At 38.9% G+C, this 61,262-nt stretch overlaps 2 protein-coding genes across 2 annotated transcripts; both read left to right on the forward strand.

Annotated features, from left to right (window-relative positions):
• The first annotated feature begins 22,978 nt into the window (after positions 1–22,978).
• LOC141796582 (zona pellucida sperm-binding protein 3-like) lies at positions 22,979–29,295 on the forward strand. Its single transcript, XM_074677790.1, has 9 exons — positions 22,979–23,214; positions 23,564–23,865; positions 24,198–24,316; positions 24,402–24,505; positions 26,040–26,217; positions 26,627–26,744; positions 26,869–26,951; positions 27,074–27,162; positions 29,198–29,295. Exons 1-9 carry the CDS (start codon positions 23,088–23,090, stop codon positions 29,257–29,259), a joined length of 1,182 nt encoding a protein of 393 aa, XP_074533891.1. The 5' UTR covers positions 22,979–23,087; the 3' UTR covers positions 29,260–29,295.
• Positions 29,296–34,076: 4,781 nt separating this feature from the next.
• cerk (ceramide kinase) lies at positions 34,077–54,554 on the forward strand. Its single transcript, XM_074677627.1, has 13 exons — positions 34,077–34,422; positions 44,729–44,872; positions 45,816–45,938; positions 47,441–47,566; positions 47,653–47,719; positions 47,805–47,950; positions 50,353–50,427; positions 51,453–51,605; positions 52,272–52,377; positions 52,546–52,625; positions 53,083–53,288; positions 53,394–53,614; positions 53,705–54,554. The coding sequence occupies exons 1-13, from the start codon at positions 34,287–34,289 to the stop codon at positions 53,790–53,792; spliced, it is 1,671 nt and encodes a 556-aa protein (XP_074533728.1). The 5' UTR covers positions 34,077–34,286; the 3' UTR covers positions 53,793–54,554.
• Positions 54,555–61,262: the final 6,708 nt, after the last annotated feature.

A 61,262-nucleotide genomic window follows, 5' to 3' on the forward strand; every position in this document is an offset into this window, starting at 1 on the left:
AAGTTAAAGGCAGATTATGTTGGTTCAAGAAGAGATTATGGATCACTTTAAATTACAAGAAACAAGAATTAGACCTGATCAAGCTTTATTTAGACCAATCTGGATTTGATTTGGACTGACTAAAACCTAATAAACAGACGCAAAGAAATTATTTTAGGCTGGATTAAAGTGGGTTTAATCGTGTCTTGAAGCCAGATTTCAGTGAGAGAAGACAGGAAAGAAATCCTTTCCTGGGTACTGGTTTGTAATTGGACAACTGGACCAATAGTATCTTGGGTTAAAGGTCACACTTGGTTGGAGACAATTAGCACTGCGTTAAAGCTGGATTTCACTGGATTTAATCCAGCCATGACTGATTTGATAATCTGATGCTGGATTAGAGACTCAGAAAGAACTGTTTTGATTTGAATAGCTGAGATCAGTCCTCAAAATACCTAAATTAAACTGGTTTAAATTACAGAAGGCTTAATCTAGATTAGATTGAGACTTGGACTACGCAAATAATCTGGGTTTAAATTAATTGACAGTGGGTTTGGATAAATTTAGATTGGGTTTACTGTTGAGAAACTGAAATGAAGAGTTTAATCTGGGTTGAAATAGGGTAACAGCCTGATTATACTGGATCTGGACAGCATGAGACTGGATTAAAGTCAAACAAGACCAGATTAAACAGCCAACAGTAGCTGTGTTTCCATTACACCTAGAATTGCACAAAACGTCAAAATCAATAAAAAATGGTAATGGAAACGCCACAGTTTAGAAAAGCCTCTCAAATTTCTATAAAATTTTCGATATTGAAGTTTCTCACAAAAGTGCAATGGAAACACCTTTTTCGCAAAAATGTCACGTTGTCATAACAACGCACCTCCCTCACCTTCTTGTACGTGTCCACTGCCACACAAACGGACCCTGGGAGCGGGTGTGAGCGGGTCAGAGAGCAGCAGGAGAGAGGGGCGGAGGTCTGTGTGCGTGAGTGAGAGTATGAGAGCTGGAGATGATGATCTTCATTTGGTGTTTTGTCCCTGCCTGTTTTGAGTTGATGTGATCACAGCCGACAGTTTGACCAGTGAATAAAAACACTAATGTTCAAGAATCTGCATCCACGGACATTATGTTTTACTTTACTAATGTTGTGCGCAATTCTGGTCGTAATGGAATCACCGGCAAGGCCAAATTGTTCTTTATCAAAACTTCAGAAATATTGTTTTTATTTTGCGAAAAAATTTAATTGAAACGCAGCTACTGTTGAGAAACTGAAATTAAGAGTTAAATCTGGGCTGAAATAGGGTAACAGCCTGATTATGCTAGATTTGGACAGCATGAGACTGGATTACAGTTAAACAAGACCAGATTAAACAGCCAACAATAACAGGATCTGGTTGCCAATTGTCTTTAACCCAGTACAATTTATAACCCAAGATACTTTTGGTCCAGTTTTCCAATTACAAGCCATTACCCAGGACAAAATGAACTCTTTCCAGTCTACTCTAACTGGCAGCTGGATTTAAGACCCAGTTTAATCCAGCCTAAGAGAATATCATGTCAAAATAAATACTTTGCATTTGTTAATTAGATTTTAACCAGTCCAAATCAAGTCCAGTTTGGTCTAAATATATCTCGATCAGTTTGACCTTGTCCAATCACAGCCGAGATAAGCTCTAACAAGGCTTCCTGTGATTTCAAGTGATCCTAATCTCTTGTTCAACCAACATAATCTGCCTTATACTAAGAATAGAATAATCTTAACTCATCTAGTCTTGTCCTGAACACAGTGTCATACTGCTTGAACCAATTTTTTCCAGGTATAAACCAAATCTATTCTTGTCACATCACAGAAAGATCTGTTGAACATGGTCTAATCTGGTGTAATTTAGATTATAGCCGGATTACTCTGGGTAATCTGGGTCAAATGTGACCTTGATTAGAGACCCTTTTAGAGCAAGGTGAGAATGCTGTTGGCAGATTATTCAGATAAGACTGGGTTGGAATCTGATTCAGGATGGATTAACACAGTATTAGACTGAGTACACATAATAAGATTCTAATTAAAACTGGGTTAAAAAGTTAGACTGAGTTTAAAGAGGGATGACTGGATTAAAATGAGATTATGTTTTGTTTCCAACAGGTAAGGTGACAGACTATGCCATTTTTGAACCATAACACACTGGGTTATGCTGGTTCAAGTAGATTTTCACTTGGTCTGGACCAGATATTACCAGAATATAATTTACAAGAGTGGAGATGGTACAAAATTAAACAGGGATTTTTGAGTTTTTCATCTTAGATTGGGTTGTCGTTTGAAACTTCTTTAGAAAAAGATTAAACAAGACTACCACCAAGAAAAGAGAGAGGAAGATTAAACCTGAAAAAAACAACCTTGGAACAAATTTGGTTGAATTTTCACTAAAAAGACACATTTCGAGTCTCACTCCAGCATCCTGGACATCAGGCTGTGAAAAGCAGAGAACCAGAATTAAAGCATCTGATTGAAAGTCACAACACATCCGACCAAACAGGAAGTCAACCAGCATCAAAGAAGACAACGAAGATTTCAGCGTTTGTAGAAAAGTTTGGCCGAACTTTGAGCACAGAAGGAGTTTGAGATTTCTCTGCGGATGGATCAATATTTATTATAAAACCAGAGCGAGTCTGAGGTGAGTCTGTCAACTGGAATGAGCTCATTACTTCAGCGGAGTGAGACATCCAATCTCTGTCTGCACTGTCACACACAGCAAGGTGAGGATCGGTGTGATCAGGTTTGTCCCTCTAATGAAGGACGCGGCGCTGATGGGAATATTAATTATTTTCATAATGAATGAATATTTCAGTAATCCTCAGAAAGTTCACATCCTGAAGAAAAAAAACTAGGATTTAGTTTATATTTCCGTGTTGTTGTTTTGTGTATGCGTGTGTGCTGGGAGCTCAACACGTCCTGTGTGTCAGCGATCACACAGAAGCATCATGGGAAATGTCAGTTTGAATTATGGACTCTGCCAGAAGGTTTGAGGGTTTGGAGGTTTTTGTGAGGAGTATGCAACAGCAGTGACATCTCTAATCTGTTTTCAAACAGTCACTCTTATGAATGTTGAAAGTTAGGCTTGTTGTCAGGAACCTGGCCTCACCACGCGCCGTTTACAAGTCTTACAGGATTTAACTTTAATTTAAGATGTTACACTGCTGAAAATGATGGGCCAACTCATCTCATGCGCATTTTTGTTATTTTCATTTCTTTGTTATATGATATTATTCATTTTTTTATTACGTTTTTTTACTGGAACTGTGAAAGCTACGAAGGCAGAAAATACAGGTTAACAGGAGTGGTCTCGGCTTGCGATCTGTACACTGCTTCATTACACACTGACAGTCTTCTTCTAAGTTCACAGTACCACAAGAAACTTGTGAAATACTTCATGTACTGCAAAATAATCTAGTACTGAAATAAAACTAACAACATACCTGTCTCAATATTTTTACACAGGGTTCCTACAGCTCAGGCAAGTTAAATTTAAGACTTTTTAAGACTTTTTTAATGACGTTGGAAATCAAATTTAAAACCAAGTCGACAACGAACCACAATTAAAACAAACAAAACTAACAAACAAAAACACCACATGAATTACCTGGGTTAGAGGTAATTTTAACCCACTGTTAATTTTACATAAAACAACACTTTTTACCTTTTTTTAACCCCATTTTTACAACTTTATGCCTATTTTGCCCCCATTCATCTTTTTTGGCCACTGTCACAACCATTTTCGGAATATTTGCATGATTTTTGAAATTTAATTTCAAATTTAATTCTTAATTTTGCTGCCATAATCAATTTTCCTAAGCAACTTTTGGATCTTTTTTTTTTGCCAATTTTTCCTCATTTTTTTCTCTCTCCAGGCACCCGAGGTAGAACCAAGACATGCGTCTGCTTTAAAAGTTCCTGGTGCAACCACATCACCGTTTTGTTAGTTCAGCTATTGTGATTAAGCGATGTTGCCATGAGAGTAAATCAGGAAATTATTTAGAAAAATAGATAAATGTTACTTAATATTTTTTTTACTTCAAACTAGCATAAATCTTACCAATGTGTTCAATTTTTTAAGACTTTTGAAATTTGGATTCAAGACTTTTTAATGCCAATTAAGGCCTTATTTTTAGAGTTATGAATTCAATGCCTTTTAAGACTTTTCAAGGATCCGTGGGAACCCTGTTACAGTTTTTACATAATTTTAAGAAAAGTACAAATTCACTTGATACATCCCTTGCCATGAACAAGCACCTTCATGAAATCAAATAAAGTTTTAAAGTGTTTTTTAACAATTCAACAAACAATATTTTATCTTTTAAACCATAACCTCATGAGCTGTATTTACAAAACTAAATCTGATTTTAACCATTGTCTTTTAAATGTTCTTTTATATTCACTTTCAATGAACTGAACAGTAAGTATTTATACACTGTATCTGAACACAAAGATGATACCAAGTGTAGCTTTTACCAAAGAATATGAATGTGGCAAATACATGCTTTCCTCACTGCTAAACAACACCACATGTGCTCATTAGCTTAGCTTAGCTTAGCTGAACTCTCACTCACTCAGACTCTCTGTTTACACAGGCAGCTCTCAATGCTACACATTCACTCTGTTGAACATGGGTTCTGGTCATAAACTCATGTATTTACAGTTGTTATGTGTATTGATCAGCAGTTAACTTGTGTCATTTAACCTCTCCAATCCACCATCTTAGCTGCACAATGCTACGCGCTAATTTTATGAACCCGTCACTCTTTAGCTCAACATTTGTTACACTTTAAGGTGTTAGATTTATCGCTAGTGCTGTCTATTATCATTTACCGGGCAGCTTACCTGCAAAAGCAGAAAATACAGGAGCCGTCTCTTCGTAATCTGTACACTGCTTCGTCACATACTGACTGTCTTCTTCTACTACTGAGTTTCTTCAGCTACTGATGCATAAGGTACGGAGAGCCCTCTGCTGGTGAAACTTATGCACGACTCTATTAGAGCTGAATAGACATAAACAGTTGTTATATGAAGATCGGCCTTAATCAATAAAAGTAAAATGGGGGCAACACAAAGACACAGTCCAGCTCAGATAATAGGCGTCCTTTTTTAAATCAAAACTTTTTGAAGAGTTAAGGAAACAAACCAGTGTTTTCTGACTTTGTTCCTCCCAGCTGTCACTTTCTGCGCAGGCGACATTACATTAATAGTGGGAAAGAAACTCTTTGATCCAATAAATCACAGTGTGAACGAATCTCCACTGTTCCTTGTGACAGAATGAGCACTGCAATCACGGCCAAGGCCTTGAAGAAACGTTTGGAGGGCGGAGGTGTTTTATTGCAGGTGGAGGACGCGGCATCTCCAGGCGGCTCTGACGTCCTTGTGAACAGACTTCTGATGGGGATGTGGACGTCGGTCCCCACCTTCAATCTGTGTCCGGACACCACGCTGCTGTCACCACACCGCCTCAGCTGTCCATCACACCTGGCAGGGATATTATTGTTCTGACGCAGGTGGAGCAGGTGACAGATGAGCCATCCTGCTCAGAAAGGACCATTGGGGGAAAAAAAGCCCTGGAGAAATGAAAAACCAGAGTGAGGATGTCAGAAAAGAACAGCTGTCTGATGTCAGACAGCTCGAAACATCATCAACAACTAGAGTTTGACATTAAATCTCCTTTCTGCAGAGGGTTTACGTTGCACACATCCTTCAACCTCCTCTCAAATTATTCTTTCTCCACCGCACTTCAGCCTATATCATCTCTTACTTTGACTTAGATTCTCTCATGGTAGAAAAATGTAATAAAAATCGCAGCACAGGTATGGATGTTGGAGATGAGAGAAAAAGGAAATCAATAAAAGTTAGAATAAACAGAGGTTTCAAGAAAAGTTTGGCTTTCATTTATCAATAAATTCCCTCCTGTCTTACTTTATTATATAAGGGCAAAGTTAAAAATTTAAGAGAAAAGTACGAAATTGAGAGAACTAACTCACAATAATGAAATCTGGAAATGTTGATTTTTATCTAAGTCATCCTTAAAAACCATGTTCCTAGTAGAAAAAATACAAAAAAAAGGGAAAAAACTTTACCTATCACCTTAACAAGAATATTTCCACTGGTGATATATGGTAAAATACCCATTGATCTTCTTCCAGTGGAGAAAATATCGCACAAAAATCTTCCACTTCAGCTCCAGAAAATAGGGGAAAATTGCTCATTTTTGTACAGTTGAGACAAAAATGCAGTAATGGATTATCTTCTAGTGGTGAAAACTTGGAAACATGTCCAATTCATAGAGTTTCTACCATAGAGACCATGACTATGTAGCTTCTAGGTTTTCACTTTGGTGGAGAAAACAAGAAGTATTGCTTTTTAAGGTGGAACTCCAGGAGTTAAAGGCTTCCTTAAGAAAAGAAGAGATGAAATGCTGACAGATAAACGTCTAGTGGAGAAAATTTGACATGTCCAGTATGTAAGGTTAAACTTCAGTGGAGAAAACATTTCATATGGCCCTTGCCTACAGGAAATAACATGACTATGTAGCTTCTTGGATTTCAATTTAGTAGAGAAAAGTCCAACACTCGGGGTGTACTTTCTCTGGTACAGTCAAGACAAAATCCTGTCATATATTTATATTGGAGAAAATGTGAAATATGTCAAGTAAAGTGTGTCCAGAGAAGTGAACTTTTAACTTTGCCCTTGCCCTCTTTGCTCTTCTACTGGAGGAAGCACAGTTATGTAGCCGATTGAATTTCCCTATAGTGGAGAAAACAAGACGCACTGCTTTTTGTGGTGTGACTCTAGTAGATAAAGTGTGCATGATGTTCTTTTGGTTGACATATTCAGTCAGAAATGTGGCAAGAAGAAGAGAAAATAATGGAGAAAACTGGTGCACTCCCAGTAGAGAAAGTATGATACATGTCATACTCATACAGTGAAGTCTGAGTGAAGAAAACTTGGTGAAATAGTCCACCAAGCCACTCCTCTTTAGGGGAAAACAGGATGATGTATCCTCCAGAATGTCCGTCTCTTTGATAAATCAAAATTTATGGCGCTTTAAAGTGCACTTCTGGTGGAGGAAACATGATGACTTTATTAAGTCTTTTAGTGAAATTTGTGGGTCTTTGTCTTTCCTCCCAGCCCACAAAATGTGATAGAGGAGTGTGGCTGTTTTTGGCTGTAAACAGCCGCATAGTTCCATGCACAAGCTTCCCATCTCGGAAGAAGACAAGACTAAGTGGCTAGAGTACATTTATGAGGGAAATGTTCCAGCTACACTCAGTAAAACTGTGCATGTGTGAGCTAGTCACTTCACGGCCGACTGCTTTTCCAACTTTGGACAGTACAACAGAGAGCTAGCGAATAGACTGGTCCTGAATCCAGGCGTAGTACCAACCATCCACCAACAAACCTGGGACCCTGGAAATGTGAGTATTTCAAATGCTGTGTGCTGTGGAGCAGCTGAAGAGCTTTTCCTCAGTGTCCCCCCTGTCTCTGTGTTAGCTTCAGGATGCTAACTTTAGCTGCGGTTAGCCTGTTGTTTTAGCCTGTAATGTTACGGTAAATGAGCTTCGCTGTTTTCTAAACATTGTGCACTCAGAGCTTGTGGCGCCGCTCTGAGTGACGCAGAAGAGCGGGGCGGTACCAGCGGTGGCTCATTTACATATGAAGGCCACACCCACTAAATCAGAGCGTTCTGAACAGAGGAGCTATGAGAGCCTGGAAACAATGCTGCTGTGCTTGATTTATTGGCTTTTTGGACCAAAACATGTTAGTGAACACCTCACCTAGAAAAGATTTAATAAGGACTTATCAAGGACTTATCTTTGCAAGAGATAAAAAGATAGTGGCTGTAGTTTGCCAGTCTACAGGAAAAAACTTTGCTCCTATTTAATTATGCAACATGCTTATTAATAAGTTTCTACTGTATCAGTGTTTGTTTGTTTTTTTTTTTGTTTTTTTTTACCCTATTGTTAAGGTGCAAAGCTTCTCTTGCAGAAATGACCCTGAAACACTCAGCCAGCCATATCACACGTTCTCTAATCCCTGTTCAGTCATTAAAGCTTGTTGCCATCAATATGGCTGAAGTGAAGGCTTAAGGTAGAGAAATGTATAAAACTCAGCTTCATATGAAACAGGTAGAGTCAGACTTTCCCACAAACTGTCTCATTATGAATTTCAGATTGTTTCTCAGCAGTTTAGGGACCAGACCGCCTCGACAGATAATGAGGGTTCAAGTTCTTTAATAAGAGGCAGATTTCTAATAAATTAGTGCTAATAGCTCACTATTTATATCAGACTAATGTGGCATAATGAGCTACGCCCTCAATTACAACGTGTTTCATTATATAATTGATGTTCATCCTGGTTTCATTTCATTCAGAGACACGCAGGGAGCGAGAAGAGCTCAGCCCGCAGGATGAAAAATGTTTAAAGTTTAAAGAATTGCCTGAAGAAGTTTAAGTTTCAAAGAAGGAGCGCTCACTCTTCTAAGGTTGCTACAACTTCAAGACAGTTAAGTTTCTTAAAAGTACCTTTTCTTGGGAGCCTAAAATCTGGTGAATTACAGCGTATAAGAGCTGAAGAATATTGACTGACGCCTAAGTAAAATCAATATTCACATCAAAAGAGTTTTTTGGAAGCAACAGTGAAGCCTCTGCCTTCAACACCAGCTCCAAAAGCAAACATTATCAGTCTCAGCTTGATATTTTCCATCAAGGCATAAGACGAAGATGAAGAGGGTGTGGAAAGAAGGATAAGAGACAGGAACTGAGCTAATCTCAGAGTGGACTTTTAGATGTGTAAGCCTGTTGAAATTCTGATCTCATCAACACCAGAAGCTTGGTCAGAGGCCTCAGGCTTCAAAATATGAAGCCAGCGGCGACCCTAGAGCAACATTTCTGCATATACACTCATCTTATTCACTCATTGTGGCACTGGAGTCCTGTGACGTAGGGATTGGTGTATGTTTGTAGTTAATTTAACCCACGTTTTGATTATATCTTCTCCTGAAACATCTTCAAATCTGGCTGTTTTAAATAGAGCTGACACTGACTCTGACAAGTCAGCTGAGGTCATGTTTTCTTTCTCTTCATCCATTTGTAGTATGTCTCCCCCTGTGTCTCCATGCTCCAGATCCTGCCCCCTGTGTGTCCTCTGCCCTGATTGTGCTCACCTGTCTCATTATCCCCTGATTGTCTGTTTATTTGATCCCTGTGAGTTCTCCTTCATTCACTGTTCCCTAATGTGACCTTGTTTCAGCACTCTGTCTCCTGAGTTTTAAACTGTTGCTTACCTTTGCCTTCCCATGCTGGTCGGGCGTGCTGACCTGGACTGACCTGTCATTAAAGAGGAGGTATCCTGCTCCTGCCTTCTCACAGATAGTCTATAAACTGAGCAAAACACACAAAATCTTTTTAAGAGCTTCACAAAACTATCCAAAATGATGATGTCATCACATGAGGATCCCCTAACTGGTTCATGACAGGCTGGAGCGGCGGGCCTCTAACGTCAAAATCTGCCCATAGCCCTCCGCCCAGCATGCCTCCTAAGGGCTGGCCAATCAGAGGGAACGGGGTTTGTGGAGCAGGAGCCTTAAAGAGACAGTAGCTAAAATGAAGTGTTTCAGACAGATATTGAAATTTAGGTGTTCTAAAACCACCAATGTAAGAATTTTTGTTGTTGTTGTTGTTGTTGTTGTTGTTGTTGTTGTTTTTTATGCTGTAACCAGACCCAAGACACACTTAGCACCACCCCCTTATTTGCAGAGTCTGCCAAAATATAAAAATATCCAAATATGAAAATAAATAAATTTGAGAGCAGAGCGGTTTTATTTCCTTATTTTTGATAATTAATTCTATGTCCATGTCGAATTTTTTTTTTGTATTTATTTCTGTATTTATTCATTTATTTACTGACTTATGTATATATATTTTTCTATTGTTGTTTTTATTTTCATTTTTATTAATTTTTTTATTTTGGCATTTTTGGTCCTCTATAATTCTGTTCCAAATGTTGTCTTAATGACCATAGTCTTCGTAGTTTTTTTGTCTTTAACAGAACCAAGTGCTGGGACACAAAGACAATCAAGCGGTCCGCCATGTACCTGACATGTCAACAACAAGCGTTTTGATTGGTCGTATGTGTAGTCATCACAAGCAAAACTTTAGAAAAATCGACCTAGGTTCAAAAAAATAAAAGCTGCAATTTTAAAATAATGTTGTTGGTGTAAAACCTTGTATTGAAAAACAGTAGGTTCAGGAAAAAATAAATAACATGCGAAATATTCGCGCAAAAAATATGCGTCTGGTGTGCAAAGGGCTTTAATGTGAGTTGAGTATATTTAGATTTAGAATTTTTCCAAAAATTTTTGACAGTACCGATGACTTTGATTAAGATAAAATGTTAACTTTTTATAACATAAAAATCCCACTTTAACAATTAAGTATTAATCTACAAAAGGATCAACCCATAATAATAATAATAATAATAATAATAATAATAATAATAATAATAATAGTAATAATAATAGTAACATCTCTTTTTGTTCCTTTAAAATTTGACAAAGTCTTTTGAGAAGCTTTTGATACCTGGCAACAGAGAATTCTGCTGCCTGATTGGCTGTAAACTGTGAGTTAAAATTAAACTTGGACCAATCAGGCAGTTAAGCTCAGTGGTAAGTCCATGTGCCCTCATACAGAGGCCAGAGTCCTGTTTTCCCACAGCTTTTTTCCCTACCCACATCCTGTCTTCTTAGAAAAAAGCACAAGAGTGAAATATAATCTTTAAAAAATATGGATCAATTAGCCGTCTTTATCCAACTTTAAAAACACAGACTGAACTGTTGTTTCTGATAACTTTAAATTCAACAGAGCGCCTCCTGTGCAGCATCACGCAGACAGTAAGTGTTTGTGTTTCAGTGGAGATATATTCTGACGGAAACATTTTTGCAGACAAACTGCAGCTTTGATCTGCTCTAACAGACAGCCGCAGGAGTCAGTCCACCTCCTCTGAACATCGTTTTCAATTAAATCAACAGCTTCCAACTGACCTGCCTGTAAATCTCACCCACAATCCCTCCAAACAGGCCCCACACACACTCAGCAGTCTGGGATCGGCTCTGTGTGATCGCCTTACCGCCAACAACAAAGACGCAGAGGAGATCAGACGGTCAGAGATGCTGCTCTGAGTCCAGGTCCCATCTAAGCCCCCAAATCTGGATTCAAACTGATGGAGAAATCCTCACCTGAACCCTGAAATCCAACAAGAACCTCTAGCTGCCTCAGACGGCCGGGAGAGAAACCAAAACCTGAGATTTTTCAATAAAAAAGTATGTTTATGTTTAAAGAGAAGGGCTTACAGCTGCTCACTACCTTCAGTATTTATTCAAAGCTCACACCTCAGCTGTACTCCCTGACAGTAATGTGATTATCACCGTCATTACCTGCGGTTACCACGCTGCAGCTGCAGGTGAACAGTATCACATCATCTGCATATACATGAATATAAATGAGGGTCAAAGCTCCTGTGAGGAAATTTTAACTGATTATAAAACTCATTTATTTATGAGCATCAGGAACAAGACTGATCACACCTAATTTAAGTTTTCTAGTTTTAATGTCTTTAAATGCTGTGACAGGGTAGGTGTCAAACCACATGAATTAAAAACAAGTGTGAAATTACTTTCCCCAAGCAAAGATTCAAAGTGAGAGATATTTTGACCTTACAAAGGAGGAAGGAAAGAAAAGATTATGTATGCTGAAACACTGGTTACAGATATGCTGGAGGACAAGAAGTTTCAACTAGTCCCCAGGGGCGCCAAAATTGACATCAAAAGAAATTTCTAAAGAGGAGCTTTGGGTTTTTTTAACCATTTTAACCAATTTAATCTGATCTCTGTGGAAAATCTTGAAAAATTAGGATTATTAGAACACTTTATGCCCTGTGTTTATTACCGTATTGACTGGAATATAAGATGCTCCTTGATCCATATCTAAAAAAGGGGGATTGTCTTGTCATTGGGGTTTGGTAATTAAGTGCATATGCTTGTTACAACAGTTGACAGTATAAGCTATAAATGTCAGACATATATGTGCCTTAAAGCTGTTAAGTGAATGTAACCACAGTGACTAAGGACAGCTGCTAGCAAGCTGGGGTAAATGATGGAGAGACACAATGAATACATTTACATGCAGTCAATATTCAGGTTAAGGCCAATATTACGTTTTCTTAAACATTGGAAATAATAATACAAGCGTGAGCAAACAGGGTTATTCCTGTTTACATGGTATCCCGATCAAAACGCACAGACAACATCTCGATGCATGGAGAACGTCATGACGCAATGTGAGATACTTTCGCTTCTTACTGTATCCATAGCAACAGCAGCAACAACACCAGCAGCAGCAGCATGGCGGACTTCCTGTACTCAAAAGACCACACTGGAAAAAATCTTAATTTTATCAAGTCATTTTTTTTTCTTATTTCAAGTAGAAGATGTATTTTTAGTCTTATCATGAAGCACATGCACCCAACCAGTCCAGAAAAAGTCTTGTTTTGAGTTATTTAAAGACTAAAATGAGGTCTGAATTTCTTGTAACAAGTTTAAAAAAAATCTGCCAATGGAACAAGAGAAAGGTTACTTAAATTAAGACATTATTCTAGTTTCAAGCACATTGTTCAGCCAATTTCTCTTGTTTCATTGGCAGAATTTTTTGTACTTGCTTCAAGCAAACCAGACCTCATTTTTGTCTCTTAATAACCAAAAACAAGACATTTTTCTGGACTGACTAGTTGAATATGCCTCATATCAAGTATAACAGGACAATTTTTACTTAAAACAAGTCAAAAACACTTGATAAGATTTCTTTTCTTTTTTTTCAGTGCAAGATTCCTTGTGACAGAACATGCGCAGATACAAATGAATGTTCCTTTGGATGGGGATATTCTAATAGGCGTATACATTACCAAATATTCGGGTGAGAAAAGGAGTGACTCAAGGGTGGTTTTTAGGTTTTAAAGATGGATATGCTGGTGTTTATATGATTGTGCACAAACATGTTATTGCTGGTATTCTGAATATGAAAGGGTTACTGACTGCATGTAAACGTAGTGATTGATTGTCAATAAGAAAGTGACAGAAAAGTAGCTGAGCAGTAGAGTTACTCAACATCTGAGGAGCTATGATGGTCGAGGATGGATGGTAAAGAAAAAATAATAAAATAAAATAAAATAAAATAAAATAAAATAAAATAATGACTTATAAATAAATATATAAATTAATAAATTAATAAATAATGTAGCAGTAACCTTGAACCGCTGTTTAGCAAGTGAAAAATGTGGTTTCCCTGGATGTCAAGCCCAAAGATGACAGGAAGATTATCTGAAAATGCACAAGTACCAGTTGCCAAGATTCTCTAAACAGTTCTTTCACACAATCATAATAATAATAATGATGATAATAATAATAATAATAATAATAATAATAATAATAATAATAATAATAATAATAATAATATAAAAAAATAGAAATAAAAGAACCATCAGTTCCACCAATGACAAGTTGCAGCATCCGGGCTGACAGCACCAAATATAACGGCTTATATCTGAAATATCTTTATTAATGCAAAATAATGAAATTTATCATAACACTATTGTTTCTCAAACAAATTAATATTTCAATAAAATACTATTATTTTCTAATTTCTGTGACACCCCAACCATTAAGGCTAGCAAAAAAACGTAGATGGCTCCTCAAAGAAGAATGGACAAGCTTTGCAGGAATATGCAGGTTATTGCAGTGCTGCATGGAAATTCACGTTTAATGACTTTTCAATCACAGGCAATAATTGAATCAAGTTGTTTTCATTTTGCAGATAATTCCATTACCATAATTCTTCAACCACTTGGGCAAGCAAAAATTTTCAACAGTTCCCAAAAGATGAGATGATGAGCTTATTTTGATTAGTCAAACATGAAAACAAGATTTTTTTTTTCCCTTTCTATAAACTAGAGCTCGTCTTGTTTTCAAGCCAGTCTTAAAACCGTTCCCTTAAAGAAGCAGGACTCATATTTTAATATGTCTCCCCTGTTGAGTTACCATCGTACTGGAGTGTTATAAAGACTGGGGTTTGCCTTTCCACCCGTCACTCTACAGTGTTGACATCTGAGTCCACTAATTCTTATTGGGTTTTAATTAATCCTGATTGTGACTGATTCCCCTTGAGGGCTCTTTAATTTAGTTTTTGATTAACGCAAAGTTCGACCAACCAGGATAATTAGTGAAAAAATCATTGAGGAGTTTTCTGCACGAGCTGTGCTGAGCGTATTTCAATCAGGAGAGACAAATTAAATGAATGAATGAGAGATTATTATTACATCAAGTATAGTGGTGATGTGGCCCAGAAGGCAGAAGGTCTTTGACGTTTGGACTCTTAGATAGAGGAATACCTGATCCCACCAGCAGGAAAACTCACATGGAGAAGGTGTATTGTCGTATTAAAAATTCATGTCCACTCTGCTGTTGGGATCAAAAAGTGTTTTTGTTGAGCTATAATCGATATGAAATGTATTTTATGTTTAAATTCACATCAGGTAAGGCTTAGGCTATTATTTTGCTTCGTATATTTCTTACCTATAAAAGTATTTGTTAAGGATGCAGAGAAGAGACGGAGCTGAATTCAAAGCATGATCGATCAGGCTGTGCTGCATTCCCTCAGTGTGAAGCTGAGCTGGGTTTGGACTGCTTAAAGTCTTAGGAGCTCAAATTACTGAAACAAGGCTACTTTAAAATTTCATCAGAAATGCCTCCCAGTCCTCTGAAACCCTGTATTGTTTTTCCTCCTCTCCGTGTCAGCCCTGTTTGTTCCAGACATGAATAATAAAGCCGAGCTGAAGCATGTTTTGACTCCTGGGGTCCTGGAGGAGTCGTTGTTGGCGAGTAAAGAGCCGAGGGCCGCTGTGTCGACAGAGGCGAGACAGAGGCTAAACACGCCGCTCTTCTTCTTCTTCTGCTCCTCCTGGACTTCCTGTCTTCTTCCATCTGCTCGTCCTGAGCTGCTCCCCGGTTTGTTCCACACATGTCAGCCTGTGTGTGAGCTGCTCCACCTGCAGGAGGTCCTACAGCCACGGCATGATGATCAGACGCTTGGAACATGAGGAGAAACTGTCCGTCAGCAGGAAGGGTCTCTGTGGGCAGCTCTCCAGCAGCCCTGTCTGACATGAACACATTTTTACTGTAAAGGTTTCATTCATTAAACTGGACAGATAGTCGTTGCACTTCCTGTGACTGTAGTTCCTGACCAGCAGAAGGACGGAGCAGGAATGTGATTATGGAATCGGATGTTCGGGTCGGAGGTCAGACGGGAGTTGTGGCGCTCAGCAGATTTCACAGCAGTGCTCACTTGTCTTCTGACGACCTCTGACCTCGACTGTCTGAGCAGCAACCTTCACACACCAACTGCACACACCTGAAAGTAGAGCACAAAGTGTGGAGAGGAAAAAAAAGAAACGATTGTCCCCCAGATCCTTGTGCTTTTGAGGTGAAGTTCAGAGGATTGTTCTCAGAGTTTCAAAGGAGGAAAGAAGAAAGATCATCTCCTAAGACCAAAAAAAAACATCCGAGACTCTGCTGTGATGTCCTGACAGTTTCTTTTGTGTGTTACTTGCAGTGTTTTGAAAGATGCATCTTTCCTGCATTTGCCACTCATTTCTCAAGATTAAGACTGTTGCAGATTATTGACCCTTGTTAGACACTGTAGCTTTGTCTTTCCTCCCTTTCTTGTTCATAATCTTCAATTTAAAATGAAATCAGTGCCAAAACTAGTTCTTTCTAGATCTGTCTTTTCTCCTGAAGAAAAGGAAGTGACAGAGTGATGGAGCACAAGCTAAAGGCTAAACACGAGCTAAACTGTTTGTGCTAACGTTCATCCCAACCCACAGTCAGCAGTTATTCAGCAGTGGTCTGTTCAAACTTGAGACTCTATCAATAAAGAAGAGTTAGGTTAAGTTAGCTCTGTTTGGTAAAGTTGGAGTTTCAAACAATAGCACTACCTACAAATAAATACATTACCACTGGCTGTGGTCAAATTTAGAAAAAAGTAGAAATGTTTCTCACATCCCTATGCTAAGGTGATATAAAGACATTATTGGGCTGCATTGTGTTCAAGTCCTTTTTTCAGAATAGTTTCTGTTTCATTAGTTATAAGATGTTAAAAACTGAGTTTTACATCAAGTTTCAAGATGATTGGCGATTGCAGTTCTTGAGCAGTTTTTTTGGGAATAGTAAAATAAATCAGTAAGGAGAGCAAAGATGAGATTAGACTTCTGAAAGAAATAATATTTATAATTTTGTCACCCGGCCCTGCTCAGATACTCTCAAAATCCCTTTTCCCAACCAGCAAATAATTGTTGAAAAGTTGTTTTTAACATCATCACTATGTGTCTAAACAACATCTAAATTTGACTGAAAAGTAAAAGGTGAAAAGCCGTGTTTTCCAGGTCATTGAAAAGTCATTTTTATAACAGCATTAATCTATAGTATGCAAGTAGTTTTGATGTGTTACTGTTAACCTTTCACAGCTACTAGTTTTTGGACGTTGACTCACTTTGTTTTGTTTGAGCCCACTAACAATGTGATTTTTGCTTCAAATGATGTTGCAAAATAGAATAGTTTGTGGGTCGAAAAGGAAGGATTAACATTTTTAGGCCTCTGGCCAACAAGGTCCGAATGAATGAATGAATGAATGAATGAATGAATGAATGAATGAATGAATGAATGAATGAATGAATGAATGAATGCAAGAAATTTATTTCAGTTCTCTTACAAACCATGAAACAATTTACAAGATCAAATTATTGTTTCCAAATTTCTGAATTCCAAAGAGAACCCAAAAGGGTGTAAGTTGACGCTTAAGCTTATTAAAACCCACCCCTCTCATCTTATTAGATAAACAGCAAAAAAAAATCACAAAGTCATTTTGTAGAAAAACAATTTAAGTGCATATAATTGCTAGGAGCAATTGGAACTAAGTGTGTAATATGTCAAACCTATTAATTAGTATTTTCCAATGTGTGTTTGGTGGCAAATTGTGGCTTCAGAAACAACTAAGAACTAATTGTCATGACATTTGTCAGTGCTGAATAAGCTTAACAAGGGCTAAATAAGGACCAAATAAGACAGGCTAAATATGGTTATATTTTTAACAGCTATCATTGGTCTAAATAAGGACTAAATTGGACCAACTTAATATCTTCATATTTTTAACGGCTATTATTTGGCTATAAAAGGACCAGATCAGACCATCTATATTGGGTCATATTTAAAATGACTTGTACTAGGCTATAAAAGGGCCAACTAAACATAGTTATATTTTAAAAAGCTGTTATTGGGTTTGATTAGAATAGAATCAGACCAGCTAAATATGGTCGTACTAATGACTTTAATTGGGCTTAATAAGGAACAAATTGAACTGAATAAGCATGGTCATATTTTAAAGTACTATTATTGGGCTAAATTAAAACAGAATCGGACCGGCTAAATATGGCTGAATTTTTAACTGCTATTAATGGGATAAATAAGAACTGGATCTGACTGGCTAACTATGTTCATATTTTAAATGGCCATTACTGGGCAAAGTTGGGACAGACTAAACGTAGCCCAGTTTTGTTCATCTTTTTGGGTTTTTTTTTTTTTTTTTACGAAATCAAGGCTTCAACTGACCAAGTAAATTAAGCCTAAAAAAAATGTCTAAATGACGTCAGGTGTTTGGTGGGTAGACTTAAGTCTCTCCTGTACAGACTCTGGCTGGACAACAGCGGCGCCTGTGACGGGGGTATTTTGACTCCAAAACTGGTAAAAGGCAGAACCACGCCGTCCATCCAGTCTATGGTCACAACCAATTCCAGCCAAAGCTTTCACTACAACCACTGCCAGACAAAAAATCCTAAAAGAGGGCTTTCACACCCGTATGGCTCTGTACCTTGAGAAAAGCAACAAAAGCTTTAAGAATATTGATGCCATCCAACAGTTTGGCAGTGTGTTGTTGTTTACTTCTGCCTGAGTAACACTTTCGTTTTGCTTCTGAGAATCCAAAACAGAGCTAGGTCCAGAATCAGAACCGTACCAGTATGAAGCCCTTCCCAGAGACTTTAAAAAGTTAAAGACCGTTTGTACTGCATCTGAGTGTTGTTGAAAGACTTTCTGATATTAGAAGGGCAGAAGTCAAGAGAATATTTAACAAAGGTCAAAATGACTTTGGGTTTTTTTTATGCAGAAATGTGACATTAATTTTTTATGACTGTTTTTAGAAAGAGTGTAGAGATCGATGTCATAAATCTGTATTATTTTGAAAGTTAAACTACCATCTGAGACAGGTTTCTCCATCTGAGCACGCTCTCCTCCTTCATCAAGGTCGTCCTGGAAACTTGCTGCCATCGACATTAACAAACTGCTTCGTTTTTCAGAAACTCAAAAACAAAAAAAAAGCACTAAAACAGCCACGTCTGCGTAAAAATAACACGACATTAACTGGCTGAGCCCTCTACACGTATCTACACACACTCACCTACACACACTCACACTCTTTTTCCTCTGGCTGTTAGCAGTTAATAAATAAAGGAAATGAGCGGAGAGAGCTCATTAATATCAGTGAAGGTGAGCCGCTAACAGCCCCAGGAGGCTGCTGCAGTTTATACAGGAAATGAATGGAAGGAGAACACTGGTGCTAACGCTTATGCTAACACACACAGATACACACACAGAGAAGCCACTGAATACGCGGTTAATATCACACAAGGATCAAAAACTGGACAGGGAATCAAATACCTCTATCGAAAATAATTTTAATTTATAGATTGAGAATTAAACTGTAAATTTAAAAATCCATTTAATCCTCTTAAACACACTTTATATTTCTAAACTTACACAAGATATATTCAATATTTCATCCAAGAGGTGTTAAATATTGTATCCAATAACAATGGGTCAAAGAGGGCATTAACAAAGACAGACGGACACTTAATAACGTTGATTTAAAATATGCATGTGGAGCTGCAGGAGCGGGATGTTAATATTAAACAGTGAGTAAGTGAAATGTATTATCTGCAATAAAAATGTAGATTAAAAATGCTCTGCACATCTAAAATTTACCAACCGCTGTAGGATTCTTGCAGGAATCCTTTAGCTCTTGGTTTTTATCTCTGCTCGTTTCCCCTCCTCTTCTTCTTTTCCTCTCAGGACCTCCATCACCAGGAAGCCAGAGTGTCAGTGTCAGAAAGAGAGAGTGTGTGTATGTGTATATGTATGTGTGTGTGTGTGTGTGTGTGTGTGTGTGTGTGTGTGGGCTCGACCTTGGTTGGGCTGATTATGTACACAGAGGACACAGCGGGTGAGCACGTTTTTCTGCCTCTAATGATTCATAAACAATTCACACAGAGTGAAGTCCATCAGGAGCTTCATTAGTCTGTGACACACACATATGCACACACAAGCATAAACCCAACATAGGTACATCGCTTTAGGTTTATACAGAGCCATAAAATGTATGATATATAGGCTAGTCATCATCTCTATGATGTCACCCATCTGTTTCTGAAGCAGAGTTTTTTACCCTAACATTGTTGATCATCATATTGAAAATGCTGATTCTGCCTCACTTCTGGAGGAGGAGCAGCTCAGCCCTGACCTTAACAACCCCAAACTCCTTAGTTTGATAACGTAAAATGATTTGTGTTTTGCAAAATGTTATAGTCAGTAGTTGTGTATTTCTCCAGAAAAAAAAAAACTGGGTGATGTTTACTGTATCCTGTTTGTTTTTATGTTTTGTGAAAAGTCTCTTTAAGATTTGTTCCACATTTTCACATTTTTTTTAATTGTTTGGGATTTTTGGGATAAAAACAGTTTTGTTTTATATATATATATATATATATATATATATATATATATATATATATATATATATATATATATATATATATATATATATATATATATATATATTGTTTTTGTTTTTTTCATTATTATTTTTTTGTTTGTTTTGTGTTTTCTGAAATTAGAACATTTCTAAAATGCTATATTACAGAAAATTCTGTCTATGAAATGATCTATTAACACCAGATTTTTATTTCATTTATTTATTTATTTATTTATTTTTTGAACCAGGCTTTAAACATTTTTCATTTTCAATATTAAGTTTTGTTTGTTTTTTTTTGTTTTTTTTTTTTGTTTTGTTTTGTTTTTTTTTTTGGGGGGGGGGGTGTTGTTTGCTTGTTGTTTTTTTGTATGGTTTTTGTTTGTTTGTTTGTTTGTTTTTGTTTTCTGTTTTGTTGTTTTTGTGTTTGTTTTGGTGTGTATATGATTTCTGGTATTTTAGGGGTCAGCCTCTAGTGGGTGCCTGAGGAACTGCAGTTTTAGCACCTCTCTACCAGCTTTTTTTCTTGTGACCTGATGTTTCTCCTTGAACAGAAAATATGGATTTAAGTCCCCTGAGAGCTCACAGAGAGATTGAAATTGGACTTCCGCATCTGGAGAAACTAAATCACTGAGATATGGTTCAAAGTTGAGATGTTCTGAAATCAGCTCATTTCTTAATGATTTGAATGGAAAAATTAGTCTTGTCAAAAAAGAAAGAAAGAAAACTCCATCTTAAATCTAAGTCTAGACTACAGACTGAAGGTTTTTTTTTTTTTTTTTTTTTATCGTGTTGTAATATTTAATCCAGAAGATGGCGCTTCTTTGCACCAAACCACAGTGAGATGAAACTAGTCATGGGATTCCACTCACAAGAAGTGACCAGCAGAGGTCAGTGGTATGCCGCTGGGCTGTGTGTCAGTCTGTACCTTAAACCAATCACAGTGTAGACCAGGGATGTCAAACTCATGCCATGGAGGGCCAAGAGGCTGCAGGTTTTTGTTCCAACCCAAAACTCCACCAGCTGAATTCACTGATTACCTCACCTTCAAGCAGAGAGCAGGGACTAATCAGTGAATTCAGCTGGTGGAGTTTTGGGTTGGAGCGAAAACCTGCAGCCTCTTGGCCCTCCATGGCACGAGTTTGACACCTGTGGTGTAGACTAAGTGAACGACTGTGGTGAAAACAGATGGTACTATAAGGAGCTACACCTCAGCATAAAAACTGCACATTGCTGAACTCAGTGGAAGTCTTTAAGCAGGAACATGTTTTAAATATTTTTGCTTCTGTTATAAAATTAAAAGGGACCCTTTTTATTGGATTCCACTGGAAATAAGAAACCCAAATGAAATCTTTCAAACTCATACTAAAAAGTTGAAATATATTCTATAGAAAGACAGCACAATGAGGAATATTTGGTGGAAACTGTACACCTGAGCTTCTCCACTGTGAAATGAAACAAACACATAAAAACAAACAAAACAGAATGGGGAGGAAAGAACGTCCTCCGCTGTATTTCATTTCCTCTCTGATGCGACCCGCTCCGGCGCTCCGGCCTGAGATCCTGAGCCCGGCTGATCTGGGATAAGTCCATACGCAGCGTCTGTGCCACAGCTTTGATCTGCCTCCCTGCTGCCTGCGAGCATTTCATCATGACCGGGAGGAGCTGATGTGCTCCCACAAAAACCAGAGACTGCTCAGACGTCATGGTGTAACATGAGTGTGTGAGGTTCCTAATTAGTGCGTCTGAAACTTTTATCAGAACATCAATCATGTGAAGGTTTCACCTTGGATCAGTTACAAAACAGCTCAAGGTCTCTGAGAACAGAGAGCTCTGCTGTTAATGTGTTTAAGTGCTGAACTATACTGTTAGATTAAATATCAAGACTATTTCAGCACTAAAGGTGGTTTAAGGGCAAGAATCTGGAGATGATTTCTCTTCACTACTGCAAATTTGTAATTTTTTGTTGTTGTTGTTCATCACCTGTTTTTGTTGAGTTTTTTATTACCAGTATTTTCTTAATGCTTCAAAAAACCTCTGCACACTCAACTAAAAGCTTTCTTTCTGATGTCAGATGGATAAATGTCTAAAATTATAGTAAAAAAGAGGTCAATAGTTTGAGCGACATGGACCATATTTGATTAAATTCAAATATTTTACTGAACTTTAGTATTTCAAATAACATGAAAATATATCAACATGTTTTTGAAGTGTTTTTTTTCTTTCCATTTCATTAAGTTTGCCTTTTCCAAGAAATATTTTGAATTCATGCCTTTTTTCTTTTTGTTTTTTTCATTTTTGTTTATTTTGTAACAAAATTTGATTATTTTTTATGCATTAGTAAGGTGTATTTTGCTGTACACAATATTCTTCTTTTGAAGATTCTAGTGTTCTTTCCATTTTTTCATTGCTGGTATTAAAAAAAAACATTTTGTGTGTAATTCAGGGTTGTTGTATTTTGTTATGTTTTTTTGTTTTGTTTTGTTCTGGTTTTTGAGTTCCATGACAGTTTTTGTTCTTAACACTGTATTATGTTTTTGTATTTTATGAAAAGTTTTATGATTCAAGGTAAAGAAATGTTGCTTTCAGTTGTTTTGAGGTGTTCTTTTGTTGTTGTTATTTTTTTAGTGTTTTTTTTTTTTTAAGGTTTTTTTAATGAAAAAAAAAATGGGTTTAAAAAAATGTTTCCTGAAGTTTTTTTTTCCATTTTTTAATCTATTTATTTATTTACTTATTTTTCAGTTTTAACATTTTTTGTTGCTTTGTGTCTTTTTTTTCTCTAAAAGATTTGGGGTTTTGTAAACTGCATGTCAGGAAACATCTACCGTGTTTAGTCGATTTTTTTTTTTCCAAATCTTTTTTAGTCAACTGATACTTTTGGAATATTTTTGTGTATCAGGAAATGCCTGTGCAGTGGACCTGCAGGGCCACCGTATCTGTTTTTACATTTTCAGATTTATTCACTGAAGTCCATTTGAGTATGTTGAAAGTTTATTTTTCAAATAAAGTTCTGAGTGTTTGAATGAGCTCAGGTGAGTCCCAGCTGCAGACACCTGAGGTCAATCAGAAAGTGGGCGGAGCCAAACTGAAACTCTTCAAAGGCAGCTGCAGCACAGGGGAGTGTGTTTCAAAGAGGAAACAGAAAAATAAGCTTTAAAGTTCAAAACATGAAGCTGTTTGTCAGAATATTTCTCTGTCTGCTGTTTGGAGCTTCAGCTGCTCAGGAACTAAACCAGAACCAAAACCAGTTTACACACCAGAAACTGGACCAGACAGGAGTCCAAGAACCGACAGGTAGACCTGATTCACAACACACAAATCACCTTCAAATCATATATCTGATGTAAAAAGATGGATTTTTTTTTAAGTTTCTTCAGATATTACTCTGAAAAGACTAAAATGAATGAAAAGAGAAAATAAACTATGACGCAGTTTCTATAAATGCTGAATCATGATGAGTGTATATTGATTTTTAACTATGAGAGGTTTGTCTGAGAAATGTGAGGATTCTTGGATGATTTTGGCCTCACAGTGAATTTCCAAGGTCAAGAATCAACTTTTTATGCTCAGCTCCTTCATTGAAAGATGACAAATCCATAAAAGAAGAAGTCAGACTAATGGGTTTGATCTCCCTCCCTCTCAGCTCTCCTCCAGCAGAAACAGTCCTTCCATGAGCCGTTAACCTGGAGGTTTCCTGATCCACTGCCGGAGGACGAGCCTCGCTTCCCTCCAGAGTTTGAACTGAAGACCCCAACAGCTGCCAGCAGCATCAGCGCCATCTGCAGGGACAGCACAGTCCGCGTGGAGGCAAAAAGAGACCTGCTGGGGATAGGGACACCTGTCCGAGCTGAGGACGTGACGCTGGGAGGATGTCCGGTCACAGTGGAGGAAGCTGAGGTCCTGGTCTTTGAGTCGGAGCTGCACGGATGTGGAAGCCAGCTGATGGTGAGGGTTAAGGATTTCTCTCATCTGCACATTAGGTCCAAATGAGATTATTTCTTTGGTTGCATTGAGGTCTGAATCAGTAAACCATCAGAAGATCAGAGTAATTCATTCACAGTAAATCAAAAAGATGTGGTGGAGAAGCTATAAAAAAATCAGGTCCCAAACCCCTTTTTACTCCTGTCAGCACGTCAGCTCTGTAAACTGAGTTTCACATCTTCAGCCCTAAAGGAGCTGTCCTCAAGCTCAGTGCTCAAGAACTGACTGAAATGCAATTGGTTGTTTCTTTAAAGATAAAAATGTTTGAATCAAAGCCTAACACTGAAATGTTTCAGATGACTGAGGACTCATTCATCTACATCTTCACGCTGCTCTACAACCCCACTCCTTTGGGGAACAGTCAAATCCTTCGAACCAGAGACGTTTCAGTCAACATCGAGTGTCACTACCAGAGGTGAGGTTTCACAAATTCAGACAGGAAATCCTGAACTATCCCTCCAATGAGATTCATCTCTTCTTGCTTCTTATTTTGTTTTTAGGAAGCATGACGTGAGCAGTGGAGTGTTTCAGCCAACCTGGGCTCCGTTCAGTGACTCCAAAGTTTCAGAGGAGAATCTGTACTTCTCCCTCCGACTCATGACGGGTGAGTGAACATTCAAAGTTACGCATCAATTCCAGACTATTCCCCAACTGGGTGCATAGTTTGCAAGAAAAAGAGTTCTGATCCAGAGACAAGTTCGCAGGAGGAAGGTGCGGGATGGGAGGGGGTAGAGCATCTGTCTGCATACCATCCAGGAGAGTAGAGCGTTATCAGCCTACCAAAGGAGCCAAAAGAGAATTAAAAATTGTATGGGTCAGGCTGACTGTAAAATTTTCCATCTGCTTTAGAGTTTTACCAATCATCTCTGTTGCAATCCAAATGACCTAGTTTGGTGGCCCATTGCAGCCGAGTTAAGCCACGAACTTCTCCAAGTTGTTATCCATCCTATCCTGCCTGGGATTAAGTTCGCATAACACCTGAGTCTGAGTGTTGACAGCCCTGCACAATCCCTCGATGACGGGCTGCTTGTTGATTGCCAAAACAGTAGCCTGCGTCTTCTGAAGATTGCGAAATATCAGGAAACCTCCTGCTCCAAACAGCAGAAAACCCGATATTATAAGTCATCTTCGACATCCTCAGGATTGACATTTGCCAAGCATATTTTCGTTAATCAAGTATGAAAGTTGGAGGTTCGAAGACGATCAGATACCGTCGTAGTTCTGACCATGAACGATGCCGACTCGCAATCCGGTGGCATCCTTACCACGACCCGCCAGGCAGCATACCTAGAAACCAAAGTCTTCTGGTTCCAGGGGTGTGTATGGTTGCAAAGCTGAAAATTAAGGAATTGACAGAAGAGCACTACCAGGAGTGGAGCCCAATAGGCGCCCCATAGAATTCAGGGTAAGAAATATGTAGTGGCTATTTGTCAAAACAAAAAGGAAGAGAAACTAAAAGGATAAACTTGGGGAATAACTTTAACAAACCACCACGATGCACCTTTCCAGTTGAGTCTTACATAGGTCAAAAGAAAGCTCCACTCAGAAATCCAATTTGCATCTTTTACTGAGAGGAAACTGTTCACAAATATTTCATCACGTCTCACCGACCTGGTAAAAACCTCTATCCCCACCCCAATGACACACCCCCTACCAATATAGATTTCCTGGGAGGTCACTGCCTTGCACCGTGCTTATTGCCCCCTGGTGTTTACAATGACAAACACTATCTAATGAAATAGCTCCAACAGAAATATTTTGGTCTAAAAAATGTTTTTTTCATGTCTAAATTATCTGAATTTAAAAAACAATCCTGATAAAAATCCAGATCCTAATCCTGTCATACAAACCTCCTGACAAATTTGCCCACACTGCCCCCTTGTGGAGGACATTTTCATTAGTCCCAAGTAGAATTTGCTGATGTTTACTCGGCTTGTAACACTGCAGAAAACTGACCACTGATCATTTGGTTTTAAGAGACACCCAAGAGACAGTTGAGGTTTGACTCCATAGGTCTGTGATGATGGAACGAGGATGTTTGACGCCACCTAGTGACAAGAAATCACATAAAGAAATGGTTAACAAATAGAGTATGTTGTTTCCTGACGTTAAAATTTGTTTTTGGTCCTTTATTCCAGATGATTGGCAGTTCCCTCGCCCTTCCTCTCAGTTCATGCTTGGAGACATGATGAAGTTTGAAGTTTCGGTCAAACAGTTTCATCACGCTCCTCTCAGGGTGACCGTGGACAGCTGTGTGGCCACTGTCGTCCCAAACATCGACACCGTCCCTCGATACGTCTTCATGGGAAACAACGGGTCAGTAGATGTTTTTTTTTCCTTCTGTAGTTTTATCTTTAAGGTCCTTAAAGGGCAGCCTGTGTTTTAAAGGTTTCTTATTTCCATAGCTGCTCTTTGTTGCGTTCAGGTGCCTCTTAACAAAGCTCATCTGTCCATCCATCAGTCCCCTGCGTTGTTCTTTGTGATACATTCAAGGGTTTTGTTTTACACAATGGTGCCCTGTGTTGCTTTTAAGGGCCTGTCCTTTTAATCATAGTCCTGTGTCTTGCATAAAGGAGTCTTATCTGCCCTGTGCTCTTCACTAAAGGTCCTTTGTGCTGCGTTCAGGTGTCTCTCCTTGATGATAATCCTCTGCCTTGCATAAAGGAGTCTTGCCTGCCTGACAGCCCTGTGCTACATTCAAGTGTCCTTTTTGTGTTGCATTCAGGTGCCTGTTTGACAGTCAGATAACAGGCTCCAGCTCCAGATTCCTGCCGCGCACACAGGATGACAGACTGCAGTTTGAGCTGGAGGCGTTCAGGTTCCAGCAGGACAACAGCGGCAATGTGAGACCTTAAACGCGTCACGACTTGAAATCTATTTATTTTTCACCACGCTCTGTTTTCCTTCCCTCAGAGCGACCATTTGATTCAGTTTATTTGAAGGTTAACGCCGAGTTTGTGTCTTTAGATCTTTATCACCTGCAGTGTGAGAGCCACAGCGGCGACTGCAGCTGTCGACGGCACCAACAAGGCCTGTTCATTCAGCAACGGGTAAGAGTAAACAAAAACTACATCTCCCATCATCCCTGAAACATGAGGCAATATGAGTGGAATAATATCTGAGAGCAGAGACGTTTTGATGCATCTGAAGAGGTGAACGTTTTGATTGACAGGTGGAGGGAGGCCAGTGGCAGCCATGATGTTTGTACCTGCTGTGACGCAGACTGTGGGGGAGGAAGCATGAGTCACCTGGCGAGAACAGGTAGGAGGATAAACTCCACCAACTGTTTTCATTTACTTTATTAACTTGTTGATCTAAACCCAGCTTATATTCATACATAAATATATAAAATAATCCAAAATACATAGTTTAAATTAGCTGCTGTTGTTGGAATAATGACACTTTTTCCACTATCTGTTCCAAAAAAAAATCTGGAAGCAATTTCTACAAGAATTTTTCATCTTTTTTTGTGAGGTCTGATTTTTCATATGCAAAACTAACCTTAGAGAGAGGGTATTGTGCGTTTTAAGGCTTTACACAGCCATTTGGGTTGCTCTGTAGTTACTCTTTGTGATTTGCACATCTATATCCCCCCCACAGTGTTTTAGAAAATCCTTTTTTCAGTCTGTCTAGAACACAGCTTTTAAGCTGCTGTCTCTTTAAGGCTGGATGTTCCACAGCCCCCCTTCCCTCTGATTGGCCAGCCCTCTGGAGGGCTGTCAGGGGGGCAGAGCTATTGGTGCGTTCCATTTGTACTCGGAACTGGGAAGTCAAGAGTAGGAATGACATCATCTCCGAGTTAAAGTGTTCCAGTTGCCAAGTTGGAAAAACTTGCCACCACAGCAGTATGTCTGTATACAAACATCGAATAATACTAATACTACTAATGTAAACAACTGAATTATAGCAACACTCACTAGTCAGAAATTCTAAAATAAACAGAACAGGAGCTTAATTACTGTTTACCCTTGAAGTTGTATTTTCCTACTGGGAACTCAGGGTGGTGTGAATGCTCAGAATTCCCCGCCTGAGGCCATGTCCACACATATTTTTTAGGAAACCGCATTTATTTTTATACATTTGCGCCTGTCATCCACACTTAACCGCAGCTTTACGTGACTAAAAATAATCTTTTCTGAAAACTCCAGCCAAAGTGAAGTTTTAAGGAAAACTCTAGTTTCTTGGTTTCGTCTAGACGCCGGTTAAAAGAGTTCAGTCAGGAAGGACCACATTGTCAAAATAATATTTATTAACTTGCATTTTATTTGGCAGTATGGTTCTGTTCTGGGACTCCCTGCTCCTCCACGCGCTTGCCTGAGGCAGGAGGAGCACACCCACCTGCCCATCACAAGCCATTGTTAACGGCATAAGCAGGGAGAGCAGAAGCAAAAAGTAAAACCCAGACAGAGCAGAACAATCGACATGAATACATTGACAGGAGGAGGTGAGGTGGAGGTGGGTTGCAAAATGCCAGCAGGGGACGCAGGAAGGAGGCTGGGCTAGAGCTGTTTAAACAGCCCGCTCTGAATAAAATTTTCCAATAGGAAGCGGACACGGGAGTCAGCCGAGCAATCAGCTGATCTGCACCGATGATGACAGCTAAGCTGTTAGAGCTTGACGTCATGGCCTGCCTGAACTAACGCTATGCTTGATTTTCGGTTCTTAAACATCACAGCTGAACGATGGGGGCTCATTCTGATTGGCTGGCACAGGTTTTAAGTCTGAAAAACACTGCCAAATATGGGTTGGACCTGCCTCGAGCTGCACTTGATCGGCGGATTTGCCCGCTGCATGTGGAAGGAAGTATTTTTTAAAAAACGAATGAGGGGGGAATTTCATTTTATAAAATACCCAGCTACATGTGGACATGGCATGAAATTCTAACCTCCGGGGGCATTCCAGTCGAACGTTCCCACTTGGAACTCGGAAATTCCGACTTCTGAGTACAAATGGAATGCACCATAATGTAATAAGATAACCTCATCATTTATGAGGTCTTGTGGAGATCTCATGCTGTTTTTAGAACAGACTGTTTTAATCAGTAGTTACACAGATTTAAGGATTTCTACAACATGAATATAAACCGGTTTGAATACTGCTCATGTTTAGCTTAAAAACCCAGGATTGTCACTTTGTATCTATCAAATCTTAACTAACTTATATTTTATAGGAATTTGAAAGTATGAAGTATTTATATTTTATTTTTATTTTTTACTACGAAATTATCCTGTATATTATAAAAGGACAAAGTGCTGTGATATTTTTTGACGTCACAATGTTTGTGTCTGTGTTGCAGACGTGCAGTGGGAACAGGAAACATCTTTTGGACCAATCACAGTGGCAGAGAGACCTCTATAATTAAAAAAAACAACAACAACAACAAAGAAACAACTTTTATCAAATGAAATCAATGTAAATAAAGTTTTCTTAATCAGATTGGACTGAACTGGTGTGGTTTGTATTGTTTTTTTTTTTTTTTTTTTAAAGAGTAGAAGTTGCTGCATGGAGCCAATGCACACTATTTTCTTTTAACTTGGCATCTCAAAAGCAGACAAACATCACCAACATTTTTCTGGTTTTACAGTTACTCTGAAGTTCAGAGAAGCACAAGCATATAATTTCAGAAAACACAGACATCTGCCAAAATACATTCCACAAAACTACACAGAATAAAAGAAAAAACTGACATTTCCAGCAGACAAAATATCACACGACAAAATGGCATTTCAGATTAGAGGGGAAACAGCCTCATTTCTATCCTCCTTTAGGAGCAGACTGCAGTCTGAGGACGGCATTTCTTTTCTGGGCCAGAGCCAGCCAGTGCAGGGGCGACCTGCAAAAGAGCAGTCTGAGCAGTTTTAGGAAAAAATACCACTACGAGACAAAATATAGTATTTTAATATGGGTTTATTATAGCTGTATGTTGATGTTGGGTTTTACCTTTAACTCCATATTGAGAGATGAGAAAGCCACCAGAGTTAACATTCAGTATTTGCGCAAGGATACTTTTTTCCCATAATGTAATCTAGCTTTTTTGTGTCCTGTAAGCCATGGCTTTCTTTGCTATTTGCTTTGGATGTATTTGAAAAAAAAAAAGATGTTTGCAAATTACCCATGAACTCTTCATTACTGTGTGAAGCAGCATGAACGACTCTGAGCTGCTTGAAGCCTGGGAGTATTTTGTGACTGCAGCTTCTGTACTTCATTAAAGTCCAGTGACCTTTGACCTTCAGTCTGACCCGTCATGGCTCTGGCCCTTCGTGCTGTGTTGATCAGAGCTTCTTGACTCGCCGGGTCGGCTGGTGTTCGCGTGCCGTGCTGGGACAGCTGCTCTGCCCCTTCACCCATCGTCCATTTTCGATGACATCACCTGAGTGGACGCAGCTGGAGCGGCTGTCATCATGCATCACAGAGGGGGCGGAGCAAAGGCCTCCTCATCTATTTTCTATATATAACCCTGACCTCCACCCTGCTGCTCCTCCTCGCCGTGTTGCCTTATCATTCCCCAGCCTCGGTCGGGGCGTCGGAGGCTGCAGCATCCATCACGGGCCGGAGAGGAGCTTCCTGTCACACTCATCCATCTCTGCGCTCCATCTCTCAGGGGAAGAGAGGGACAACCATGGGCTGTGTGACCTGAAACTGTGGTCAGAGGGCCAAAATCAACAGCCACTCCTTCACAATAAAAGTCTTTTTAAAGAAAACTCAGAGGCGAACTTCATATCCTGATCATTTTATTTGTTCATGTCCTAACATTTACAACAAGAGGAGCTTTTTTTTGACGTGCTCCACATAAAAAGAGGATTAAGTTATTTCTTTGGTTATTGGATTGAGCTGCTTACATTTTGAGAGCGCTGTCTAGGAATCTTTTGAATTTTGAGGACAGAATATTTGAGCTCAGTCTTAAGTTGAACTGAGGAGTTTCTTAATAAGTTGTTGACACATGAAAGAAACTTATTAAGACTGTACAATGATCCCTCCTCTGATTTTTTGTTTGTATTCTTCTCCCCCATTTCTCAACACAAGAAAAGAAACCTGAATTTAGGACCCAGCAGCAAGTGAAAAATGAGAGTAGAGAGGAAAAACTACAAAAAAGTATACATTACTCTCCTTCTGCACCAGCCAGAATTGGTGAAACAAGAATAGTACCCTCGAGGTAATTTAAGATAACAAGAAAAATACATAAATATCTAATTCTAAACTCTTACCCTACTTTAATCTAACATCCATATTTAAAAAATGAGCTCTGCAGTTATTATCAAGCTGTAGAAGCACAGGAAACCAGTTAAACACATATTAATAAAGGTGATTTTTACAGCAAAATTAACATATTCAAAAATTGTAGCTCATCTTTTCAAGAGGCACACAGCTTTTTTTTAATAACTCACTTTTTTCTTAGGAATTAAACCAGTAAGTTTTGCCCATTTAAGGGCATGAGTGACCTGATTCAGGCCAAAGGTCCGTCTCTGTGTCCCATCTTAACTCAAACAAAGCAAAGTTGAGCTGATGATAGACTTCAAAACTCTGTATTGGAAACAAATTGGTGACATCATCAAGACTACAACCATTTATTACACAGTCTATTGTCTTGAGCAGGGGCGTAAATATCGATGGTGCAACCAGTGCAGCTGCACCAGGGCCCAGACACCATCAGGGGGCTCATGAAAGAAGAAAAAAAAGCAGGTGTCCAGAATTGCTGCAGGCCCGTTTTTTGTGGATGGAATAACCCAGGTGGGTCGATAAGGTAAAAAGTGGCTGATATGGGAGGAGGAAATGATAACATGCTCAATCACCTTGATATCTGTCAGTCATCATGAGTCTAGATGATGTGATGGCTGGTTTACAGGATGATTGTGTGGCCAATCACCTGTGACTTAGCCTTTAGAAGTTATCTCGAGTGGCTGTGCGTGAGTGTGTCCAGGCATGTGTGTCTCAGTGTGTGTGCGCTTGTGGGGAGCAGGACACAAACACATACAGAAACACTTCTCAGGAGGTCCTGCTCACCTTGTCAAATGTTACCTCCAATGGAAATGTTCACTTAGTTGTAAATTAGAACAAATAGGCAGGATCAGAACAGAAGCAGGCGAAAAATAAAAACAAATGGTTATTTTATGCTGAAAATCTGAGCCCTTTTTCATTATTCAAACATTAATCTTGTGTTTTTCTGCCCTCTGGATGTGGAAATATTAAATGTAATGATAAAAACATGAGACCAGCAGGCTGAGAAGACTTTCAAATAAAATAAACATGCTCCAAACAAGGATTCCCATTGGTATGCAGGTAAAAAAAAAAAAAAGTGGTTCAAATCAATGTGTTTTCATTGATTTATGTCCTAAAACAGTTGAGCTAATTTTAACAGCAGCTTCAGGGTTTCAGGGTTTGAGTTAAACTCAACATATTAAGGAAATGTTTAAAAGTAGAATTGAATAAAATGGGAGAGGTGTATAGTTTCAGAGAGAAACGCTGAGCAGGGAGCTGTGCATGTAGCAACATCTCCCCCTGCTGTGTGCAAGGAGGAAGAGCAGCTCAGCCCTGAAGACAGCAAGGAAAGGTCCTGTAAAATGTCTCATGTATCTTAATTTGTAGGATAAATTAGAAATAAAGGATCAAAACTTTAAAAATATAAAAAGATAAACATTAAAGATGACAAGTTTGACCTGTTAAATGTTGCTATATACAAAAAACTGTACATTTAGGAGCATTAAATCATGGATTGATTCAAGCTTCCTGAACAGAAACAATATCAAAACTAATGTCTTTGGGTTTAAGTTGGTTTTGTATCCTCCTTTGACTTAAACGTTTAGACTTTGAAGATCTTTCTAAACATAAACTCAGCCATACTTCTGTGAACATCATTCTGACCTTCAGACAGGTAACAAAAATGCATCTGACACAGAGAAGAAGAAGAAGAAGAAGAAGAAGAAGAAGAAGAAGAAGAAGAAGAAGAAGAAGAAGAAGAAGAAGAAGAAGAAAAGAGGGTGATTCTGGGCAGCTAACCAAACAAACAACCCCAACTCATGGCCTACTTACTCATTTTTCTAAACTCTCCTTAATTTGATCACACCCTGAACTCATCTTTCTACTTCCACTTCCTGCTTCTACGCTTTTCAAATCTTTGTTATGTCAGATAAACTCACAGTTTGACAGAAGAAGCCTTAGGGTTTCTGTCTCTAAACATGATCTGTAAACAAGTCACCTGAAATATTTACCTGAAGAGGACAAGCAGTAAAATGTCCCTTGTATGTGTTTAAACTATAATAACCTTGTGATTATAAAATTATCTAATGATTATTTATGTCACTGATCCACTGATTCTTTTGTTTGTATTTTAAAATAGTAAATATTGCCCTACAGTGTATGTTAGAGTCTTCCAAATGCTTGATTGTTTTAACAATAAAAGTAAATATATTTCATATTATGAAAATAAAAATCACAGCATCTTCTTCATTTCTCTTGTAAACATCTTATTTCGTTCTTTTAAGCTCTGAAAGACTGAATGTCAAGTGTTCATTGTCAGATTTTCACCTTTCGTGACTTTATCCAGCATGACTAACGTCTTGAGAAACACTGTAAACAATACATTAAAATACCTAACCCTGTTTTAACATACAAATGTTCTTTTTTAGCTTCAAGCATAGAGGAACTGTTTTTACCCCCAGCTAAAAGGATCATACAGAGGACGTGATGACGCCACACGCTACTGACGCAGCAGATTTCTGATGCTTTCAAGAGCTGTTTGAAACTTCGAAATTATGAATAAACTTTAAAAAATGGGACAAAAAAGACATTTAAGGAAGTTCTTGCTTCAGATAAAATGTTTTTAAATCTAAAGAATGCAGATTTTCGTTCAAACTTAGTCCGATCACACCAGACTTTACTCATACAGCAAAAACTAAATGGAAGAAGACTCAAGTTTCAAGTTTAGCTACATGTCTACATAGGAATTTGGATTTAAAGCTATAGACGCAAAGATTTATTAGAAAAAAAGCGCCCGTTTTTAAAAAATATATACATATATCCGAATAGAGACCATGCAAAATAAAACTGCATCTTGAATCTTAACATTAAAGCCAATATCAACGCCCCCAAAATTCCAAAAGCTTCTGGAACTTTATTGTCGGACTCTTTTTTCAGCACGTGAATGTTCCTCAAGACTCCTCCTACTTCCGCTCAGAACCGCTATGTGTCAGAAAAAAACATCCCGAGGTAGAATCCGCTACACGGACGCACTCTTGTTGTGAAAGACGCCGTTAGAAAGTCGTTAAATTCTGCTTTCTGGAGCATCAACAGCCACATACAGAGAACATGCCCAGTCTGAGGTAACCTTTCCCGGTGCTGCTACTGCCTCTTCAGCCGGCTGAAGGACGGAGCAGGACGGATAAACGCAGATGGAGAGACCGGGGAGACTGCTCTTGGTCTCCGAGCTTCGGGTCCGAAACACGGCGTATGATGTGAGCCTGAGTCGGTCCCTGCTCACCTGGAAGAGACGAGTATCTAGCCCGGTTTACCACCCCTTCAGACCCAGTAAGACCTCAGTTAACTCATCTATTTGCTCTTCACCTTTGTCGATCTGTCTGTGGGTCTGTCTGTGGGTCTGTCTGTGGGACTGTCTGTGGGTCTGTCGGCCTTCAAAACACGCGACACCATGGGAGATAAACAAAGCACATGCTAGGAGGACATGTTGGACACGAAGATAACGTTTTGACCTGTTGATAACTCACTAATAATCACTACAGAACACAATAAGTGTGATACGTGATACAGCAGTTACATAACACATCATCCTGTCTGACACACAATATGTGGAGGTCACACTGAGGCTGCAGGCAGAGGACGGCATACCAAGCCTCTTTGATACCTCTTTATAACAGCTTTCCAAACACATAACATTACTGTGAAAAACAAGACATTAGTCTGAACAGCAGTAATTATAGCTCCCACGGCAGGAGTGGGTGTAGTGACGTGGATACTGTCAAATGATCCTGCATTTTTTCTCACCCTTTGTGAAGCTGGAAGCCTGAGTCCTCTTTTTAGGAAGTTACTGATTGGTTTATGAAATGTGACTGGGCAGAGGTGGAAAGTTACAAAGTGGATTTACTGTTTTGTTTTGTTTGTTTTTTTTAAACCAAACCACTTATTACTTTAGTATCTTGACATATAGATTTGCAAATAGATTTTGGAAGCTATACATTATCATTGGAAGCTTAAATTCATATGCCACAAAGTTTCTGGTTGTGGAAGCCACAGTGTCATCAGCTTATCGTGGTACAACAATACAAGTTAAATCCAAGATAAAAGAAGAAGGTGAAAGTTGTGCATCTAGGATCAGGGGGTTACAGGTGTGTGTGTTTGTTAAAACACAGGGAAAGTGTTAGTATCCAACATGTAATGGAGAGGTTGACAGGGGTTATAATACTGAGGATTCTGAGGCTAAACGATGACATCTGTGTGTCTCATAGTAAAGTATAAACTAATAGTAGGACTCAATTAAAAGATTAATCTAATAGAGATTTTTTAAATTAATCCCGCATCAATATTTGACACGAGAAGCAACATCTTTTCGTACAAATGGATTAGAACAAATCATTGAATAGTACAAGTTTAAACAAAAGAATAATGGGTATTTTAAACCAAATATACTTTTCAAATGTAGAGTCCATTTTGAGGAACAGCTAGGGATGGGTACCAAATGAGGTACTGTAATAGGTACCGACCGAATTCTGTCAAAAGTAGCGGGTGCCGATTCATGGAAAATGCATCCTTGTGACTGTGGGGGACTGGAAGAGTAGGCGATTTTTCATGCTGGCCATGAACACAGCATTGCAAGGCTATATATTGAAGAATAAATATGTCAAATTAAAGAAATTTGAGATTTTATTACCACCAAGTTTTATTAAATTGACATTTTTTACCACATGAACACAGAAAAGAACCGGAAATTGGTACAGTTGAGCACCGATATCGATTGCCAGGTACCGGGCATCGGTACCATATTGGTTCAGTTGTGAAGGGTACCCATCCCTAGGGACAGCACTGCATTTCAAGTAGGAACTGTTTGCAAGGCTCATCCAATAAATTTAAGGGAGGGATGCACGATATTATCGGCTAAAAAAATAAAATATCGGATATCAGCCAACACTCCTAATTCCACAGATATAATAAATCGATGAATAATGGGCTGAAGTTGCAAATATTTTTTAAACTTTTTGTAGTTTTGTTTGCACAGTTCAGATTAAGCAGTCCCATATTTTGCTCCTGTTTTAAGTTTAGCTTGAATTTAAGCAGCTGTCTTCAAGGTACATTTACCACCTAAGTAATTTGCCCTGGTTGTGGGTGATATGATTTTCTCAGGAATAGCATCACCCAGCTTTCAAGTAGGATTTATCTTTTTGATTTTTTTGTTTGAAAGCAATCATCATGAATAAATATACAATTTCAAGTATGTTTTTTTTGTTTTGCTCAAGAAATGAATATTACATAACAAAAGTGATAAGAGTATGCACCATAGTACAATATGCTTCTTTCAATAAAGAAGACAGTTGATGATCTCTGCAATTATGTGCACAGAAAAATATCAGTATTGGCTAAATGAGTCGTTAAATATCAGGATATTGTGGTTCCCTTTTTCCGAGGTTTTTCCTGAACTTCTTGGCGATGCTGGTCTGAACTCACATGTCGAGCAGTTAGGTGATATCAGAGGCTAAAATTGCTCCATTGATATCCAAAATTCTTTTTTGCATAATTTGCACACGAAATGCTCTTATCCACACTTCCCTTTCCTCCTCCATTTTTTTTAGCTTAAATTTTCCACCATCTCTCTATCGCAGTTTATTGTTGTGAGGAGTGCAATACCAAACTGTGATAAAATGCATTAATTTCTTTCTAATGCAACATTTCTCTGTGATTAATTATTTTGTATTTAAGTCTTCAAGTCCCAGCCTTTGAAAAAAACCTGTCTTATTATTTTTTAAACTTTAACATTTATCATATATTTTCTCATTTGTTTCATTTTATTTTAAGTTTTTACAGCATTCAGATTAATAAGATAAAATCTCTTCATTTATATTTTGTGACTCTGGTGTTGAAGTCCTTGGTCTAGAAGGAACACAACCCTCACAAATTAGCCGATTAAGGCAGCAGTGGACCAGCAGCTTTAGTTTTCTGAGGGTTAAAAAAAACAAAAACTTTTACTTCAGTGGAGTCTGGTTGTTTCTAGTAAAAGTAAAAATGATAACGATCCAAACATTAACTGGAAGGTTTTTTTCTAAATCAATTCTCTTTGTAAAGCCATGAAGCCCTTTGACAAACAACCTGAGCGTCTCAGTGACAAAGGTAAACACATTCAAGTGGACATGCTTTGATTTATTTGCCCCGAGGATTAGTTCTGGCTGTCACAGCCTGTTAAACAGTAGCCAGTCAATCATCACCAGAAATCATCCGAGCAATACTCAACCAACCTAATAAACTTAAAGTCAGCATAATTAGAGAAGCTTAGGCACATTTTTTTGTTTTATACTAAAGAATTGCTCTGCATTATCAATAACAGTAATGAGGTAATCTTCATGTAGTGAGGACTGAAGTGTGAAAGTGACTCTGAGCATGATCACCTTCATCATCAGGACCCAAAGTTCATGTTAGATAACTCTAAGGCAAATTTACTTAAAAAGCAGATCAGACAAAGTCTGGACAGGGTTCACTGTGACCTGTTGAAGCCCCGTGATTGGATGCCTCTGACTGAACTGCACCATGGAGTTTTTTATACCTACAAGCTTGTGTTTTTTGAGTCGTTGGCTGAATTTCAATGTCCACACTCACACACTCACTGATAGTTTGGGGCTGTCCTACAGTTGAATTGCAAAGTGCGTGAGGGTACTCACGCTGACTTTCAGAGTCATTAATGCATCTTTTCTGTAAGTCAGCATATTTGCAGACTTATGGTGAGGGAATTACCAAAAGTTATTGTAATGTGATGTGAAACCATAGGAACACGGGGTTCCCGAGTGAAGCTCACAAACACGGCAGGTTAAATTAAAGCGTAACACGGAAATTGAACACACACAAGAAAACAAAATCTTATCAAGTGCTTTTGTCTTATTTTCAGTAGAAAATGCCTTTTTAGACTTAATATGCGCCACATTGACCTAACCAGTCCAGAAAAGTGTCTAATTTCAAGTTATTTAAAGACAAAATGAAGTCTGAATCACTTGTAACAAGTTAAAAAAAACCTGCCAATGGAACAAGATAATTGTTTTTTATATTAAGACATTATTCTAGTCTTCAAGGGGACATATCGTGCTGATGCCTGATTTAATACTTACATATAATATAATAAATTTGAAAACAAGACCTTTCACCCCCTGAATTTTCAAAAAATGAGATATTGTATTTTTTCTGATATCCTAGAATGAAATTTGATGCCTCTGAAAATAGGTCATTGCCATTTGGCCACGAGATTTCAACTGTCGTGACGACACGAGGATCCTTTCTTTTTATTGGAGTAATCTGATAAAGCAGCTCCTCCTCTGTGATGTCAGTTAGTCACACAACCGCCACCAAGGGATACACCCACCAAGAACCAAGTATAAACGTATAAACTATACATGTTACAGTACCGGTTTGACTCGCCACACTGAAGCGTCTTGAGATGATCTGTGTCCAGGTGGATTTTCTTCCTCCTGAGCTGCAGAACCGTCCGGGTCTGACTCGGGGTCCAATACAAAAGGACGTATCCTACACTCTGCCGTTTTATTACTGCTATCAATGCCTTACAGTGAAGTTTTGGCAAACAGCAAACTTGCTCGGTCTGCCCCATTCAATGTGGCGATTTTGTAAATACTGCCATGCTGCAAAATCCGCCCCCTGGCTCTACCCCCTCTGCCCCTCTGATAGAACTGACCAATCAGAGCACAAAGGGCTGTGACGTTGCGAGGTTACTGGAGGTCATTCTGGAAACGGAGCGTTTCAACGAAATCTTCAGAATGGCCTAAAATGAGGATATTGAGAACACTATTGTGGGGCAATGAAGGAACTAAATGACTTGTACTGAGGGCAGAAATGCTTTACAGGCATCCTAGTCTGGCATAGTGAAAAGGAGAAACAAGCATGATTTGTCTCATCATTGGCAGATTTTTTTTTACGTGTTACAAGCAATTTAGACCTTATTTTTGTCTCTAAATAACTTAAAATAAGATATTTTCCTGGACTGACCAGTCGAATGAGGCTCATATCAAGTATAACAAGACAATATTTGAATAAGACAAAAACACTTCATAAGATTTCAGTCCGAGTTATACCAATTTTAGTCTTCGCCGACTTATGCACTCTGCCACTTTCCAGGTGATCTCAGATTAAGTCCATGAGGGCTCAGGGTTAAGGGGGGGACATTGAGATTTAGTCATTACCTATGAAACAGTTGGTCTCTGACACCGTTTTCTAAACCAATCTGTTTCTTCTGTTCTCCTGGAGTGACTCAGCGTTACAGCTGATCACCGAGCAGCTGCTTGTCATCCACACCGCTTTGTGTTCCTGTCGCCATGGGAAACAGAAACACCTGCGGGGCTTGTACGTCTGAGTCAGACAGCGCTGTGTGAGTGTGTGCGTGTGTGTGATTGTGTTTCAGGTGTGAATCTTTTATGTCTGACCTGCAGCTGAGAGGAGCTTCTGCTGTCTTTATATCATTTATTTTAATAGTTTAAAGAAGTACGACTCAAATAGACTTTTGCTCTGATGTGATGCCGTGTTGTGTCGTGCCAAAACTGAACCAGGAAAGATCATATCCAGAGCAGTTACAGAGCCGTTAACACCTGAAACAACTTCCAAAGTGACCTTGAACTGAAATGTTTAGCCTCTCAATGAACGTCAAAACATTTCTAGATTCATTTTTTCAGGACACTTGGGATGATGTTAATATTTTTTTCAGTATTCTTAGTTATGAGCAAGTTAAAGAAGTGTCCAACATCTTTTGTAGGAATGAATTCCTTCTGAATTATTTAATACATACTTCACTTGTGTGGTGACTCGAGTTCTGAGCTTTGAAGGTTTTCTGTTTCTGAGTTTTGGGAGATAAAAATACACCAGGGGAGATCAAACTTACCTTGATAATTTTTACCTGATGGCTGCCAGAGCAATACAGCAACAGGCTATTTATGGAGGAGCAGCAATTTGAGCCTGAACTGAAGTTGTACCCACAATTGCACATCAAATATAGCCAACATGATAATCTATAATTTGTTTCTGTAAAAAAAGGAAAAGAGAACTCGACAAATTGTTTCTTTAAAACAGTTGATTTAAAGAAAAGTAAATAGTTACCCCAGGATGTCCAGATCTTTCAAAGTCTCAGTATGGCTCTGTGTAATAACTGAAATAAGCCTGAAGTCCATGACGCCTTATTCAATTGACAGATGATTTATCATAATTTTCTCCAATCTTGAAACAAATATTTGGGATTTTCCCAACTCTGACTCTTCAACATTAACCTAATTTTACCAAAAATTGTTTTCCTTTGAATTCCTTCTACTTCCTGAATAGCTTTAGGGAGCTACCATTTGATTTGTTCCAGGGGATGGAAACCCTGAAATGTGTTGAATACATCAACAAGGATGACCCCTGGAGTCGAGATTCTTCCTTTAGAAACTCAAAGCAGTTACAGTCTCCCAAGGCTCATAATCCAAGATAGCAACTCCCACTTCAGCAGTTAAAAAAGAATTTCGATTAGGTTTACATGAGCTGTGTCCCAATTCAGGGGCTGCAGCCTACGAAGGCTGGATTTGACAACTGGTTACGTCACAGCGGTGTGTAAAGGCTGTCCTACTTTAAAGCCTCCTCCAAAATGCGGCTAATGTGGCCAGCTTGCTTTTTCGGGTGCCGAGAAGGATGGATTCAGTGGATCCTTTGTAGCCTTACATATCCCAAGATTCATCGCGTGTGAACGCAGAAGCTGATGGACACGGCTGAACTCCAGTAGGAGTCCTGTTTTATCCGAATGTGAAGAATTTCTGGCAACAACTATGTGATTGTATTTCAAAAACATTGAAGAGGATTTTGTTTTGCTGTAGAGAAATGTTTGTTTGGACTCTTTTTTTAAGGAATATACTGAGAAAGAACAGCTTTTCTCTATAGATCTTCTTGTTATGGAAAGATTCTATGTTTATAAATGCAAAATTCTCTGGAAAAAAACTTACTTCGTGTTTGTTAATTTTTATTTTTACAGGGAATTCAGACAATACATTTAAATTATTCAGTATTCTTTAAAAAAAAGCTTGGATTTTATACTTTTTCCTTCTTTTTTATCTTTCTTTCTTTGTTTTTGATTTTGCATCTCCCCCAGCTCTTGTTGCTTAACTGTTACATGTACATGGTGGTTCTACACTCTATCAATAAAGAAAATGATAATAATAAAATAGTAAAGTAATATTTTGAAAATAATAGTTAAAAACAACCTCTTTTTAATGTAATGTTTTGGTTTACGTGTGTTTAAAAAAGGCTGACAGGTGAGGGCGGCGCTGTGTGACGTTGAAAGTGACAAACAGCAAAAACTCTGTAGACCAGACCGTCTCGATTCAGTTTGGCCTTTGCTGTCTACACAGGCTACGAAGGCCTGGTCCTCCAAAGGCTGCAGCCTTCATGGACTGCAGATCCTGAATTGGGACACAGCTTTAAACTTGTCTTTTTTGATCAGTTTAGTTGCAATGATTAGGTAATTTCTATCTGTAGATGTTTGCTCATGTTGCTTTTGCTCACAAACCATCACCTGAAAAAAGCCTGTCAACCAGCTGTGACTGACTTTTTCAGAAAACGCACCATTGCAGTATCCTGCCAGTAGGGGGCAGTGGAACAGATGACTCACTTGGGTTCACAGATGTAGCTTGTGGGAATTAGTATTATCAAAATCATGCACTCAAAGTTAAAAACAGCCGTACTTAAGCGCCTCTGAGTGTTAAATCTGTGCGTGCCAGTAAAAAAAAGGGTTAGGGTTTTCCTTTGGGGTCTTTCTGGTTGAACCTTACTCTGTGCGATTGTTTTTCGTAACTCTCACGTTCTCCTGCAGGGTTTTGTGTTCCTCCTTTCCCTCGTCAACAAGACTCAGGTAGGAGATCTGAGCTCCCATGATGCAGTGGGCCTCCTCCACCTGCTGGCTGCAGGTTTAGTGGTTGTGATGCTGCTGTTAGACCATGTTTCTGTGTTTGATGTCGGAGCTAAAAACTCTGATTGAACCTGAGGTTATGTTCCAAAATGATGATGAGAATTTATTTTGATTCAGACAAATTTAATTTACTCCTCAAAGTCTGAACTTTATGTTCCTTTCGATCTTAAATTTATTATTTCTTGACTCAAATGTTATTAAAGATTCATGAGAGTCACATTTTGTAATAAACCTCAGAAGAGTAGTTAGAGCCAGTTCTGCTGCTGGTTTCCATCAAATCTGGTAGAAACATGCTGTCCTCCTCCTCCTCGGTGCTGTGTAGTTTGGCTGAATAGTTTTAGTAACTCTACTCTACTGCTTTAGTTTAGTTGGAGTTCATATGAATGTTGTTAAATTTGTCTAAAGAAATATTTATCTTGATATTGCAGGATATCTTCTGCCTCTCTCAGATTTCTTTTTTATTTTTGTTTGAGGTGGGGTCTCAGCTTCCTAACAAAGTTTGGAATGAGCAACCCAAAAGAGAGACCCCGATCAGGCCACAATCCCAAGTACACTGTAAACCCCAAAGTTCAAATTACTCATTTAGATAAGGTTTGAAAACTGAAAACTTGTTAGTAAGTTCATTTTACTCAAAATTTCTGAGTTTTCAGTGTTGAAAACTGATGATTTCTGAGTAGATTTAACTATTGTTATTGTTTAAGTAAGCACAACTTAAAATCATTAGTTTCTGTGGCTGTGTTTTGTAACCTTGAGTGAGCAGGGAACGCAGTCCATATGAGACCCTGCTGTACTTCTAGACGTGCAGCAGTGGGTGGCACTGGTTGTCAGTGCTTCACATGACACAGACTGTTTGTCCGTGCGTCACAGCATGGGCCAGCTTTCGGTGCTCCACGTGGTGTGGACTGGCTGTCTGCGTCCAAAATAATGAATATATCTTTTATATTTTCAAAATTGGCCTAAATAGCATGATAGTCCAGTCAAACATTTCATTTATTAATATATTAACCATTAGGCATACTGCAAAATTCAGTAGGTACAAGACCCTGTGCCATGGAGCACAGACCACCAGTCAGTGCCGTGGGGCTCAGACAACCTGTGCCCCATGAAGAACAATATTTCAATGTACAGCAGGGTCTCATATCTACTGCCTTCCCTCCTCACTCACGGCTAATAAAGTTATGAAATTAGAGCTGATTTTTGTTGTGACTGCGTTTGAAACCATGAGTGAGGAGGGAACGCTGTGGATATGAGACCCAGCTGGTCTTCAAAATGTTATTTAATTTAGTTTTTTAGATCTGCTTCAATTTTTTATCATAAAATTTACCTAATTCACAAAGCAATTTTATTGATATCTTATCTTTAAGTTTTGAGTAAGGTCAGCTTATTATGTTTTACAGTGATATGCAACATTTTTTAACATAACTTAATATTTTAATTTGTAACAAATAAGCATCAGGTTGATTTGATTAAAGACATTTGGTAGAATGATTTTCAATAATAATTTTAACTTTTTAAGATGTTCAGTTAAATTAACTTAAGTTTCATATTTCATTACTTTGTTTTTTTTTAAGGTAACCGGTTCACAAGTATTTTTCAAGTGAACTCAACTTGTCCAGGTTTACAGTGTACTTAGACTGTTGGACATGTTGAATTTTCACATTTCTTAATGTGGAAAAGGAATTATCGTTAGGTTTAATGTTCTGTCTGGAGAAAAGCATAAATTTAAACTTAAGGGGATCAGCGTCAATTGGAAACCAACCAAAGTTTATACCTGTAAAGTAAAATCACTCCATAACTGTGAAAGAGCATCACTGTATGAAGCTGCACAGAAGTACAAAATGATATCATCAGCATAAAGATAAAACTTACAATCATTTGACTTGTCTCCAGTGTCATTAGTGTACAGAAAAAGATAGGAGGTCCAAGGAACAATCTATGGGGGACTCCTTTATCGACTTCGGTGAAAGATGATTTTGCATCGTCTGCAGTTATTGCTCGAGCTCTGTTAGTTAATTAGTTATTAGGCCAGTCACACACACTGTTATCAAGACCAATGGGGAAGAATCTGTGCAATAAAACAGAGTTGTCAACTGTGTCAAAGGCCTCTGATAGGATTCACAGCACGTTGCAGAAACTGCAAGTTTCTATGTTTTTTTTTTTTTTTAATAAAGAAAATTAGACTCAATATGCGCTGTGTTCACATGACAAGTCCAGAAAAACATCTTATTTCAAGATATTAAAAGACAAAAATGATGCCTGAATGGCTCGTGTGTATGAAGTCGTTATTCTTATTTTAGAAAATTTGACAAGCACATTTTTTGTTGATGCAGAGTCACTACAGAAAAAAAGAGCAACTACTGACAAAAGTTTTGACACAACAAATCAAACTTGGGGCCAATGCTGAGTCGGTTTATCGGTGATCTGTGTGAGGTCTTTGTTGACGGTGAAAAAACAGACAAGTAGATCTGTGTGTCTCACACTCCTCCACTCTTTAGATGTCTGTCGTCTCACAGTACGTCTTTATTTTTACATTAACTAATGGACTCCTCGAGGGTCACATCACTCGCTAACACTGAGGCTCTGTCTCTTCAGTTTACTCATCCATGATCCAAATGTTCTCTTCCTCGCTGAAGTGTCTTTGTGCTCAAGACGCTGAGGCTGAGAAACTGTGTTTGTGTTTTTGTTCAGGTGTTTGTCGCAGCGTGCCAGTGTCAGAGATCATCTCTGTCCGAGAGGAAGAAGAGGAGACCGGCAGCAGACGGAGAAAAGACGATGGCAGCTGGAAGAAGATCAAAGAAAGAGAGGGGAAGGACTGCAGGCAGGCCTTCACAGGTAAACACACCTGGACGCAGGTGGGAGACAACATCTGGAAACACATGTGTAAAAGCTGAGGAGGACACTTCATCCAGGAAGCAGATCAGTGAAACAACAACGACAAAATACACCTGTGGAGTCACCTGTTAAACAAAAGCACAGCTGGAACGCCCAGAGGTTATCGATCAGAAAGAAACACCTGGAGACATTTCTGTAGCAGAGGACACACCTGTAAACATATTTATAATCCACCTGTTTGTGAAATAAAGACACGTAAGAAACGCCTAAAAGCAAAAGAAACACACCTGGAGTCATAATAAACGTGAGTAAAAAGTAAAAGCATGACTAGAATTTGAGACAAAGTACAAAAAAAAAATCTATGAATGCTGCCAAAAATCTGGAAACACATGGTGGATACATCTGATACAATCCTAGAATAATACTGAAATTGCTTTAAGCCCATGTGTTAACACACCTGTAGAGCTCTGAAGTCTGCCTGGTTAATGAAAAACATGGGACAGTAAAAGATCCTGAGCAGTTTCAGAATCAGAAATACTTTATTTATCCCAAAGGGGAAATTACATGTCAGTTTCATATCTTCCGAGAAAAATAAAAAGACAGTGACATGTGATGTTGGGAGTACAGGAGTGGGGGGACATAGATGTGAAAATGAATACAGGGGAAGAAGAGAAGAAGAAAGCAAATTCCAGACTAAGATCCTGCATGGGGGCTTGGGGGGGTCACAGTGTGAAATTAGGAAAAAAACACCTCAACACATAAGCACATCGTCACCCTATTAAAACAGTAGCCTTATTTATTTTTCCAAGTTTTTTTTCAACTCACCCAGACTCAACAATGTCTCTGCCGTTTGATGATGACAAGGCCACGGTTGTTGCCATGGTGATGACCTCGAAGAAAGTGAGGAGGAATCAAAGTTACTGACTCGTGTTTGTGTCTGCAGTGATATACGTGGAGAGGGGTCGGCAGCACCGCTGGCGGTGTGCTGAGGTCACCTTCACCTGTCCAGAGGAGGCGCTGTGCCAACGCTGGGTCTGCAGCATCAGAGAACAGCTCGCCACCATCAGTAAGACATGACCCATGCTGCCCGCTTTAGGACTTTTTTTTCGTTTTTATTTCCTAGTTTTTTTTTATTTTGTTGAACTATCAGAGGTTGGGGAAGTTATGAGCATGAGGAAAACCAATATGTACAATCTACATAAACACACATATTCAGTAAACAGTCCGTACTGTTCAGTGTAGGTTTCCTCTTACTCTGTATGTGCTCTTTTTCTTTGCATTCCACGTGGCAGTATCTAAACAACCACATTGTTTTCCAGCCTGGCTAACTCAGGTCCTTTCTTTAGATACTAGGGATGGAATGGTTCACAAAATCCACGGTTCGGTTCTTATCACAATTTTGTGGTCACTGTTTTCAGTTCGGTTTGGTGTACATTGTTGTTGTTTTAAACACCCCAAATTACCATATACCCTAATAATCCACCATTAACAAATTATTGTATTGTCCTGAAAAACCCAAAAGAATGAGGCTGTTCCCATTTAAAACATCATTAAAGCTAAGTGAATGCCAACCCCTCAGTAAGGAAAGTCACTATTGGCTGTCCCAGAAGTCGCTAAAAGCCACTAAATGATGCTGCCGTCTAATTTGCATAATAACCTATTTGCATGTAATTGTCATGGACTCTGTAGGAGAGAGAAATAAGGTGGGAGAGACAGAAAGCAGGTAAAACACAACATCATATATAGGTTTGGAACTACAAATTAACTTTCTTCTGTCCATTCTTTTTTTTAATGTCTGAATATCAACCCTCCTCCTTTATCTGGGCTGAGGCAGAAGTGACTTTAATGAGACACACACTTACATAATTTCATCTGCTGGGAGTTAGGAGGACTGTCTGTGTTTTGGATAGGGAAGGAACTCACGCACACTGACCATTCAGGAGATCAAAAAACGCTCCAACGTCAGACTCTAAACTCCAGAAAAGTTGCAAGAATTGTCATCTTTAGAAAAACTTACCAGAGGGGTCTGAAAAGTCATTAAATGTAGCAACAAAGTCTCTAAGTTGGCAAAACTGAGTCATGGTTTTATCCTCCACTTTCTTACCGCCTTCATCAGAGCCCACACTGAATCTAAAGCAGAAGACACACCGCCACAGGTACAACCTTTAACTCTGTCTTCTCTGCTCGTCATGTAAACAACACACACGCTTCCCCATAAAGTGTCCTGCTGTACTCCTTTACCTCGAGTAAAGAAGAAAAAAAAGAAAAACATGAACCGAACGAAGCACATGCATCCTGGATTTTTTTCTTAAATCATTCCATCCCTATTAGATACTCAGGCTTTGGCTTATGAAACGGTACTTGGTACTACAGGAGGAATTCGGTCAGTACCTTTAAAAGTACCTAATTCGGTACCCATCCCTGGGATCCAGATATTGATACCTGTTTATACATGTGGGACATTTGAAAGTCTGGATTCAGGAAGTCAGGATTGTGGGATCTTGATGCTAACTTTGGTGCGATTTTTACCAGAAACTGTCCATACTGTAATGTTGTTATCATTCACAGCGAGCAGACCCAAACACCTGCTGGTCTACATCAACCCATACAGCGGGAAGAAACAGGGCAAACACATCTACGAGCAGAAGGTGGCGCCGATCTTTGCTCAAGCAGGCGTCTCCACAGACGTCATCGGTAAGTCACGTCATCACTTGCTTATTCTTCATCCTCTTGGGTCATGAACTGGACATCTGAGGTGTTATGTGTGCATGTGTTTTCAGTGACGCAGTACGCCAACAATGCCAGAGATCACCTGAGGACGGAGGCGGAGCTGAAGAAGTTTGATGGGTGAGGATCTGTGGATCAACAGCCCACATAGGTGATAATGTTTCCTAAAAGCTCCTGCTAACACCTGACTCTGCTCCTGCCTCAGGGTGGTGTGTGTCGGAGGAGACGGCATGTTCAGTGAGATCATCCACGGCCTGATCTGGAGGGTGCAGATAGATGGCGGCGTTGATCCCAACTGTCCCGATGAAACTCTCGCTCCCTGCTCGCTGCGCATTGGAATCATTCCTGCAGGTCAGAGAGCCTCAAACGAGTCTTTAATTTTAGGGTAAACTGGTTTTATTTCATGTTCGTTCACCCAAGATGGAGAAAGTGAGGTCTGCTGAGGTTGTAAAGGTTTTTTCTTTCACTGCTGGTTGGCCATTAAAAAGTTAACTAGACTCTTAAGGAGGTTTAAAAGGGTTTAAACAGGCAGGAGAGGGTCATAGAGAAGCTTATAGGATCCCTGCATGAGAATGTTTTAATTTGAGTTAAAGGGCGAATTTCAGGTTAAAGACAACTGTTAAGAAATTGATAGGAAAGTAACTTAAAAATCAATATCCTGAAAGAAATTCTTAAATTAATAAACCACAGGCTCTCCTGGAGATGTTTTAGTACAGGTTTTGTTCTTCGGCGTTATAAAATGGCACTTGAATGTGACATCTCAATTGGGAGTCCTGCTGCTTTTGCCTCCGTTTAACATTAAAAAACATGGATCCAACTGTCATTCCTGTCAATGAAAAGGAAGAAAATCTTTATTACTTTTCATATGATGGTCCTCAGGGTTGTAATTATGAGCCTGTTAGGAAAGATAGAGACCGGGAACGGGGCAGGATTAGTAGGAATAACAGGTGTAAGAAAACAGTGGAGTTGTGGTGTGAGGAGGAGCAGGTGTCCCGGTGAGTGAGGCCTGTTAGCTAGTGATATGTAGCCTAATGTTGTGTTCACATCAGCGTATTTTAAGTTTGAAATCAGATGTGCTGACTCAAAAAAAATAAGTAGTATGAGTAAGAAGTAGTATGCTTAAAGCAACGCGATTTGACCCGTCATGATAAAGCCCATAGAGAGAAAGACAGAGAGGTCTTTAGCCCCGTTTCCTACAAGCAGTCCGGTTTGGACCAGTACGATTTGGTACGGGTTGGCTTGGTTAAGCTTGGTGCTGTTTGTTTCCACAGCCAACCGTGTCCCCTCGTGATAGGCGGCATGTAAGCCACCTTCCAAGATCTGGTTTAGTTTGGCGCCTTTATGGAAGGGTGCCAAAAAGTGGGACGGCTCATCTCAGTTATTTGGGGGATCTGTCCCGGGATCAGTCAGTGGAAGCGCCGTAAAATGTGTGCATTACCGAGACGAACCGACCACTTGGTGGAAATGGGGCTTAACAGAGGTCTATCCACTGATCTAGAGTCAGAAAATCAAGACTTAACTACGGTGCTAAGCCCCCGTTTCCGTCAGGTTGAGTCTCTGGCTGAATCTCTGGCAATCCCTGTTTACATCTCTCACTGGGAGCCTGGCTATAGGCTGCTGCTGGTGAAGCTGGAGCTGTCTGTATTGATGGGGCAGCAGCCGCATCAGTCTCACCCATACCTGGCTCCGGTTTCCCATCCTGAACTCCATCCATAGACTCTATAGAACAGACTCCATCATATCAATCTACCTGTAAAAAATGGGCACCACAGACAACTGCATTTTTTTGTGACCGATGCAGAAATAAAGTCTCGTCTTTTCAGCTGTACAAAACAAGTCTGAGCACGAAAGCCTGTCCTGTTAAGCTAGTATTTCTGCATCCATCCATCCATCCATCCATCCATCCAAACACACTTTAATCATCTTAATGGATGGTCAAATTAAATAATACTTTGGAAGAAAGACAATAAACACGACCCATTATGCCCAATCTCACCCATGACAACCTGTTTTTCACACTTGCCTCTTCTGTTATGTCAAATGAAGCAATGCTGGCAAAAAAAGTTCTTAACAGCTATACCAAAAACAGCAACTTCTTCCTCGAAATGTGTGCCTTTTCTATTGAATAACATATAAAATCAGTGATTAAATTATCCTACTGCTGTTATCAGACAATGTTAAGTGTTAATGAAACAAAAAAATTTACCTGCAATATGCTCTTTAATGGGACAATGGGTTGTTTGTGTTACGTAAAGACCAACCGTTTCAAATAGGCTGCAGCTCCTTGTTGAGGTTGAATTCATGTTTTTATCTATTTATTTATTTGTTTGGTAGGTCTGGCACCTTCAGCTTCCTGTTTGTATAAATAGAAATGCAGATAATGATGTGGCCTGGTTTCTCACTTTGTTCTTTTTTTACTTTCATTTTTGTCGTCTGCTCTTTTTGTTAGAGCGCTCTATAAATAAAATGCTTTGAATAAATAAAACACAGATACATCCCCTGTGTTTCACACACTTAAACACACACACACACAGAGTCATCAGAGAGTTATTATTCCCCTCTGCAGCAGCAGAAGCCGCTCTCCTTTTAAATTAAGGCTGCGGGTTTGTGTTTGTGAACATGTTGCAGTTCATAAATTAAATGTATCGAAGCTGTTTAAGCATTCGATGTTTTTTGTGCATATGTTTTTTGTTAATGAGGGCTGGTCAGAAAGTTGATGAAGTTTCCTCTGACAGAAGATTTGTTTGTTTCAGGTTCGACAGACTGCATCTGCTTCGCCACTGTGGGCACAAACGACCCCGTGACCTCTGCGCTGCACATCATTGTCGGTCAGTCTCATCAGTTCAAAACACAAGACTTGCATGATTAAAACTGACAAGAACTCAAGAGTTTTACCTTTCAGTTTTGTTTGAATTATTCCTTTTTTTCCTTCATTGAAGTCACAAAATTATTAAACCTAATATACACACACTTCTGCTGTCTGTGCTGTCATACTGCCATCTAGTGTTGATATTTAGAAACACCTGTTTGAGCTCTTTGAAGCAGTGTTTTAGTATAGATTGGAATAGAAAATACTTTATTTATCCCTGAGGGGAAATTCAGGAGGAGTCACTGCAGCAATCCAGAAAACAAAAGTAAGAAAGTGTATAGAAAGTGCAAAAAGGTCCATAAGAAAATAGATGCTGACAGCTTGTCCATCATTCTCCAGTTCAGCCAGCCTCCACCTCCACAGGGTCCAGGACTGAGCTTCTTCAGCAGTCTGTTCAGTCTCTGTCTCCTGGATCCTGTCTGCAATGTAGCATTGGTGTCTGGTGTGCTCCATTAGCCATGTCTGTGAAAAGCATGATGCTACTCTGCCTTCTGCTATTCCCTCTGTTGCTGGGTTAGCATGGCTAGCTTGTCCATCTTATTGGAGATAGATCTTACGTTCCCAATAACAATGGATGGAAGGACAGGTCCATGTCATCACTTCTTAACTCTCACCTGAGAACCAGCACACCTTCCTCACATCCTTCTCCTCACCTTGTGGGAAACATCAGGCCTTGCACCAGTTAGCATTGACATGCTACAGGCTGCTAACAGCTGATTTCATATGTAAACAATGCAGCTATGGTTACATGTAGGAACTCCAGACAAACAGGAGAAAAGTAATAAAAATATCACAGGAGACAAAACCAGTTTGGTGTCCCTGACCAACAAATGAGCCATACAAAGTAATGACCCACTCCAAATGCAAAGATAAGCTGCTGATACAGGCAGCCACAACCAACAGTTTCCCTTTTTACTTTTAGTAGTGAGTTTATTCTGAATGATTCTAGGTGTGTTAAATGTGTGTGTTGATTTTTGTGTTTAGGAGACTCTCAGCCGATGGACGTTTGCTCGGTTCACCACAACAACACCTTCCTGCGGTACTCTGTCTCCCTGCTGGGTTACGGCTTTTATGGCGATGTTTTAACTGACAGTGAGAGGAAGAGATGGATGGGACCAGCCCGATACGACCTTTCAGGTAAAAACGCAGTATGCTTTCAAACATTAGATACAGTTCATGATAACAAAACCACAACTTTAGAGACGTCAAAGAGGAGGTGGCTGTCGCAAAGGCTGCAGAGAGAAGCTCTGAGGAAGAAGTTTCATAAATGAGCTGGAAATGTTTCCTCTTGTTTTCTGAGGGCGGGGGGCAAAGAAAGAAAATGAGACTGATTTAAAAAAAAAACTCAAGTTAAAGCTGAAGAAAACATGAGAATTTAATCACAAGGTTACTTTTAAGTATTGCCAAGGCATGATGGGATCATCCTAAACTCGACATATACAGCAGAGCAAAAAAGTATTTAGTCAGCCACTGATTTTTACAAATTCCCCTACGAAGAAAGATGAGAGAGGTCTGCAATTTTCATCAGAAGTAAACTTCAACTTTTGAGAGACAAAATGAGAAAAAAATCCAGGAAATCACATTGTAGGGTTTTTAAAGAATTCATTTGTTAATTATGATGGAAAATAAGTATTTGGTCAAAAACAAACAAGCAAGATTTCTGGCTCTGACAAACCTGTAACTCTGGTCCTGATACTTTTTTTTGCCCCACTGTAGATGTACAGAGCTGAGTACAGTTGGAGCACTGCATGAATAGACTTCATTATATGAGGTGGTTTTATTTCAAAGCTGTGACTCCTCCAGGTCTGAAAATGTTCCTGACTCATCACTACTACGAGGGAACCGTGTCCTACCTGCCAGCCAAAGGCATCATGGGAACCCCGAGGGATGCCGCCAAGTGTCGGTCCGGGTGAGAGAGATTTCCTAAGACTGTGTTTGATCTGTTCAGCAGACAAATCTAACCTCCACACAACCTTCACTTTTACTTCCTTTTCAGCTGAAATGACAGATTCACTGTTTAACTCAATAGTTGTTTAAATCCTTGGCAAATAACATCAATGTGTCTGTAAATTTCCAGCTGTGCTGTTTGTCAACACAACGGGCAGCTGCTTGCAGAGAGAGCTGAGAAGTATGAGATGGAGGAAGCGTCTGAAAGCGGTGAGTTCAAACAAATCAACCTCTCAAGCTTAAAGGGGCTGTGAGGAGTCTCCAAGCATGTGCTTCCAGCATGTCTAGGTCTCAATGACAACACCACACCGGCTGACAAAGTTTAGTAGTGAGAAGAGATAAAACACAGAGATGTGTGTTTTTCTCTGCTAAAAACGATGACGTGATTAATTTTGTAGTGATGGTGGACACAGGAGCCGAACTGTCAGACAGAAAAAAGACAGAAGAGCAGGAGAAAAGAGAAACAGGAGACTGATACCGCCCGAGCTAGAGGCTAACTAGCCTTTAGCTCGGGCTGTATCACTCTATAACACAGGGGCTAAACTGTTTGTGCTAATGTTCATTCCAACCCACATGCAGCAGTCACACAGATTGTATGCTGGATTAATCTAAAGTCGTGTAGTGGGGTAAGGAGTTAAAGTCCATGTTTGGGGTGTTTTGGTTCCAGAGAGTGACGGTGACTGGAGGACCATCCGAGGGAAGTTCTTGGCCATAAACGCTGCCAGTATGAGCTGTGCTTGTCCTCGCAGCCCCAAAGGCCTCTCACCTGCTGCTCACCTGGCTGACGGCACCACGGACCTCATCCTGGTGCGAAAATGTTCCCGCTTTGACTTCCTCAGACACCTTCTCCGACACACCAGCAAAGACGACCAGGTAGAAAACCAGACAAAGCCTCTCCTCAGCTCTCACATGATTTTAACTATCCTGTTCAGTCTGCAGACGCCTGGTAGAGTTATACACCTGTCTCTCTGATTCTAGTTCGACATGACGTTTGTCGAAGTCCAACGGGTTCGCCGCTTCCGCTTCACACCGCGTCACTGCCAGAGTGACTCGGATCTGGAGCTGGATCTGCGGGAGACCGGCAAGAGACAGATCTTCAGTCAGATATGCAGAGACCACCCGGCTTGTGGCTGTGCTCCCGCCTACAGCAGCTGGAACTGCGATGGCGAGATCCTGACACACACAGCCATCGATGTCAGGTACTGCGATCCTCTGAGGTTTATCTCTCGTGTGAAATACTTTCACGTAGGATGAATTTAAACTCAAAATTATTTTTAATTTGTTTCCAGAGTGCACTGCCAGTTGATCAAGCTGTTTGCACGAGGGATCGAAGAACCAACCGTGTTCGAGGATCTCACCAACCCCTGTGCAATATAAACCCGACCCCTCTTTAGTCCCTGCAACACTGGAGTCTCCTTAATGTTTGTAACCTCTGCACACTTCACTGCTGTTGCTGCCAACATTAATACTCATCACATTGGCTGTTACATGATATCAAAAACAAAATGTAGGAAGTGAAGTTTAAACATCCTCAGAAGCTGAAAATATTTCCTCTGGAAGCCAATCATGAGCACATCGACCCTGAGAGGGAGGATTCAGAGGTAGGGTTCAGGATTTGTCCCTAGAGACAGTCTGGGTGTACAGTTTTAATAATTGCAGGGTGTCTGGCATCTTAAATATTCTTATTTTTAAGTTCTGATGATGCAAATAATCATGACTTGATGATCTTGCGGCATGACAGTTGACAAACTGCTGGATGGGTGTCCACTTCCTGGGGTTGCACAAAAGTGATGCCAAAATAATTACAGAGCTCAAAGCTGACTTGACACACAAAAACACACACATTTAGCTTGTGTTTATGTTTTCTTTCCACGTTTTCTTTCCACTTTCCTCCCCGACACTGTTGATCCTGTGCACACAGAGTTGCTTAAGACTCATTGGTTGACACAGCTGTCAATCATGTCAGTATCAAATAATGAACAGAGAATTAGCTCCTTAAAGAAATGATCACATGGATGTAATTTAGCACAAAAAATAACTAACAGTAGACGATGCTTTTATTGTTCAGCGCCTATCTGTTAATATGGAGGTGAGCTATACTGCAGCCAGCCAGCAGAGGGAGCTCTAAATGTTCAGCTTCACTTTTTTAAGCTGTCAAAGCCACTACAGATTACTTCAGATTAATTTATGACTCTGACTTGTACTTTTTCTGTAAACCATGTGACCTGGACTCGTAGGTGGTTTGACTTGCACTCAGTTCAGTGATATTACTTATTTTACACCAGCTTGTCAACCTGTGTTAACTCAGACTTCTCCAGGTCTTTTTGGAGATTCGACTCTGACTTGTCTCAACTTCAAAGTTGTTACACACATTAAAACTTTTTGCACTATTAGATCATTTTGACTCAATAAAACTCTGAGCTGTTCTTAGATTAAGGATTACCTGTTACATATTTTAAAGATGCCAGACACCTGTGAGTCCTTTAAGGAGGGTCATGTGATCAGTGAGGATCAGCAGCTGTTTCACGTTCCAAACACTGTAAATGAGGTGGAAGCAGGAAGTGAACAAAGTTTTGCGTCAGGATTCTTGATTCCTGCTCAGTATGCAAGCAAACTCAAACTGCTGCTTCTGTGGAGAGTATCTGTCTTCAGTATGAACAGAGGATAGAGCCATTACTTCACATTTCTCTCAGTTTGATGTGATACTGTGAAATTTGTTCATCTTGTGTCGTAAAAGCGCGAAATATTTATATAAATCTTTCTCAAATTATGCAAGATTCAAAAACAAAGAAAAGGAAACTGAAGAAGTGGTTTCCAGTCTGGGATCAGGATTCTCTCAAGTGGCTAAAAAAAAGTCTGGTGTTTGGTTTCACTCCTTGCATTTTGTGTTATACTTAAGTTTTGGACCAAATTACTTCACAAAGTCTTATATTTCTCAAAAGAAATCAACAAATGCACCCTGTGACTAAGCAGCGGAAGCACATAGAGTCTTGTTTCCAGCAGTCATGAGTCACAAAAAGAGGAAATCAAGTCAGGCAAGAAGACGTGTTGGGCTACAGATCCTCAGACTGAGTTAGCTTTAAGTGATTCAATCTTGAGGTGAAAATGGGAAATATTCCCATGTTGGGTAAAAAAATCACCTCCATGCTTACAGAATCGTACTCGTGGTAAAATCTGTTACTCTTTGAATATGTTTCACCTTCACAGCTAGCAGCGTTTAGCATGTTGTAGCCAAATGTTCAATATTTCTGTAGCCACCACACTCTTCACCAGGGTAACTCTCTTTATACAAAACACAATCAGCATGTAGCACCATCATCTGTCACTTTTTACATCTTACTCCTGTATTTAGAGGTGAGGCTGCTCTTACGTCACTGAGCCTCAGGATGGCGCTGTCAGTCTGACATAAGTTTGGTCATCAGACGTCTTCCCTGCTCCCACAGTTTTAACATTCTCAATATCACGGCCTAACTAATCATCATTAAGCACTAATGATAGGAAAAATCAGATTATTTTCTGCTGACCCTGAGATGAGCCGACGCAGAAGTCAGCACTGGACTATCACACCTTAGATGCTGTTTGTTTGTGTGTTTTGTTTGTGTTTGTGTTTGTGTTTGTGTTTGTTGGTCGTCCTCTCTGCTGTTGTCGAGCCGGACTCTGAATGACAGTGGAGTGAACCAGTAGCAGCTCACGGTGCTCAAAAATACCAACCAATCAGCTTTCTCGTGATCCTCAGCCAACCAAAAACACACCAGCTGGAGTTTGATGATGTAGCTGTGTTTGCTGCAGTTGTAGCTCAGTCTGGAGGTCTTCACAGGTTCAGATTCTCACACCGGATTAAGACATTAATTTAATGATGCATCACTACGATAAAACAAGAATATGATCTGAAAAAGGACTTTAACAGACCTGTTAGACTGACAGTAATGTACACCCTGGTTTGTAAGATCATGATGAACCTGTGAAGATCTTCAACTTATCTCTTAAAGTCGTATCAGTGTACAATCAGAGTCTGAATATTTGCTGTAAACTCTTTGAACAACGAACCAAATGTTTGGAGCATGTACTCACAGAGGTCGACTGATAACAAATGACTGAAGTGTGTTTTGAATTCCAAGTATTATAAAAAATATTTATTTGCATTTAGCTGGCTGATATGAATAGCTGTTGTGTAATTGTAGTGCTTGCTAGACATTGTAAAATGGCAAATTAGCTTGCATGCATTCGTAAAATCGTGAGTGATAAAGGTTTGTTGACCAAATACATAGCTAGTCGTGAAATTGAACCAACCGATGAAATTTTCAGTTAAATAAACAAGTGGCCACAATAACTCAACAAGCAATCAGTTAATTTTTCAACTCAAGCAGCTAGCTTCAAGGTTAGCTGGCTGCGGCTAACACATTGATGTTTTAAGTACACACCTGAGGATTATTTGGAGAAATGACCCATAACAGGGAACACAAATTAGGTCACAAAAGTCTGTTACAAATATTCACTAGAGTCATCAAGCTAAAGGATGACACAGCGAAATTTATTCATGCAATGCTAGTTGCTTAATCATTCAGTTTCCATTAGCAAGGCTAGTTGGTTAACTGCTGTACATCTCAAGCTAATGCTAAGTCAATAGCAGTAGCTTTTTCTCATTTTCTTTGTTGAAAACATGAAGAAACAGACGAGCACAGAGAACTTTGACATTAATGAAAAGTTTTTGATTATTTTAAATAGCTTTTTCGTTTGGAAAGCTAGTTAGCCAAGTTGCTAAAATACAGATTTGACAGCATAAATAACATGACTGACTTTCAAATTTCTAAAAAAATAAAAATAAAACAAAAATTCAGAACTTGGCGAGCTATTAGGGTTAACGGTAACGGTTGACTATGCAGCCATGAAAGCTCCTCTCACCTAGCTAAGTTTCTTTAAGGGAGAAGCTGATCACACCTAGTAATGACTCAGCAAGTCTTGACCAGTTGCTAGCTTGATGACATAGCCACTAGCAGTAGTAGCTGGTGAGCTGCTCAAGCTAACTGCTTAACACTGAGGGACAGCTAGTCATTGACATTAGCTTCGTTGAGTTTTTTTCTCTGCATTTTATGTTAGAAACTAGTTAGCCTAGTTGCTAACTATAAAAATAACAGCCAATTTAACATTTACTGCAAACCATCTCTATGTTAAAAAGGTGATTTATACTCAGAGCAAGGGAGTGAAACTAAACTGAATAACAGTAAATAAGTTAGCAAAGTTAGCACTGAAGCTTGCTAACAGACGATAGCATAGCATGTGCTTAAGCTTATGTCAGCTTTAACAAGAAATGTCACTTAGGTATTACACTTGGTAGATTCTGCACACACGCTCAAAACTTGATGACGACTTTAAGTCTTTACTTTCTGTCATTGTTTTTATACAAACTAGCAAGCTAGCTTTTTAGCAGACTTGGACTATAATTTAAGGAAGCAAATCATGAAGTCTTTAAAAGACCCTGGCTAATTCAGTGCACTGAGTCATACAGAATAAACTTATTTTAATCTAAATCAGCGCTGATATGAACTTTGTGCAGAGTGAAGTGTTTGTAAAATCTTTATTTTAACTTAACTAGAATTAATAGTCATTAATGAGAAAGTCTAGTGAAGTAAGAAAATTGTTCTCAAAACATGTTTAACATGTAGAATGAAGGAGTAGCAATGCAAGTATTTACTAATAAATCTTTATAATCTCACTGAGTTCTCCTCAAACTCTCATTTTGTACTAAAGGAATTAGTTTTAGCCCTAAAATTCTGCAGTTTCTCAGCCTACGTCTCCCAGCTAACATGTATTTTTATTTTTCTCCAGAGCTGTAGTTTTAATGTGATGCTGAAATGTAGTTTGATCTTGTAAATCAGTCGACCTCTAGCTGTTATCTGAGCTGTACTGATCTTTACCTTCTGCTGTAGCGGTTTCATTATCAGGAATAAAAACGCATATTCAACTTGAACAAAAAAAGAGTGATGGTTTAATTCTGTAAATCTAACCTCATAAATCACTTTTGTGCACACACAGCTGAAGTAATACTGATTCTCAATTGTCTAAAACAGGGATCTGCAACCCCCGCTCTGGAGCCTCATACAGCTCTTTGACTCCTTTGCAGATTTTGTTTTTCTTACAGAGGGTATTGGAGATTAAAGAGACTGACACTACATAAACTCATGTGCTAACATTTCATAGAACTCAATATGCATCACCTCTTACAATGGGGCTTTCAGATTTTTTTTTAGATTTTTGCAAAACATTTTTTAGATGTTTGCAAATTTTTTGAATCTATAGGGTTTTTTTTTTAACTTAAAAAAATGTCAAAATTTGTGATTTTTGAAATTATAATTTCTTTGTTTATGAATTTTTTTAAAAGATTAATAAAATTTTGCTTTTTTAACTTCAAAATATTTGATTTTTTTGCATTTTTTAACTTTTTTTATTTAGGCATTTTTTTACATTTTCACAATTTTTGAAAATCTTTGAAAATTATTGAAATTGCATTTCTTAAATGGGAGAATTTTGCAAAGTTGTGATTTTTACATTTCTTTATTAAGCAAATTTTTTGAAATTATATTTTTTTGTTTGTTTCTTTTATTTACATGATTTTGGCAAATTTTTTCTTTAAACTTCAAACCAATGGAGTTTTTGCATTTTATTCACTTTCATTTGTTTGGAAAAAAATTTCAAAATTCACAACTTTTGAAAAATTGTTCAAAATATTGAAATTTCATAAATTTTGCAAATTTATAAAATTCATGGTTATACAATTTTTCATTAAAAAAAATATTTACAAATGTATAAAAAATTAAAAAGCTAAGACATCACATGAACAAATTTTTAAACTCAAAAAAAATTCACGTTTGAATAACTATTCAGATTTTACCATGTTTCAAATTTTATACACTTTTTCTGTCTGTTACTGTGAAGGTAAATTACATTTTGTGTGTCTGAAATGACTTGAATCCAGGCAGCTGAGGGAAAATGGCTCTTATGAAAGTAAATGTTAAAGACCGCTGGTCTAAAAGTCCAAAAACTGCAATACTGATTGTGTCCACTAGAGGCTGGCACCAAATGTGAGTCAGGCTTCATTGAATCCCATACGAACATACCTTATTTGACAGCTGAAATAAACACCTTTAAAGCCTTGTAGAGACAAATGCTTTATATTAGGGGTCTTAAACTCAAATAACCTGAGGGCCAATGAGCACCAACTCTTGTCACAAGGGGGCACCCTCAGGTGTTCCACAAAAAAAAAAAAAAAAAAAAAAAAGAAGAAGAAAAAAAAACTTCAATTCGCACAACTTTCCTTCTTAACATGAACTATTTCACAGTCATATTTGGCTTTTCAAAGTCATATTTGGCTTTTCATGCCCAACGTTTTTAGACCCAAAACCAAAAATGTATTTAATTTTGATGTAAAGATCATGTTATTTGTGGTTTCCAGTATTTGTGTAGCGGATCCCCTAAGAAGGCAGTTTTTCACACTTCTGCACTGGCTTCTCATTTCAGACCGGAGGTTGCTGCTTGGTCTCACTCTGTGGAATAATCAGCCCATTAACCAGCTAATGAATCCAAATATCGACTTCTTTCCTTTGATGATTAGGTTTCTTCCGACCTCTCCCTCCTCTCCTGCAAACATGATCGCCTTTGACTCCAGAAAACAGGAGTCTTCGTTTGCACAGCTGGAAACCAACAGGTGGCGTCATCGTGGCTGTGTGCACTAATTTTTACAGCCTACGGTCAAAGGTCACCTGATCTATGAGACGTCTACTGCTGTAACTTCAGAGAGTGCTCACTGTGACACAGTTAAACAAAAACAATCTGTGTGAATAAAATTTATGGTTTTTAATCAGAGGGATTGATTATCCTGGTTTCTGGATATCATCCCTCTTTCTGGTGTTTGGCATCTCTGAGCAAGACTTAAAACTTAAGTCAGTAGATGTTGGAAAAATATCTGTGTTAAACAAACGACCAGAAGACTTCCTAAAAGGATTGTTAGAATACTAAATATTTATGAAGCCTCTGTTTCTTTGTCAGAGAAAAATCCCTGGTAAACCCTTTGAGGTGATACGGAGCCCCAGATGCAAACAGGAGAAGAAATCTGTGATGAAAGATGAGGAGGTAGGATCGATGCTCAGTATTGATCTGATGACGGTTTCTATGTAACCGAACAGCAGGCAGGTCTCACAGGTGATTAGAGCTTATTACGGAAGTCAGAAAACCGATAATTTTATCAAGTTCTCAGGAAGCGGCTGCAGGAAAATCATAATTCCTAACTCAATAAGTCGACACGGTAAATAATCAGAACAATAAAAGCTGTCGGAAGATGGAAACCTCAGGGGGGTTCAAAAGGAGGCGGCCTGGACTGGGACAGGCAGTCTGATCTGATCTGGTCTGAGAGAGGGATCTATCCAGGTGAGTCTTTTTAGTTATTTCATGTTCACTCTGCTGAAATAAGATCATTTTCTGACAATTTGTTGCATTAATTTTGATTAAAAATCTTTGAAACCATGAAAAAAGTTCTGTTAGAGTCACTTTCTGCCCTGCTTCCTAATTTAATCTAATTTAATCTCAACCTGTAGAAGTTGTATTCTTGGTACTTTTCTGTAGTACTCTTATTTTTGATGTTTAATATTATATATTCTCAGGTCATAGTTAAACTGTTCTAACCAGTTACAAAAGTTGTGATGTTTGGGAGATATCACAGACTTTTTTTTTTTTTTAAAGAGTTTTATGACTGTCCAACAATGTTTAAAAAATAGAATATAGCATTAACTATTATTTTGCTCAAGTTTCCATCAAAAGGATCAGGAAAAATGTTTGGGATTTTTTGTTTTTTAA

This window comes from Halichoeres trimaculatus, unplaced genomic scaffold (assembly GCF_033239565.1).
Source record: "Halichoeres trimaculatus isolate MK-OKI-2021-1 unplaced genomic scaffold, fHalTri1.1 fHalTri1_scaffold_10, whole genome shotgun sequence".
Lineage (NCBI taxonomy): Eukaryota > Metazoa > Chordata > Actinopteri > Labriformes > Labridae > Halichoeres > Halichoeres trimaculatus.

Bases quoted from the DNA above. Each gene is read 5' to 3' on its own strand.
- cerk (XM_074677627.1), top strand. From the start codon at position 34,287: ATGGAGAGACCGGGGAGACTGCTCTTGGTCTCCGAGCTTCGGGTCCGA. The intron at 44,873-45,815 runs GTAAACACACCT...TTGTGTCTGCAG, and splicing joins CTGCAGGCAGGCCTTCACAG to TGATATACGTGGAGAGGGGT. The intron at 53,615-53,704 runs GTACTGCGATCC...ATTTGTTTCCAG, and splicing joins CACACAGCCATCGATGTCAG to AGTGCACTGCCAGTTGATCA.
- LOC141796582 (XM_074677790.1), top strand. From the start codon at position 23,088: ATGAAGCTGTTTGTCAGAATATTTCTCTGTCTGCTGTTTGGAGCTTCA. The intron at 23,866-24,197 runs GTGAGGGTTAAG...GAAATGTTTCAG, and splicing joins GATGTGGAAGCCAGCTGATG to ATGACTGAGGACTCATTCAT. The intron at 24,317-24,401 runs GTGAGGTTTCAC...TTTTGTTTTTAG, and splicing joins ATCGAGTGTCACTACCAGAG to GAAGCATGACGTGAGCAGTG.